This window comes from Nelusetta ayraudi, unplaced genomic scaffold, assembly GCF_046127955.1.
Source record: "Nelusetta ayraudi isolate G7.1 ecotype Tasmania unplaced genomic scaffold, CSIRO-AGI_Nayr_v1 ptg000100l, whole genome shotgun sequence".
Classification (NCBI taxonomy): Eukaryota; Metazoa; Chordata; class Actinopteri; order Tetraodontiformes; family Monacanthidae; genus Nelusetta; species Nelusetta ayraudi.
The window spans coordinates 356,704-423,235 of NW_027466150.1; the positions used below are offsets into that span (position 1 = coordinate 356,704).

Consider the following 66,532-nt stretch of genomic DNA (forward strand, 5'->3'; position numbering starts at 1 on the left):
CACTAACTGAAATGGGAATATTCTTTACAATGCACTGATACCTGCCGTACAAACCCACAAAACTAATTTATGTACATACATTTATCATCAGCGTTAATTGAGTCCAAAGAGTCGCCCTGCCTTCATCCTATGACAGCTGGGAGAGGCTCCAGCAAACTGCCCTGACCCTGAGTTCAGGGAGAATCTATTAAAAATAGATGGATGGATGGGTTAATTCTGTTTAAAGATCAAAAATAGCCCCCTGTCCCAGAAGATGGATCTTTGCCATAAAGTCACAAACAGCTCACTGAGTCCAACATTTCACCGTGCGAATGTGTCAGTGGATTCCCCAGAAACGGGAAAGGTCACTTTCTAGAGGGCTTCTGGAAATCAACCCTTTCAAATGTCACCAAGGGATCTGATACCTCACTGACACCTCTCCCTGGTCTCTCGGACAATGTCCTCTTAGAACTTGTCTTGTTTTTGTCTCCCTTTAAACGGCTTGAAGCACCAGCAAAGCACCGGTGCTAGCGGGAAGCTAAAACCCTAGCATTCCTACGAAAGGCTGCAGGCAGAGGGCTCACACTTTGGAATCAAAGGGATGGAATCACCGATGTTTTTTTATCCGTTTGTGAGTCATGAAAATTGTGGGGGAAACGTATGTTAGTTGTGTAGTAATGTAGCATTGTTAGCCTGCGCCTGCGTGTAACAGCACACTAAATGCTCGAAAGCAAAAACACGACTCATGCACGTGTAGATGTTGCATGGCACTCTTGGTATGATACATACAGAAGAAATGGCAAATTAATGAGTAGCTAATTCGCGGCACAACACACAGCCTGCACTCTGTGTTAGCATTGGCGGCAGCTATGTTAAGTTGGGAATGCGGGTTTGTTTGATTTTCCAGTTTGATATATTGACAAAGTTGGGGCGTTTCTGGTGATGAAATCTGAAATGAAGTAGTGAGGTACGCCATAGTGCTTCACAATTAATTAAGTGCAAAGAAAAAAAAAGTAGAGTACGATACTGGATATTTCGAGATCCCTGTGACACTTGATAGCACAACGAGGAGCTGACAGGAACTGGAAACAGGCATGAGTCACTTCACACAGCCCTGCAGTTTTGGCATGGCGCAAACTTCCTGTGAACCGGCAAGAGTTACGATGTGTTAACGAAGCGTTCGCTGTCGGAGGGATGTGCCGGAACTGCAAATCAGAGCTTGGTTTAACACAATTTTTTTTTAGGACACGTTTTGGAACAGGAGTCGCTGGTTTTTGCAAATGGAATATGGAAAACTGAAACGAGAACAGTTGAAAAAAACAGGGTTTTGCTCTGTAAATAAAGAGCAACTCGTTTGAGCGCACAGAGGTTTGTTAAGTCAGTTGTCTAGACAGCAAAGGCCGACGATTTCAAGTCTGGCTCAACAAAAGCCAAAAGAAATTTCAACGCATCGGCTTATGTGTTGTTTCAGGTCCATTTTTCTTTGTGGTCGGGGGTTGGGGGGATTATACACATATAGATGATATAAAGACAGAATCCCAGAATTTGAAAACTCACTGTCAAGCAACACAACAAATAAATAACTCTATTTGTCCACATTTTCTAAGAGTATCCAGTTCTAATCTGCTTCGGTCCTGCACGTCCGGCTCGTGTCCTGTTGTCAGCCAGTCAACAGGAAGCATCCGGATGTTTTCTGGACACGGCAGATTCTCTCCTCTCTAACTGGCTAGTCACCTCCGCACCCCATGCGCTCCCACTGCCAGGGGTTCTGACGGACGTCGCTGCCAGGCTTCACACAGGGTTTTTACGATATTTAATTGGAATATTTTTGTACTTTTTCTGAACCATCGTGGAGAAAAGTCAGCCAAGGATGATGAGAGCGACTCCTCTCAGACGTCCTGAGGAAGACCCTGCTCCCTGTAACCTGCGAGATGGGGATAGAGACGTGTTGAAATAAGAAGGGATGCGATCAGGAGGCACATTTCACTCTCTTAAACAAATTGCAAAAGCTGTTTATGACAGCTATTCAATCACTTTTATGCTTCAACTTCGCAACACAACACAATGTTTACGTGGTTTAACATCGTGATTATGAGCCAGTTTCCCAGTGTACATTGCCACTGCTGTTGCACAGTTTTTTTAATTTGAAAATGTTGGAAATATGGTGTTTACATGCAAACAGAAAAACCTGCTTGGAATGGCTTTTTTCTCCCTGCAATAATCAGACAGGATGTCTTTCAGCTGTTAATGCCGCCCTTCCCAGAGCTGCTGATTACCAGTCCACCTGTTCTTCACCTTGTCTAATTGTCTTCCCACACAGCTGCTTTCATTTACAAATCCATGGTTGACTTTTGACCATGCAGGGGTTTCTGTTGGCCAGGGAACCCCTGTCTGCTTTTAGAACTTCAACACTGAATTGTGCACTTCTGGCCAGTGTAATATATGTTTTATGCATGAACAATAATAGTACAATACCAGATTCTGATTACAGCGTTTTCATTTGTAGGCGCCTGCGCTGTTTAGTTATTGCAGCGAACGGTTGATTGGTTTCGCCTTTGTGTCCATTCTGAATGCCAGCGCCACACTGAGGACAAGGCTCAAAGGAAAAAAATGTTTCTTTCTTCAGACCCTATAGGGGGCCGGTTTGTTTTTCTGGTAAGTCCATGGCTGAGGCCACCAAAGTAGTGCATTTTCTCCACCCGGAGTAAAAACACATTTTTCAAAACCAAGATGTTGCTGTTAGTAAAACAGATACACCTACCATCAGAAACTTTGGTCCATATCGAAGGAGAGTGGAGAGGGGGAGAAAAGAGAGAAGGTAAACTGTTATTTATTTGGGGGGAAAGGGGTGTTTGTGCAAAATTTGGTTTGATTCTAGTCACAAAACAGGAAAAAAGGGAAAACAAGACTGCCTCTGATTCAAACCGACTCGTTACACACGGCCAGATAAACACAGCGATCCAGCAGCGGTCAGCTGGATCGACCAAATAAAGGAAGTGAGCGAAAGAAATCAAAGTCTGCTGAAACAAAACGAGTTAGAGGCTTGCGAGAGAGCGGGAGGAATAATGCGAGGAGAGGAGCGAAGACGGGGTGACATCAAACAGGAAGGATTGTTACGGCAGGAAGGAGCCGCCGGTGGAGCCAAGATAATGGCGCCATCATTAGACGGCTGGAGGACGGAGGAGAGGCGGCGGGGTTGGGCGTGGAAAAAAAAAAGAAAGAGGGAGACGAGATTGATCAGATGCAACGGCGACTCATTAGAGGGAGGGAGGAAACTGGTAACACGCCGGTTCCACTGAGCGAACTCCCAAGAGAGTCTCGCCAGCAGTCACTGAATCCTCGAATCCTAACTGATTCACGAAACGGCAGGAGCGGCCCGAACGCTCCGAGAGCCCGACCTTCGACGCTAATGGGAGGAAACAATATTTTTATTTTTTTTTATTTGTTGTCAAGCACCTTGAGTTGCATTTTTTTTTTTTTTTAAATGTAAGGTGCTATACAAATAACGGTTTATTTGATTTGATTTTAATATTTACAAAGGTGGCGGCTGCAGGAAAAAAGGATGTAGAGTTTGTAGAGCTTAAAGGAAGAAAGCAAAATAACAAAAAACCCACTAGATTGGGAGGATGTCACTTTACGACACAAAAGACCAAACACTTTCTCTGAATTGTGTCCTCGAGGCCTTTTCTGCAATTTATTTCATGACGCCCGCTGGTTGGAAGTGGGAAAAAAACGAAACGTGGAAGGTGAAGACAAAACCCTTTATTCTCTCCCATTCTGACCGAGGACCAATCGGATTTGTTTTAGCGTCAGCCGAGTCAGTTGGTAACAGCTGAAGGCGTCCCATTGGTCTCAAAAAACAACGGCTTGGCTAACTTGCCAACATGGAAAGAGGAGGAGTCAGGAAATTATACACACACACACACACACACACACATGGAACACAAACAAATAGCTGACCCCGATAAACAGAGGTGTACTGACTTGCCAGGATGACCATGTCCATCCCCCAGAAGATGCTCATGATCCAGCCCACCATGATGACGGCGGTCAGGAGCTGGATGAGGGCGGCCGCCACGTTGAGCCAGAACACGCAGCACACCCCCCGCTCCGAGATCAGGTCGTTGCGAGCCCCGCACAGCACCGCAAACGCCGAGATGAGGGTACCTGCGTGGAGGGAGGGGCAACTTCATGGTTAGCGGGCGGACAAACGCTGCACAGCTCAATGGATATTTCCAAGGAAAGGAAAGTAAGGAAAAGTAAGTTATGCTTGTTTCTAATGTTTTCAGTAAGACATTAAATCGTGAAAGAAGCATTAAGAGGCATTTAAAAGGCATTAAAAACATTGGAATGTTGTTTTTTTAAGAGATAAATTGACTATTGACTACCACCTATGGAAGGAAGCCCTTCCTTGTGTCCAGTGGCTATTTTGGCTTTAGCCGTTGTCCTAATGTTGCTGGCTCGAAAGAAAATTGGATTTTGGACACCTAGACGACAAGTAGTATTGTTAACATAGTTTTTCTTTCTTCCTTTTCTTTTCTTTATTTTTTCAATGAATTTAATTATTGTAACATTTGGATACATGTCGACCTCAGGCTTATATTAGCTAGAATTCTGAGCCTTCATCAACATAGTGGTCAAATATATATATATATATTTTTTAGTTTTCTTCTTTCAATTTGATGATTTGCATCTTTTTCATGAGGACACTTTATAATTGTGTGTGGATGCTGAATTTTGGTTTATCCTTCCTTCACTTGGATGATGGTCACATGTGCAATTTTTATTTTATTTTAATGCTCCTGATCAAACTTCATACAGACACCCTTCTTGCACAGCTCCGCACAGCTGCCATCACTATTCTCCCCTTGACGACCCTGATTTCTCACACCTGACTGTCATTGGCCCGACTCTTCATGAGCAGCTGTGTGCGCTGGCTCCCGAGTGTGCACTCTTTTAAATTGTATAGCTTAGAAAAAGAAGAAAGAAAAAAAAACTACACTATTCACCTGAATACTTGTCCAGTGTCCTGAAATGAATGCTGGGTAATGAACAACCTTGCTTGCACTTAAACTGCAAAATTCACTGACAAGCAACAACGTTTCTGCAAAAAAATATCTATTTAAAATACTTGCGAGCAAACTGAATTTTAAAGCCACATTTTGTGTCTCATCAAGGATAAACGGTCCACTGGCACTTGATACTATAACATTTGGTCGACATTTTTTGGTGAACCTTTAGAAAGATGTACGCAAGCTATGATGAGTGTGTGACACCCGCCTTGGCTTTGCCTTCATTCTCTCTGCTGGCAACAACTCTTGTCACATTAGAGGAATTCTAACGGTAGAAGCTGCAGCCAAGCAGGTGGAGGGGAGGAGGAGGAGGGAAATGAATAACAAGGCTGCACAAAACCATAAAAGGCCAAAGTCGATGCTTGGAGAACTTCTTTTTTTTCAACCTGTTTCTCCTTCTTGTGAATGAGCAAAAAGGAAAAATAAAAAAAGAAGCCCGCTCCATCTAAACCAATCTCTCCATGTACACATGAACGTTCCAGACGCAGTCAACATGTCCCATTATCAGTGATGAATCTCAATGCACGCCATAATATTTACTTTCTCATGGCTTAAACTGGCCTTATCTGAAACCATTCCAACTGCTCCGATCCTGGAACGGGCGCAAGTCCCAGAATAGCGAGCAGAATGGGAAAAAAAAGTTAAAAAAAAAAAAAAAAAAATGGGCATCATGTGGGGGAGAAGAACAAGAACGAGACAAGAGGACAAATTCACTTTCTTTCTAGACGCTGCTCGGTATTTATTCAGGGATGCGTCTCGGAAAAGAGCAGCCGTGCTAAAAGCGAGGCGGTCTGGTCCAATCGGGCCGAGGGATGTTGGGGCCACCGAGGCCACACCCACCAGCAGACGCTCCGGCTGTCGGCCTGAGCCGCCCACCTCCACGTAGGAGCCGTGATTGACGGGAAGCTGGCTCGTGGCTCCGTCTTCCGGTGAATCACGCTGGGATTCGTGCCGTCTGGCTGCTTGTAGGCACCGAGGTGACAGGAAGTGGATCCGTCAGGACTGCAACCGCAGCTTCTCCAGTTCTAATGGTTGCTGCGCTTGTTCGGGAATTGTAGAAATGTATTTTCTCACAGCATATTTGTTTATTGTTTCAGTCTGCAGGACATTCCTTGCTTACGATGTCCCACAGAATAAATAGTTCTTAGGGTTTGATTCCCAGGCCAGTGAGCCATGAAAGAAAATGGATGGAAATACTATTTGTTTATTTTTTTGAATATGGACTACTAGTCCACGTGCGGCATGATATAATCAAAATAATCATTCATGCCTAAATTTTACCTGTCTAACGGGACCATAGGAAAATGTTTTTTGGTCGTGATTTCTGGGCAGCTGCTCAAGAGTCAAAACACCCATGAACATAGTTTCTCAAATGTCACAGAAATTTCAGGTCTGTTTGCATTAGGTCGTTTAGATCAATTAAAAAAAAAAAAATTGATAACATTAATACCAATAGTGTGAACTAAGTTGGATTGATGCCAGGGTGATGGGACTGAGATTTTCCTGTCAGCTGTTCACACTTTGCTCCTCCTCCTTCTCCTCCTCCTCCCCAAGTTAAGGCAGCCTTCACACTAAATCAAACATTGATTTTCCAACCAAACGGGGGGGGGGAGGAGAGAGAGTTTTGTCCCTTTACCCCAACACAATAAAGTCGCTTTGGAATGAAAGCGCTGCAGAATGTCACGGTGGGTTTGATCTGACCAAGCGTCACGTCGGCCTTCTTCAGACTTAAAGCTCATTCCTGCGCGAGGGCACCGACCTCCTTTTGGAAGAAGTAAAGAACCGGAGCGTTAATGGCGCCGCTCGCCCACGCAGAAGATGTTCTACTACAGAGTTGTGAGTGGGAGCCAACGGAGCCGTGCATCTCCGCCGATCGCAGCGGCGCAGCAACACATTGACATTTTTTGGCGGAGCAGAAGCCTTAATTAACTGCTGGGAGTCGTGAGCACAAACGCAGATTGCCGTTGTCCTCTAACTAACCGAAAAACGTGCACCAGCGTGTGCAGAGCCGCCGCGCTCCGTGGCTTTAAACAGCCAGTTGAAGCGACAACATTGTTTATTCCCAGCATAAAAACTACTCCCATCACTTTTGCTTATAAAAGAAATTGTATCGGTAAAGGTGTCATTTGCTATTTTTTGCTTGCACTTGAAAATAATGCAAATTTCATCTTGAAAGAAGCTACGAGTTGGTGGAGCGCCATTGGCAAGGCTTTGTCATGATGAGTGCAGGCGTAATAAAAACAATAAAACAGAAAGTGGACATATTCTGCACCATCAGGGCAGGGCAAGAGAGGATAGTGCAAATAGCTTTTATGACAACAGAAAAGGACTCTTAAAGGGACACGTACGACATAACGGCCGACCACTAACAACACTGTGGCATGAATTCTGCTCAGTCAACATCAAAGTAGGACGCAACTGGTTGTTTTTTTTTTCTCCCCCGCTGTAACACCTTTTGAAGAGGCGAACCGCTAGCAGCACCTTGCAGCTAATTGGTCTTGGAAGACCAAGTTCTGAAGAAGAAAAAAAGATTGCTTCAATCTTACTGCGTGTCCTTTGATTTAAAAAAAAAAAAAAAAAAGACACACTAATAATGTAAAAAAAATAAAAAATTCACTTCCATATTTGCTCCGTAACACAGCTCTCCAATAATAAAAATTTAATGAATCCAATAAACCTCTGCGCGAGGCTAACTCGAGGATCTTGTATGTTGATCTTTTGTATGACGTGTGTGTATGTGTGAGTGTGTGCGCCTGCATGCGCGTGCGTGCGTGCCCAGACTAATGACTATAATCACGCCAAGGAACTCAACAAAGCACCCACTGGTATAGTGTGGGAGGTTAATAATGGAGTGTAAGGGTGTGAAGAAAGAAGAAGGAGAAGACGTACTGTCCACGAGGACGGGGTGAGGGCGAAAAAACACAACTCGGTGGCTTTTGTGTGCTTCAGGGGAAGCAAGTAAACATTGCCGGACGGAAAAAGTCGCTACGTTAAGTGTTGTTTTGTCAACGTGTTATAACCAGGAGTCTTATAACCCAATGAATGTCTATATCTGTAATTTCATCAGGTGCGTTCCGCTGATGGTTCATACTTTAACTGCGGAAATGCCGTTAGCCCAATGCCTTTTATTGGCATCCATCGCCAGGAAGTGATTTCCCCAGTGATACGAGCGATGATGGCAAAACGTTACTGCTTGAATAAATCTAGACTGACAGGTTAAATTGGCCGATCGTCGTCTTGTTTGAAGATTGTGTGCGTTGGCCCTGATGAGTCAACCGCACTCTGTCGGCGCTGAGTCCAATGAAGTAGCTGCGAAAAGACGAGGTGTTTCGTTCCGTGTCGATGCAATTTTGTGTTTTGATGTCGTAGTTGCCGTTGTTTGTTTTCTTTTAATACACACTGCATCACATACTAGTACCAGTATTTTATTTTCCAAACTGTAGTTTATATGAGCCCAGCATATCCGTAAATGCACTGCAGCCCGACTTGCATGCCAAAAGGCCTTGCAAGGTAGGTGACAGTCGTCCAGTCCGACGCAAGATGAGGAGACAAAATGCCACAACTTGGCACCTTTTGTCAGCCTTGTTAGGAAGGTCCAAAAGGTCTAAAACTTAACATTTTACCGGAAGTCTGTAAACAGAGGGCTAAATATGCTTAATTCAGTAGATCAATAGTGTTAAGTGGATTACACTGAAAATCATCCAAAGACACTTCACATGTACAAGAAAAAGCTCGGTACCAATAATATCGGAATCATGTAGGTCATAACTAAATGGATTTCACGTGTTGGGCCATCTGTCATCGTCGTCCGATGCTGACCTTCGTTGATGGGACATGTTTTTCACTCTGCTCTGTGGATTGTGGGTCGGAGCGTGAGGGCCAGAATGCTGCCACCCATGGGATGGCACTTAGCAGAATGTCCGTGTATTTATCTGGGGCATTCTAAATATTGTCCCTTGCACATTAAATATAACCTCCGATGTCAACCGGATCGCTCAGATTTCCAATCTGCGATTTTGCTCTCCTCTTTTGCCTACATGCAACAGTAAATGTTTTCAGTTAGTTTGAAATTTTCATCACCAATCAACTTCCACTATAGATACAGGGGGAAAGTCCATTAGTCCGACCTCCCATTACGGCAGTGTTTCTCAAAGTGGGTGGCCCCTGGGGGTCGCAGAGTCACGTCTGGGGGGGCGCGAAACACCGGGCGGGGGGGAGACGAGGCGCCCAGGGGAACTCATGTTTTCACCGCAGAACCTTTTCCACGTCGGAACAATTAACAAAAAGTGTTCAGTAGGTTGTAGCTAAGAAAAACGCTGCTCAGGTACACAGGATGGACAAATATTCAAAAAGAAGAATTCAGGAGTCCGGCGGTGGCCAGTGTTCTTTGTTGTTGGCCACTTTTGAACATTTTTCTTCCTCCAAGGTGGGGCGTGACCGAGAAAGTTTGATAACCACTGCCCCTAATGCCATGCAAGTCTATGGGGTCAAAAGTCAACTTTGTCCTAGAGACATGGGGCCACTTGCAGGTTCATCGGGATCCCTCAAGACACAGCCACAGCCCCAAATTTGGCGTGCGGTCATGAAACCTTTTCTTCCTCCAAGGTGGGGCGTGACAGAGAAAGTTTGAGAACCACTGCATTACGGTTAGAGTTACAGTTAGGGTTAAGGGAGGTCGGAACAACGGGCAATTTATCAGACTCATGGGAAGTCGGACCAATGCCATACTCCCGGGTACAGAGGGGGGGGGGGGAAGTACAAGAGAGGTTTAGGTTAGGGAGAATTGACTTCTAAAAGCTGCTGTGTGAATAAGAATATGCACTGTTCGACCAATCACAGTCCAAATTATAGTTCTGTGTGTCATACCAACAAGTGCCTTGCAACAATTTTTTATGTGACATTTAACCCATATCAAGAAAATGAATAAAATAAAATAAATAAAGAAGCAAGTTGTGTCATCAACAAATAGAATCAAACATGCAAAACGCTTGCACCTTGGGAGGCATTGTATTTATGAAAGGTGCTGTCCATATAGGGTTTGATTGATTGAGAAAAACAAAAACAAAGTGTGGTGCTACGACAGCGTCTCCAACATCACATGCCGCCAATCTCGCTCGCCAGAGGCCTCGGCCCACTCGCGCCGAGGACGATGTCACGTATGTTTACTCTGCTTCCCTCCATCAACCTGATTTCTAACGGTCCTGCAGCGAAGAGCATAACACAACCTGGGCGCTTCGCCGTCTCCGTGAAGGGGGAACATGCGACGCTGCAAACAAACTGGCAGCTGTTTAAACGGGGCTTCAGCTGCACTCAGTATTTTTAACTCTGTCCGTAATAGCTCGCGGGCTGGTGGCGGGGGAAGAAATGTATGGTTCAGGACACGTCACGTCAGATCAACGTTAACGTTTGCAGACGGGCTGATCTGTCTGCAGATCGTCCCGCAGAATGAAAAACTGGTTGCGCACATCAGCAGAAAAAAGATCACTTCAGGGACACGAAGGGGGACATTTGGGTTTACTCGTACGGGTGGGAGTATTTGGCAGCATTAACTGCAGGAAACCACAAGGAAATATCGCAACAAAAGTGGCTTCTTTTTAAATCCAAAAGGCTTTGAAAACATGGGTGCAAAGTTAGGTTATGCCTGTGTTGCAAATGCTCGAAGGACAGCCGAGGAGCAGTGGAGCTATTTATGGCATTTTAAAGGTCCCATACTATTTTTCTTTTTAAGTATTTTCTATTTTTGACACTCGAGACAACCGTTCATGATGAATTATGGTCTAAAACTCTGTTGACCTCTGGAAAATAGTGGTTAGCCCTCTATTTACAGTCTCCTGTTTCAGCTTCATGCTGAAACTACTGATCCTTCCACGAACAAAAACACGGTGGTTCTTACACACGTTTTTGTGCAACAATTACGGACTTCCATTCATGAAACAGTAAATACTGTTTATTTATTTATTTTTGTGAAAATTGACTATGAGTCCAACAATTCACTCCAAGATTTAACCAATCTAGCATGACCTTAGGGAAATAATTATTTGTGGGGGCATGTGATTTCATTTTTCATAACTTGGGTCCTTCAGTAAGTCTGAATTTCAGATTGGATATGGGTCTGTCGTGCCCTCAATTTGTCTGGTTCTCATGCACACTGTCGAACGATGATCAGCTCACTTCCACCTCGTGTTGCAGCCGCAGACTCGCGCGGATCCCACGACACCCACCAAGCGTCGCCTTGTTATTCACACACCTGTGTGCTGTTAACCGCAGGTGTTCTGCCGCAATTCTGGGCCGAATTTAACGAAACCCATTTAGGATTCTATGTTGTTATCTGTCGTGTGTGTGTGCGCGCCTTTGCTGCTGGCGACATGTGTGCGGCGCGCGCACGCGTGTGTGTGTGTGTGTCTCCTGCACATACACTCACATATGTGCTTTGTGTTGATTTCAGTTGGCGTTGCCATGGTAACTAGCCGCAGCTTTTCAATGAAATGTCAAAGCATTCAATCCGACACGCACACACACTCAGACACCCGCACACGAACGAACACACACACACACACACACACACACACATGCTCACACACGCAGGTGTTGCAGTGATGCCTTTCAGACATGGGGTGGACAAATTAAGAGGTAACACCATGTCCAGGCTAAAAAAAAAAAAGAGGTGGGAGACAGTCAGTCATATGGGTCATTTTCTGACCTTGGATCCTCCATCGGCCCAATTTGAGGAGAAGAAATGCTGAAGGAACTGAGGGGATGAAAAGGCTTTTTGAATTTGATTCAAGCTGATTTAGTATTCATTATATCCAGAGCCACAGAGGAGGAAACTGAATACGGAAAGAATGCACATGACAAAAAATATATACTTGCATATACTTTTAACAAATAACCACCAGATTTATTGTTTTGCTTTTTCATATTTTTTCATATTTGTTTTTTTTTTTTCATTCAATTGGTGGAAATTACATAGACTCTGCACTGAATTCATCCCGCCGCAAGATAATCTTGACGCTGACAGCTTTATTAGGCGCACCTGTTGACAAGTTGCCGATGCCGACATTTAATCATCAGCCAATCACATGGCAGCAGCTAAGCACACTGAGACAGGTGCTTCTCCTTTCAGCCTGTGAACGGAACGGCAGCGCAAAACGCTGCTGAGCCCTTGAACGCCTCTGAGGTTTGCAGAGCGAATGAGAAAAATACTCAGTGAGCCGAGAGGCACTTCTCCGGCAGGAAATGCAAAAGGTCAGAGAGGAAGAATAGCCAGAGTGGCTCGAGATGACAGGAGGAGCTCGAGTCATCTCGACCCCACTCATTAGAGGCGGGGAGCCGCGCAGCCTTGAAGCAGCCGACAAAACACAATGGACTCAGCCTCCTGTTGGTTCACTACTGATGCTACAGGTCGCATCTGGTCGCCAGAAACCAACAAAGGACCAGGTTGGACGAGTTGTTTGAGCGGTTGTTTCAAGGTCAGGACGACGTGGTGACGTGGGTTCACCTTTTTAGCAACCCGAGGCAGAGATGTTGGCAGCCGGGCCTGGAGGCCAACGCTATGGAGTTACACATGCCTCTCTTTTCCCTGAAGACTCTCTCAGAATAAAGTGTTGCAGGCCACAGGGCCGTTGTTGTTGCTCCTGCCTGTGATGTTCGGTCGGGATGTCATAAATTTTGCAGGAGAAGTTGGTGCTATTTTGTTTTGTATTGTTTTTTTTTTGTTATTCTTAGCATTAGCAATCAAGAATCAGAATTCATTAAAGACACTCAAGATCAGCTGCCAATCACTTTGACCTCGGTATTGTCAGCAATTCACCCCTTCTGTGTCACAGCCTAGACTCTGGGCTTTCAAAATAAAAGCACAAGAACAATGTAAAAATGACATCCAACGTCTCTCTACTGTGTTCATTTATATGCATATTATGTTCTATTTTTGGAATATTTCCCCTTTTTTTTAAGTTATGTTTGTCATTGGTGTGTGCATAGTGGCCACAGGGCTGTGAACTCTCAACTCCTGCATGGCTCTTCAGTTTTCATCACCGCTCTGAAATTGCTCCTGACATTCATACACACACACTCACCGCCTCGGGTCCCTAAGCCTACTGTTTACTTGAGTTGTTGGACTTCACTGGAGGAGAGCAATAAAGCAGAGTGTGATCTCCGACTTACCCAGCCCTGGTATGAAGGTGTTGAGAAACAGACAGATGACGGCCAGCGGGAAAGGCATGGTGGGTATGGCGGCTCTCAGGGGTCCCTTCTTCTCCCTGACTTCCACCACGACTCCTCCCCCGCCTCCTATCGCGGCCCCGGACATGGCTTTGGCACCCAGACTGTCTCGGGTGACACGACCCTGCTCCGCTGCTCCGTCTTTTTGAGCCATCTCTCTTTTTGTCTCTTCTCACCGTGTCTGCTTTGTGTCTCTTTGTTGTCAACAGTTGGCCAGAACAGTTGCAACTGAACCGAATGTTGATGTGGAAAAAGTGGCAGAAATATCCGGAATGTCAGAAAATAATTTGTGATGAATCAACTTAAAGAGCCTGCAGACGCAGTAAAATCCTGTGGATAAATCTTCTTCTTTTACGGCAAGTGTGTTGCGATGAGTTTGGTCTTCCTGTGGAGAAATAGTTTCTTTTTTTAAGGAACCGACAAAGAATTCCCAAAGATTCTTTAAACTTTTTGAATTCCAACAAAAAGCAAACAAACAAACAAATTTCCTCAGCTTGAAGCGTATCTCTGTTTAAAACCCCAAGTCCTCGGGCATCTTCAGAGGTCAGCAGCGTTTTCCGTGTCTTCCAAGGTCCGAACGGGCTCTTCAGCAACGCTCCCCCTCAAAAGAATCCCGGGCCAGCTCTGCTCATTACTGTCCTCTAATGTCACTCTGTTGCCCGTTCGGCTCCTCTCCAGTCTGATCCACACACACCTCCCCGCACCAAGAACACACAGCAAAGACCCCTGATGTTCATCTCCTACTCCCTCCCTCCCTCCCTCACTCACACTCTGCTTCTGCTCCTCATCCTCTCCCTGCTTTTAAAGGAACAGTGCACCAATCTCCCGCTCCGGCTGTAAAGGAAACACATGGAATGAAACCTGAGCGATTCAAAAGTTTGCAACTGCCAGTTCTGCAATATTTTATTGAGCTTTTTAAGGAGATGTGTCCTTGTGAAAACATCCTGTCAGCTGAAGTTTGCACTCGTGTTGGACTTAAGACAAAGGATTCGGATGAAAGAAAGAAATTACTATTGGTTGCCAGTTGCTAGGCTTTATTATTTACACAAAGTTCCCTGTTAGGCTAAGCATATTTAGCCTATAAATATTTTTTATAAATATTTTTTATTTATACTTGTTTCTTTTAATCAATATAATCCCCGTTCTTTTCTTTCACATTGTTGCTGTAATTATGCAAATTTCCCCAATGTGGGATTAATAAAGTCTTCTTCTTCTTCTTCTTCTTCTTCTTCTTCTTCTTCAAAAAGCAGGTTCACATACCAAACTGCACTGCCACGTATCCACAGACCTCCAGTAGACTGTAGTAGATTTACATTAACATTGAGCCCTCTGTTTATAGCCTCCTGTCAAAGTGGTCAATGTTAAAACTGAGGCTCTGTTGGACCTTTCACATGTTTGGAGGGAGACAAAACCATAACAGCTGCAAAATCCTGCAGAATGGAATCAACACCATCACTGACTCAACAGAGTCACCAGATCCCTTTATGACATCACACAGGGATGATTTCTAGAACAGAGTGTTTGAGCACACTAAGCAGATCAGAAAGGAGAAGGAGATGGGGGGGACAGAACAGGGAGGAGAGAGTAAATGTGGGATTAGAGCAGATCAAAACGAGTGGAGGGCAGCCAGGACAGTGGTTGGTTTCGAGAGGTCCAGTGTCAATATCTCAGCAATTATTCATGCAGCTCCCTGAAGATGCTGAATGACTGTGTGTGTGTCCCCGTCAGCATCAACGGCCCAAACCTGAACTCCTCTTCCGAGCCTCGTTGTGCTTCTGGTCCTCAGCGCCTCTACTACAGTCTAAAAACTAAGCAAAACCTTGAAATAAATCCCTCTGTCTCAGAATCATCTCCATCCCGATCCCACTCTCATCTCCATGCCGTCTCCAGGCAACCCGGGAAGCCGTGGGTAATTACACGTGAGATATTGATCGCCGCGTTTTTTCGGATCCTGCTCTGTCCCATTGTCCTCCCTCCCTTTCTCGCCTAATCTATCCGTCCTTCTAAAAAAATTTACTCCCAGTTCCACTTTCCTCTAATCGTCTGTGAATGCCGCACGTGAAGCCAGAAAAGCCCTTTTTCCACTTTCACATTTCGGCTCAGAGCAGCAGTTGTGTGCCTTCCGTTGTCGCTCACGGCAGGACTTTGGAAAACGTGGACCTCCTGAGTTCAGTCGTCGGTCGTTAGAGCGCCACAGCCGCGGCTGAGCCGTGCGTGGTATCGGAGATGCTTATCGCCATGGCAACGTGACGGGGGGTAAAAAAAAAAAAAAGTTGTCCAGCAGATGTCTGAAAGTGATTTGTTTCACTAGTGACTCAAAGACATTGGTAGCGACGATTAACCAGCGTGAGGCAGGTGATCTGATTCCCCCTGCTGTGCAAAGTGGTGAGAGAGGGTACATTTGTGTGTGTGTGTGTGTGTGTGTGTGTGTGTGTGTGTGTGTGTGTGTGTGTGTGTGTGTGTGTGTGTGTCAGAGGGAGAGAAGCAATTGGCATGCACTTTTCTTGCACGCTGAACTCTGCAAACACTTTAAGCGTCTGTCTGTCATGTCTGCCAGATTACTTGGGCTCGCACTCATGTGCGTGTGCGCGTGCACGCGCGAACACATCAAGGCGTGGAGGCTGGGGAGTGAGTGAGTGAGTGAGGGTCGGAGGGAGGGAGCCAGTGTGCGCTCTGCGCCGCCGCCATCTGTCAGGAAAAGCTGACATCATGTGCGGCTTATTTATACATCGAAAGTGTGTTCACATGTGTTTGTGTTGTGTGTCAGTGTGTGATTGCAACCCCCCCAGCAGAGCGGATCGTCACACACTCGATGTCCTTTGACAGCACATATGACCCCCCCTGAACCTGCAAGTGATAAAAAAAAAAAAATTATACAAATTTATTTAAAGGCCCTTTGTGAGAGATTTAGCAGCCTCTGGTGGTGACATAGCACATTGCAAACAAATGAATATCTCTCCGACCAGTTAACGCCAGCAGAACTCTTAAAACGTTTGCATTTCACGTGTTCATCTTCTGTAAGCGTAATCTTGTCACATGAGTGAGTGGCTCCAGTCATCTCGCTGCAGTGGCAGGAGCTCTGTTATGGCAACGTAGCTTCAGAGAGGGCGACACTTCAGCATCACGACCTCATGCTTTCCTCTTTCTTCTTCATTGGTATGCAAATCAATGCAGCAAGGCCCTGTAAAAATACAGCAATTAAATCTTCTGACGGCTGTCTGGTGGCGCCGAAAGGTGGAAGTTTGAAATCGAGTCGGTGAAGAATTACTTCCCAGGGTCTTCTTTTGCATGAGTAGTTCCAAGGAGGAGGGGGAAAAGAAGATAAAGATTGGTGAGGATGTGACACTTAACTCCACAGCCTACAAATGTCATAGCGTTCTAACAAACCTGGAAAAGACCTTGTAAAATGAACTCGTGAAAAAGAGTGAGGAGTGACATCTGGTGGTCATGATTGCACACCAACAAGCTCGAGCACTTCAAGTGTCATTTCATTAAATGAAAATGATAATAGTCATTTTGATTATCTCCGGAAAACCATAATTATCGCTTGTACTTGATTAATAATCCTGTCTGTGTGCATTTAAAAACCTGTTAATCAAGGCGGCTACACAGAGACAATGTGTGCGTATGTGTGCCTGACTAAGAAAAGACACTTTGATAATTCGAACCACAAAAAAGTTCTAACTTTTATTAATCAAACTCAATATTAAAAAAAAACAAGAGAAGCGTTCGTAAATAAAAAAAAACATTCTGTACCAGTAAGTGACCACTAGGGGGCAGCAGAGTATTAAAGGGGAAATACGTGATTGTAGGGGCAATCTGCTTTGACTTCTTTCATTACTTGTTTATTCAAAATTATGCTAATCAAAACGCCGTAACATTTAAACAGCTGCTAGCACGAGCACTGATGAATCAATCACGTGAGAACTGATTTCACCCGAGTGCCTGAGTGCAGGATGAAGAAACTTTTTTTTTCTAATCAAAAGATGAGAGACGGTGAGTGTAAACAAGACCCTTCAGACCGACCTGCTAGTTCCAGAAATACCCTCGGGCGATTGTTACCATAATGAACACATGTACATTTAGCATGTGAGGTTTTCGTGAGTGCATCCTGTCGAGCCAACACACAACCCGACCCCTCCCTCTCCGAGCATCCTCCCTCCTCTCATCCTGGCCCTTGACCGGTTCACGCTGCAGATGCTCATCCATCAAGCGCTACAGAAATTGCCTCCATCGCTCCGTTATCGACAGAATAACCACCACCCTGCTTCCCGGAAACATGCTCATCCTTCACAATAAGAAGTTTAGGATATGTAAGGGGGGGAGACAAAAAAAAACTTGGCAAAAGCAGGCAAATAGGGGGATGGCGGTGGATAATGCGGGATCAGAGGCTGATGTAGGATGTACATTCTGATTTATGGAATGGTTGTGGAATAATTTAATTCCACCATCAGTCCATATGCCATGCAAGTCTATGGGGTGAAAAGTCAACTTTGTCCTAGAGACATGGGACCACTTGCAGGTTCATCGGGATCCCTCAAGACACAGCCACGTCAAATTTGGGGCTTCTAGCCCATGAGGAAGCCCGAAACCCTAACCCTAATTCCAGCAGTAACCCTAACCCTAACCCTAACCCTAATTCCAGCCTTATCTCTAACCCTAATGCCATGAAAGTCTATGGGGTGAAAAGTCAACTTTGCCCTAGAGACATGGGACCACTTGCAGGTTCATCGGGATCCCTCAACATACAGCCACGTCACATTTGAGGCTTCTAGCCCCATTTCTTCCTCCAAGGTGGGACGTGACAGAGAAAGTTTGAGAACCATGATATAGACTATAGAAGAAGCAGTAGGAGTATGATAAACAACAGGTTTAATGTGAATCATCACAATGAGTCATTGTATAAGTCCCATGGATTTTTAAATCCAAGATCAAATGAAGCAGCCATGTTATTAATCATCCTTAAAAAAAAAAAACCTCTAAATCGTCCATTGGTGTGTATGTGAGTGCGAATGGTACTTTGTCTCGATGTGGCCCTGCGATGAACTGGCAACTTGTTCAGGGAGTCACCCTGCCTTCGCCCCTATGACAGCCCAGAGAGGCTCCCGAGCAGACCCCCATGACCCTGGGTCAAGGGGGGTCGCGGGGGAAAGAAGTGGGTATTGAAAACTAATGGATGGGTATTATTATTCTTCCAGGAACAAAGGGCACCTCAAACAGCTCTCTATTCTCATGGCTGTGATTAATGGTTTTAGGCAAGCTGCCCCTACAAAAAGCCTCACCATGTACAATAATAACTTTCATAAGATTAACTGTCCGGAATAAATCCACTCCACCGTCTATAGCCCCAGTCCGCCTGGTGCCTGTTCTCCCTGAAATCCTGATAACATTATCGCATAGAATTCCTTATTCTGACAACTGTTACATAACGGGGGGCTGGGGGGGGTGAAGAGACGTCTTGTACATGCGCACGGCTGCTGTCACGAAGGCCCACGTGAAGGAAAATCAGCTGTGATGCCAGAAATACATGAGAGGGCAAAAAAATATATATGGGACTGTACAATCGCGTGATATGTTGTCTAATCAGTCGGTGCAACCAGAAATGTTGTTTTTCCTCCTTCAGTGATTTGTGTGTGTGTGTGTGTGTGTGTGCGCGCGCGCACCTCGGTGACTTGACAAACATGAGGTTTTACCTTCGAGATGTTTCCTGGCTCCGCTTGACTGATGCCTGTGATTCTGCTTGGTCTCAGTTGTCGGCAGGATGATTGACTCGAGAGGTACGCGTGCGCTTGTTTGTGCTTTTATTTTTCGCGTGCCGTTGTTTTTAAAACAGGATGTTGACCTCGTCCCTGGCCCCTGTTTAAGTCAGGAAGGGCTTCGGAGGGGGGCGTGGGACACTTGGCGGTTACTGTTTTTAACGTGCATGTGCACGGACACACACACACACAGTGTTGCGGACACACAAGTGCGCTGCAGCGATATGGAGTGCACGTGCAGGAAACAAGCGCAGCAGACACGGCTGACCTGACACCAGTTCGATGGCATGTTGAATGTCACTCATTGTCTTCAATTGTACAAGTTGGGGAGAGTGTGCGACCTCAGGCAGGATCAAGAACTCACTCACACTCAAGACAAAATTGATTCATTTCAATGGATGTTTAATGGTAAAAGTTGTGGAAAAAAACAAAAAAAAATTTACTGTCCCTTTGTGACGTCACAAAGACTGCTGACACCTCAGTGATACCTGAGACACAGAAAATACTCAAAACCTTCTTTTCCAAACATGTGGAAGGTCTTTTTTTAGGGCTGGAAAAAGACAGCAGGAGGCTGTAAACAGAGGGCTAATTCGACGTTTTCTGTCTTTCTTTGGGATTTCTCAGGAACTTGAGGTAGATCCATTCCAGTCTGAGCTCAAACATAAAAATCTGAAAGTGCAGCTGTGTTCTCACTGCTGAGGCCGAAGGCCCCAGTTGGGACAAGAAGTGGAAGAAATCAACCTTCTCCTTCGTACTGAGGTGAATATTTCCGTCCCTCCCCAATCCGGATTTATTTTTGCATTCGTACTAGTTTGCTTGGCGTGTCCTGCTCCTGCTGCCGCTGCCGCACACTTTGCCACCACTCAGTCAAAGGCAATTATCACCCTGGTGTCAGTGCTCCGCTGACCCTGTGACCACCCCACCCTCAAACATGCAAACATGTGGTGAGTTGTTATTCGGACGAGGCGCAGGCAGATTCCCAGCCTCTGTGGAGAAACAGAACTGATTGGTCGACAAAAAACTTTGCTCTTTAGCAGAGAGTTTAAAGAGATAGCGTCAAAAGTTCCAGTTGTTTAATTTCTTCCTGGTTCCCGACTTCCTTGACGTGACTCATCTTGTGTGAATTTGGTAGCCGTGTTGAAAACAAGCGCTCCCTCAAAGGAGGTGCAAAAAAAAAAACCTGATTGGACTTCAAGAAAGCTTTTCTCACGTATGTACAATATCATGGCGACACAAAATGACTGAAAAGACTTTATGAGCTGACATTTACGCTCAAAAAACAAACAAACAACAAAACTGGCGTCTGTGTCTCATCCACAAGGGCACCACCCACTATCTTGAAAAGTTGCTTATCCATTTTTGTGTCCGGCTGCGTAACTCCAGTCTTATACACGTGCAGCACATTTATCAGTCACAGGTCGTCTGCTTCTGCAGCCCCTGACAAACCGGACAAAAATAAGACGAGCGGCTTTCAACAAACCCGTTTGTTGTATATTTTCTATTTTGGTCCCTGGCTGAGACTTATCCTCTCTTCTCAGAAATGTTTTTTTTTTTCTCCCCCCAAATTTTGGATGAATCACCTGAAATACCATCCCTTCCCATTGGCTGCCATTTATTCTTTTTCCGATCGGTGAAAATGGTTCTATTTTTTGCCCACCTTGGGACACTTTTGAAACAATGACCACCGCCGGCGTGACTAACCTTACTCACATTCGACTATTTCCATTTTCATGTGTAACGTGTGCGCGTGTGTGTATGTGAGCATTCGTGAGGATCAAGTTGGGACGAACAGGAAATGGCCCTCCAAGACCAGGACTTCCTGTGTGAGAGGAGGGTGCCGTATCTTCCCTTGAATGCAGTGTGTGTGTGTGTGTGTGTGTGTGTGTGTGTTGCAGGAAGTGAAAGCTTCCCTTCGGAATACGACTCAAAGATATATATATATATATAGATACACACACACACACACACACACACACACACACACACACACACAAGCAACATGGACGCAGATGATTTATGGAATGCTTTGAAACACTTTTATTCTGTACAGCAGATTATTATTCACAGTAAGAGCACAGAGACACACAGAAGCATGGGGCACACAGGGGCCTGAAACAGGAGAGTAATTCAACTCTGCTGCTTGAACTCGGCCAACATCTTCAACATCTTCCCATTCGTGAAAACACACACTCTTAAAATCACACATGGGCCCAAGTTTGGTTGCATCTTCCGATCGACAACTCCCACTGCTAACAAAGCACAAACACGGCCCCAAACATGAAGTATATACATACTGGCATGTGGCTAGATTAAGTCAGAGACACTTTATAAGGAATACATTTATTACATGTATACAGCTTGAACGCATAATATATTTCAAAGAGGGTAACATCAGTATCAGTAACTGTTCAGTCACAATCAAAATTGATGGATTAATAACTTTTCATGAGCGGCAACTGACGATGAATCAGTTTTTATTAAGACCCACAGCAATACTTCAAACTCAGTAGCCTGTGTAATGCTTTATATGTATGCTACAATTAAGAACACTGGTAAATACGGTCATAGACAATCAGAGATGTGCACCCCCCCCCCCCCCAAAAAAAAAAAAAAATTCATTTCAACATTTTTAGTTTTCACAATGATGAGTGTCATGTGTCTCAACAATACCTACCGTATGGTTTTGCATTTTAGTCGCAGTATCTCAAAAATTGTGTTAATGACGAGAAAATAAATTCCTCACTCCATTTGGTAAAGTGTTTTCCTCATCTATAACAAGCCGTCAATCAGCTTTAGCGGCAAGGTCAGAAACTACACCCACCATAACCTAACTTCTCAGCTTTGTTCTAAATCATATGCTTCTGTCGCACTTTAACGCAGTGCGCTTATTGTGCAGTGTGCCAATCTTGACATGGCTACTGTAAAATTCACACTGAAAGTGATAACTTTTCCTCTTTTCTCCCGTTCAAGAGGAACGGGAGCTAAAAGCTCCCATTCCTCTAGCGCTAAAAGCTAACGTTAGCGAACTAGCACGTGCAAACACTAGGTAGCCAGCTGGCGCCATTATGCTTCTTCTGCTACGTCATAATGGCTGTAATTTACTAGGCCAGGGTAGCCAGTGGGACATTAGCTGACTAGTGGATGCTAACAGTTAGCTAACGTGCAAAATCCATTGACATTAGTTATGCTACGTCGCCAGGTTGGCCTTTGTTGAGAGTGTCAGTGAAGTCGGTGGCCAACAATCAATGCAATTTGATGACTGTTTTGCACCTCGCACTCTGCACAACACCGACTACGTCGTACAGAAGTTTGTGACTTGGAACAAGAGTTAAAAGAGTTGATTATACTAAGAATGAGCAATTTGCCGTGGTAATATAATATTTTGCGTGTGCTTCTAAATATCTGTTTGTGTTTGTGTCCGTGTGCACTAGTCAGAGAGTCACATCTGACTGGTAATAGTGCTGTCGCAGCAAGAGAAAACAAGAAAACGACTACGCAAGGACCTTACAAAGAGAGGACCAGAAAAAGTTGGCGTTCTTGCGCAACACAGTAATTGATGCATTAATAGTTCCTATTTAAGAGACATTTTAAATGGTGATAAATACTTTCTGTGTTTTTTTTTCTTTCCCTTTTTCAGTGTCTTTGTTTTCCAAAAGATTCATTTTGTCTTCACATTGTTGGATTTGTCTCATTTTCTCGCAGTAGTTATGGTCAACAGATTTTGTTGCAATCCAGTGTTAATGTTCAGAGTCCTTCTCCATAACTATCTTTCTTAACGTCTGTCTTGTCTTCCTTCAACAATACCAAGTCTTACATCTACCATCTCAACCTTCAAGGCTCCATATTATTCATAAGTTGACTCTTTTTTTTTTTTTTTTTTTAATTCTGTCCGACACTAATACATAGCCCGTGAGAAAAATCAACTTTCCATTCAGAAAATTGCATGTGAAGACAAGCAGTTCTGCCAATCAGCACTTTGTGATGTCACAAGGGGCCCATATTCCCATCCCAGGTTAGTAATAACGCAGCTAGGTCCCCTTTCAAAAATGCAGAAGGTCCAGATAGCAAGAATCAGAAGGTTAAATGTGCTGTTTCTGGAGATTTTTAGAGAATTTTGGATTATAATATTATTATTATCATTATCATATATTAATCATGCCAAGAGATAAATTGAGGGTTCATTATTAATTTTTATCTAATTTAGTTTGTTCAACCTGGTGAATTTAATTTAATCTTCTGCATTCACTATTTGTCAGTGCAAAGATTTTACACATTAAGTGGAAGTTTCAAAGAACTTTTGGATAATGCGGTACTTTAACGGGTATATATTTCTTTTGTAATTGATTTTTTATTTTTTATTTTTTTTTCTTAGAAGAGGAGAAGGGTTAGTTCAGGGTTAAAAGTCAGCAAACGCTACATCTACTCGGGTATTTTCCTCTTGGAAGGAGGCACCAGGTGCGCAGGCAGATCTGACGGCAGTTCGTGGCCCTCCAGCTTCACTTTGATCAGGTGATTGGCCAACGCAAACTCCTCGTCGTCCAGCATGCCGTCCTTGTCGATGTCGGCCAGCTTCCAGATCTTCCCCAGCACCGTGTTGGGCAGTTTGGACTTCACCATCTCCTTCTTGGCGTTGGCGCCGGTCACCTTGCCGTTGACGGGCGACAGCGTGTAGAAGATCTCGTCGTAGGCGGGCTTGTCGCGGGCCACCACCCACTCGGCCTCGTCGATGCCCTCGCCGGCGCCCTCGCCGTAGCCGTGGCCGAAGGGCCCGTCCAGGGTGCCGTCGAAGGCGCCGCCCTTCACCACCGCGTTGGGTCGCTGGGTCTCCTCCTGGCGGACGAGGATCATCAGGCCGGCGATGTCGTTGGCCAGCATGTCGTCCACGGCCTCCAGGAGTTTGGGCTTCAGAGGCTGGAATTTGTTGAGGTCCTGAGCCTGAAGTTGGTCCTGACAGAGGAGGAGGAGGGGGGGGTGGGAAAAATTAGACTCGTTCAGATCTCGTCTGTCAATCGTAAAAAAAAAAAATGTTTTAAATCCCCTCATCTGCCCGCACACCTGCATCTTCTTCAGACTGGGGAAATCTCCGGGAGATATCTGATGCTCTCGCTCAATGCGTTTGTAAATATCTCCCAGGCTGGCGATCAGCTCCTTCTTCTTGTTCTCCTTCCCAAACACGGACGGCATCTCTTTCTTCAGGGAGCTGATGATGTAAGCGTGGACCTGCGCCGTTCAAGGAGGACAAGGTCATTTCGATTCGGCACGGCAACAACTCGTCCCCCTTAAACTTCTACTATTTGACCCGTTGGATCCTCAAAGTTTCAGCTCTGCTTGCAACTAAAACCACCTGTTGTTACTTCTGGAAACGCTCAGGACGTCCTAACAAGTCCAAGTGCAAAGAGCTGGAGGTGGAGACACGCCGAGAGTCTCCAGCTGCCTTTCACCTTACGCAACAACACACAGCTTCAAGTCCTGTCCCGCACATTATTCCCTGAGAAACCCCCGTGAGAAACCCTCATGAGTTAGCATGAAGAGGAATGCGGGACCCCACCCTAAACAGCGAGAGAACGCCAAAAGCTGGACTCCATCAGCTGAAAAGGCCGAGGAATCCTGTCATAAAACTTAAAAAGGCTGGACAGTTTTTTGTTTTTTTTGTTCTATTTTTTTTTTGAGAAAATGTAATCTGAGTGCTGTTGATACAATATCGTAGTGCAAATGCTCAGTTAAGATTTAAATGGCAGCAAAAACTGCGTCAATATTTCTAGGGTAGCAATCTTCCCTCACATGTTAAAGCAACGGCTCAACCAAAATTGACCTTTCGCACATTTCCGAAGCACCGCTTAGTTTCATGGGTCAAACAAATTCCACCCAGCAAACAACTGCAGTTGGACAACACGTCTCCTCTGTTGCCACCCAAGCACGCAGAGATCTCCCTGTCTTGAAACGGCAGCGTTAATACTGTGTTTTAAACCAGACTATCCATCGTATCGCACATAAGGATCAGCGAGAGCGCGACACGTGGACGGGGGTTTGTCCTGGGCTGGTCCACCGTGAAGCCCAAATTGCACCGTTGGGCCTTCCAGACACTTGGATGACACCGCACGAGCAGCGTGAAGATGTTTCTCTCCTGCTGTCCGGCTTTTGGGGGAATTCTTTCCATCTGTGAAACTAAAAAAACAAAACGCCGAGGAGGAGCAGCAAATGGTTGAAATGTCGGTTCTGAGGTGGGTTATACCTTTTAATGTGAAACTAGGGGATTGTTAAAATTCCGGCGGGTGGAGACAAAAAAAAAAAAAAAACTCTCCTTCAACTCAGATGAGTCATGTGGCCGTCTTGCACCTCCGCTGACATTTGGTTCCGACATTTCAAACAAAGGACGCCAAAGGCAATGGGAAAAGCTTCTATTTGTCATGTTGCTGAGTTGAGATTTCCCCACAATCACCCTCGTGGCCTTGATGCCCGTCACGAAACACACAGTATATGTGCGTGTATGTTGCAGCATGCCCACATGTGCATCCTCTCAGTTTCCTTGCAGTACCGCAGCCCGCGCGGGCCACTGCCACTAAAACTTGACTTCCTGCCCAGAGAGGAAGCAGGAAACAATTCACTCCGAGGAGGATTTTGTCAGGTTCTCTTGGTTCCGTGGCAGCGACAAAAACTTTTTCTGTCAAGGTTAATGGGCGGAAGATAGTGAGTGAGTGGTAGGAAACGTGCAGGAACAGGAAAGACACACACGGCACGCCTAGAAAATAAAAGCATCAGTTTAAGTTTTTTTTTTTTTTTTTTGTCTATAAATACTCGACGGCCATACTGCGGTGCACGGCTGCCGTCTGTGCGTTACCTTCGCTAGTCTCGCCCTCTTGATCAAATCATTGAGTTTTCTAAGTGCCGCGTTTCTGGGAAGAGACTGGATGTCCTTGAATAAATCCTGCTCCTCTGCCTCGAACAGCTTCCTGTTGTCCGGAATCAACAGTGGGTGGGACCAGAAGGAACCGATGTAGACGCGGATCACCTGCCAGGAAGGGAAGAACGGATGACGGTTAAAAAAAGAGCACAAGCATTGTGCAAAAGAAGAACTTTCTACAGTGAGATCGGGTGGATGTTTTTACACTTGAAGATCACATGTACAGTTCACTTCACCAAGAAATGCGAAAAATCCCAAATTTTGTTCGTTTTCTTGCTTTGCTTTTCAGAAATTGTGTCCTTAAATCAGCAGGTCCAGATATCTGCCCCTTGTGACGTCACAAAGTGCGCTGATAGCTCTCACAGAAGCGTCGTTTTAGTTGGAGGCTGTAAACAGAGGGCTAATTATTCTGCTTTCTGGAACTCTATAGGGTTTTTCAGATAATTTAGTAGGAGCGACAACTCCCCAGGAGTCTGGGATGTAAAATCTGAGTGGAAAAAAATGAGTAAAATAAGGGACCTTTGAATTTCTTTATTTTCTCGACGTCAGCATGTAATGACCCTGAGTAAAAACACCAAGCCGATGTTTAGCCTACCTCAGGAGTGTTGACTATTTTCCCCAGCGACCACATCAGGGCGCCGTACACTCTCATCAGCTGCTGGGTCTCTATCTGGTCAGCCTTGTTCAGCACGACCCTGGCACAGGAAGGCAACAGAACTTCCAGACGTGGAAACGGAACAACAGAAGCGCAACTCTGCGGTCTAGATGTACAACTGCATATATATCATCAGCCGGCACCTGATCTTGTCCTCGTGGTTCTTCAGGGCCTTGATGACCTCGGAGAACTCGTCCGAGATGTCCAGCTTGTGGGCGTCGAACAGTAAAATGATCCTGTCCACTCGCTCGGCGAACCACTCCAGCACGGCCGCAAAGTCGTAGCCTGGGAGGGAGGGAGGGAGGAGACGAGAGGGGGATGAGGGAGCTGAAGGGAAAATACAGCCGTGCATCTTCGCTTCCTGTGTCCTTTGTCCCATCCTATACACTATTTAACCTTTGAAATTAGCGACACGGATGAGTGACTGGATACGTTAAGGCCCTCTGAGATTATTAAATCAGCCGCCCTGCGAGTCAATCTGTCGGCAGGAGCACATCAGAACGGCCCCTGTGAGTCCGAGTGACCCCGAAGGACAAAACTTATCTGGGGACATTCCGCATTATATAAGAGCAGAACAAAGAACAAGCGGGCAGGATCGAGGATTAGTAACATGAGATTTCCAACCCGATGCAAAAACACACAAACACACACGAGGTTAGGCAGATGTTTTAGAGCTCTGCGTTAATATGTTTCTTTGACACGCCGGGTTAACACCGTACGTGAATACCGACGCATGCACGCGCCGTGGCGTTAAACGGCCGATTGCCTCCATCGATCGGTTCGCAACAGCTTCCCGTCAGGAATAAAGTGCGTGCCGTCGCGGAACACAAGTTCTGCGGCCGCAGGCGGCAAGTATGCCAAGCGCGGCGGGGCTGACGTGAGCGTCAGTCCTCCCGTCCCGGGGGGGCGGCGGGGAGCACGAGCTGAGAGGAAACAGATGTCCGCTCTCCTCCTGCTCGGCAGGGATCGATACCTTGATGTGTTTTGAATTTGTGCGGATTTCTCTTCGCGCGCGAGGGCTTTTTCACATGGAGTGAGGAGTGCGAGAGGAAAGAGTGGCGTCGGTGACTTTATCTGCAGCTGAAAGCTGTGTTGCATGAGCAGAATGATCATTAACACAACACTGCATTGTTTGATTGATTTATAAAGAGACATAAATTCCTCACAAATGTCATCTTTTGTCATCTGATACCAGTGACAGTGAACGCTGCCAAAAGCCTGTCTGCTCACAGTACACTTTTGTCAACATGACTATCATTAAAATGCATCAAGCTTCGGGTGAATGACATCCAGTCTTATTTCCTCCCGACCATGTGACAAAAGTCTGCTGAAGAACGGTTTGAAATGAAATGCACAAATTCTCCAAAGTATCGTCTCTCTGATTAGCTGCTTTGCACCCATCAGATTCTCGTTTTTTGTTTTTTTTCTTCTACAATACCTCCGTAAGGACATCTGCGCAGGCATCTAAAGCCTGACAACTCCTCCTCTGGACACACACACACAGACACACACACACACACACACACACACACACACACACACAGGCAGACACAGGCACACGCATGAGAGACAACAATAAAATAATGCAAAGCTAAGGGGGAAAAAATGATGGCAAAAGAACGGGCAACAAAACAACACAAAGTTATGGTAAAAACATAGGTGTAATTACGAAGACAGAACTGATGAATACACAAACAGCAGCTTCAACACACACACACACACACACACACACACAAACACGGCCACACTGACAGACGACCCTGAAAACGAAACACAGCTGCACTGATGCAACAGCAGGTCGAATTTGACCCGTTTTTCTGCTTTCTTTGCCAGCAGACAATAGCGGGGCGGCACCTCAGCAAGATTAGAATAAACAGAAAGACGACGCACTTCAACTCCAAAGTGTCACAACGATGCAGCTGGCCCGGCTGCCTTCACTCTCTGCAGCAACCTTCTCTTCTCAGAATTTGGCATGAATCCAGACCCGGCACTGGTATGAAGTCGTCGCGGTGCTGAATCTGCTTTTGAAGGGTGTGAAGTTTGTTATCGCGTCAACAATCTTTGTTTTGTGCGGTGATTCGGGCCTTGTGAAACCTTTTCTTGGGAAAAAAAAACAAACTCCAAGGGTGTGGTCACCAAACCAATCATGTGACAATCCAAAGGCGTGAAGAGCTGAACTCACATGAGAATCCCAACTTGGTAACGAAGGGAATCCATCGCGGCGGCTACCGACTGTTAGGGCAGATTTTACGCTCGGCAAGGCGAGAGAATAAAGACAATCTTATTTCTGTGACACGTTGCGAAACCTCAGCCTGAGTCTGACTAAATCTGCAAACGCGCCGACCCATGTGGGTCCCTGTCAGCGTGAGGGAGCGTTGAGCCGCACGTGTTCGACGCCGGCTTGTTTTATGAGACAACAAACAAAGAGGAGGCAGAAATGGATGTGGGAATCGCTCAAGTTCAAGCGTCCGGGGCCCTTTTCAGCGGTTGGTATGGCGATGCCGGCGCGTCGCACCGGGAATGTCGACCATGCGGGACACTGATCAAACTGTAAAGAAAGAAAATAGGGACGTGGTGGAGCCTTTCTCACCTAAAGACAGTAGCAGTAGCTGCGTTTCCATGACCACTAGAATTGCGCGAAATCGAAATATCGCAATAAAAAACTGGTAATGGAAACGGCTAAATTTCGAAAAACCTCTCAAATGTGGCTAAAAGGTTTTGACGCTGTCATGAGGTGTTTTTTTGCGCCGCAAATCGCAATTGTGCTTTGTCGAAATTTTGGAAGTATCGCTTATAAGCGAAAAACTGTAATGGAAACGCAGCTAGTGACACTGGTCTGCGGACCACAGTTGGCTAATCGCTGTTCTCGCTGGATGTGGGAAGAAAAACGTATGGAGAGGCCTGGACTTTTGAGCAAGATATATGTAATTATATCATAAATTATATATATATTTAAAAAAAAAAAAAAGGTTTCTGTTTGTTGACATGACTGGTTTAATGCATGAACAAGCTGAGTTCTGGTGATGGACAGCTCGCGGCCAAAGCTCGTCCCTCATTGTGGCCACTTCCTGTTCTTTGAAGCGGACGGAGCGCCGTCGTCCTGTTCGTCGAACGCTAAAACAAACACGCACATACACACTCGCACTGTCCAAAGGAAATGCTGACATGGTCGACCAGAGTTTAGCGGGGTGAGGCTCAATGGGGGCTGTGCGTGTGGGTGAAACACACACACACAAACACAGACTCTGACACACACACACACACACACACACACACAAACACACAAATACACACACACAAACACACCAACACACACACACACACACACACACAAAAGGAGCAGGGTCTCACCTCGGCTGATTCTCTGTTTCTCTCCAGACAGGATCCCCGGCGTGTCGATCACACTGATGCTTTCCAGCACCGGGTTCGGCAGCTGGGCACACACGAACCTGCGAACAAACAAACACGCGCGCACGCAAACGCACACAAACGCGTTGAAAACTTGAAAGAAAGTGGACAGAAGTGTCAGCACTTTCAGCAACAAACACGGTTCCCCAACTCCTGACATCCATCCCTCTCCTCCACCTCAGTGGCTCCCCCTCTCTGTCCTCAGCTGTACAAACACCCCGACGCGTTAGCAGTCTTCCCTCGTGTGACGATCCCCCCCCCCAACCCCCACCACCGGTCAGCATTCTTTCTGCTTCCCAGCGGCGAGAACGCGTAGTGCTAAAGAGATTTTAGTGGGTCTTTTATTCTTAGGAGGAGGGATGACTCTGCAAAGATGACTGGCTGTCACACACACACACACACACACACACGAAGAGAAAATCCTGGCCAGTGAGCGGAGGGAAAATTCAATCACACAGGAATGTCGTGCTCTGGTGTGGATTTTCACCCGTACGCTCGGATGTTTTATTTCTTTCCCTCCCCGACATACTTTCCTCCTCTGACACACCGACGGCACCGGTTGTACCTGTTGAGGAAGGCGTTTCCGAAAGCGTTGAGCTTCCTGAAGGGCTTCTTGGGGTCGACGACCAGAGCGTTGCCGGGCACCACTCCCTCCGTGTCTCCGTGCATCACGGCGATGAAGGAATCCGTGGTGGGCTCGGGGCCGATCCGCATGCCGGGAAAGTCCTGCTCCAACAGGTAGCTGCCGGGGAGACACGTAGCGGAGCGTGGCGTTAAAAACAACAACAACAACGCGAGGCATCAGGTTCCCCGCAGGAGGCCAATCGGAGTTGGAGGGGTGCTGAGAGACGGGACGGATGACGTCGTCTTAAGATGCGTTTCCATTGCCCCTAGAATTGCGCAAAATCTAAATATCGCTAAACAAAAATGGCAATGGAAACGGCTAAACTTCAGAAAATCTCTCAAATATCGCTAAAAAGATTTTTACGCTCTCATGAGGTGGTTTCTCAGACGTATTGATACGGAGGTATATCGCAAAAGTGCAGTGGAAACACTTTTCACAGCGACGTAAGGGGTCAAATGTGATGTTTAACACAAGTTTGTCAGCAACATTGTGGTTTTTATTATTTGTCCCTTTAACTTTTCCACATATGATTGAGAAATCAGTCATTGCAGACTTGGTTGAGCCTCTGCAGCCAAGATGTTTGCAACAGGGCAGAGGGGTGTTTCCAAACTAATTCGAAAAAGGCCCTTCACAGAGCAAATATGCTGAAAGGAAAAATGCCTGGATAGTAGGACAGGGGATGGGTGGGTGTGGGTGTCATAAAGCAGGTCTGTGCTGAATTAAAAGCCTGCTGAAACAGAGATTACTGGAATTATGCCTTTTAAATGCCGAGATTATAGTCTCAACTTCAAAGGTGTTTTGTTCGATTTCAATTGTCTTTGTGACTGGAGGTCAAGATGGAGGTATTTTGCCTGAAGAAGAACCAAAAAAGAGTTCACTTGCAGGGGAAACGTATTAATTCAACACACAGGCACGATGAGGGTGGCAAGGAAATCACGTACTGGGCAAAACTGATGGTTTTGGGCAGATTCAATTAAAGATTAGAACTATATAATAAGATAAAACTTGCTGATTAACCAACTGGACAAGCAAAATGAACCAAGACACTTGACCAAATGCTTGTTTTGCTGTACAACAAGGAAAATCTGACTAAAGCCAAAGGTTGCAGAGAGTACATTTCATACATTAGCAAATTGGCTACATATTTGTGCACATTAGACCCGCAATTACGAGTCAGATGAATTCAATTGAACCCAAACTGATGCCGGCTTGAAGCAGCTGCGACTCGGCCGGCGTGAAAGGTCGACTCCTCGCCTGCTCCGGCCGTGACATGAGGCATGTGTCAGCACCAAGATTAGCGCCGCGTTCTGCCGAGTCTCACCACGCCGAAAATGCAAACTCAGGCCATAAAAAAAAGAGATTTATGCAAAGAGATTTATAGCGCCGGGGGCCGCCGTAAATCTTCGACCCCGGAGCGTGGGACGCGGGCGCATTTTAAGTGGTGCCAGATGTGAGGTGGGTCGGTCCCCTTGTACGTCTTCCCCGCATACGTACACCTTGTCAGGGAGGGCCCGGCGGTGCCTGGCGGAGCCGTCTCTGGGTGCGCGTTGTAGGGGAAGTTATGCAATCCATATGCACAGAGCGTGTGTTTGGCATGGGGGTGGAGGGGCGCAACAGAACCGCTGCTGTTGCTGCTTCATCATGTACAGGAAAGTGAGGATATCATGTTGCAAAGAATCAGAATGAATGAGATTTTTTTTTTCCCCAAACTTTTGAACCGCCAATAAACACATCATCCAATCACACTGGGTTTGTGGAATGGGCTGCTACCATAGCCCAATAGCACTGTGTGTATTTCAGCACCTAATGCTGTGTGACAGGCTGACACAAGTGATAAAAAATAGCAAAAGTCTCACTGCATATTTGTGCCAGTCCCTGTAGTTGCTGCTCTGCTCTCTCGTATTAGACAGTAGCTTCTTTGCTAGAGCCCTAAAATATCCTATGCGTCTTTAACTAACCTCGACTCCAGCTCATAAGGTCATTAGTTAGCTAATCAATCATTACTCCCGCCTATGTTTTAGGGCAAGGACTTATATCCAAATATTTCACCCCACCGCATACTTCTCACATCCATGCTGTTTGCACATTACACACCCAGTAGGGAAAAGGCCTTCGCTCTCGCCGAGGGTTACTCAGCATTTTCCCTCATCTCGCCGCGACTACGGTGTGGCGTCACGCTGCTCACCGGTGTGTAATATGGACAAGGAGAAAGTTTCTTTTGAAAACAGAGAAAAGGTCAGTCGGGAGTGGGAGGGGTGAAGACGTCTCCACTGTCCTGACTGAGGACAGGAAGTCACAACCAGCATCCTCTCCCAGGCTTTCAGAGGCTCCCCCCCGCCACTAATGATCTGTTACCCAGCGTGTGTGTGTGCGTGTGTGTGTGCATGCTGCGTTAAGAGATGTGGAAGCCATCCTGCAGTTCACGCAGGCTCCAGCACTCACGACTGAAACATTAATTCACAGCAAACACGCTGACTAGTTTGTCTTGATACTTGATATTATGTTATTACATGTATGAAGACAATAATGTGAAAAGAATCATACGTGCACAGACTGAAGCGGGACTGTCAGACTCGTCACAGAGGCGTGGCACTCACTCTGCTTCCTCTCTTCAGTATTGATCTTTGCATTTGTTTGCATGTGGCAACCTGTTACACTACATGTTAAGTCATTTGTGTTGCTGAATAGGCACAGCTGCATCATGAAGCTGGCAGAGAGTAAAGTCAGTTTGGGTGTGTCCTCCCCTCCCTTTCTAGCTCCAATACGCTCATTTATCCCCACATGTGAAGTGTGTCATATCAAGTGTGCTGTGTCTTTTTCTTTCTATCTATCTTTTCTCTCCCTCCTCACCGTATGAAGCTGGTCTTGCCGGTGGAGTACTGTCCCACCAGCAGCACCATGGGCTTGTTGTCAAAGTCGGCATCCTCCAGAGCCGGGGAGTGGAACTCGTGGAACTTGTAGCTCTCCTCCAGTGGCAGCAGTTTGGTTTTGTACAGCTTCTTGAGCCCATCGCTGACAGTCTGAAAGACTTCTGGCTCCTTCTTCCTCCTGTCGTCGGTCCCGAGCCAGCTGAACATTGCTGATGCTTAGTGGTCAAATTTGATGCTTTGTGGGGGGAAAAGATGCGTATCTTCTCTGATTGATCAATCAGGATAAAAAGAAAAGTTCTTCGGTTTAAACTTAGAGAGTTTATCTAAAAGAATGTTGTTGTAATAATAGTAATTAAAAGAAGAAGAAGAAGAAAAAAAAACCTGATTATCCCAAAAAGTATTTCAACTCAAACGTCTTGTAAGAAAACCACTTTGCCACAGCTACATAGATGTTATTACAATTAATTAAGCAGACGTCTGGAGCGATGCTTGATTCAGTCCATACAATTTTTTTTTTTTTTTAACTCGAGAAAGATGGCCAGGTCAGGGAAAATCCAGACAGCTCATTATTTACTCTTCTAAATCAGAAGTGACCCATCACATGCACTCTCATCATCGAGTCCATTGATCCTCCCAGCTGCAGGTCACGTAGCTCCGGATCCAAAAAGACAGAGAGGCATGTGATACAAACGGTTCAGTGGACCGATAAATTCCTGTAAGCGATGCAGAGAGCCTAAATCGTGCAGATCGCGCACAACATCACGTTACCGCTATTCGGTTTTGTCCGGGGCTAGCTTAGCGGAGGAATCCTAAAAATGATGCACCGAGCTGATGACAGATGGCATCCACCGTTATTGTTCAGCTTCCCCCGGTCCTCTTGTCGAGAAAAAACAAAATCACCCTCACAGTATTGGTATTTTAATCTAGTCCCCCCAAAAAATTACAAAAAAATTAAATGAGCCTGTTAGGCTGTCGCGACGGGTTATTCTGTTTTGTTCACAGCACGACGTTGAATGTGGCAGCAGCTGATGTCCTGCAGCTCCATTTAAATGCCGACTGGAAGGAAACCCGAGCCCACCGGAAGTGCCCAACGACTGGCAGTCCGTCACGCCGCGGTCCCGCCCAGTGATGCCGGAGAGATGCCGTGAGGGGAATGGAGAGACAGAGCGCCCCCTAGCAAGTGCTTGTTCGCGTTGTCAATAATAATAATAATAATAATAATAATAATAATAATAATAATAATAATAATAATAATAATAATAATAATCGTGTTGTTGTTGTGAAGGTGCTGGAATTATAAAAAATAAAAATAAGAAATACAAAGGCATAGTCATCCACAACGAATACTTATTATCAGGATAATTTTCAACCACTACCTCTTGTGGCTTTATATATAAAAAAAAAGCAGAGTTTTATTTAGACTAAAATCTACTTATCATAAATTTAGATTTAAGTTAGAGAAAGTGGCCTAATGCTTAATTGTACTGTTTTTGCACCGCTTGCTCATCCACCCCATAAATGTGATTGCAATATCACCAGCAGGTGTCTCTGTTCAGCTTTTTGTTTCCAGTAGATAATACATTTTTTGAGGTGTGTTGTTTTTATCTCAAAATACGAAAGAACTGGCAAGAATTCAAACAGTGATATAAAATAAATTGTGCAGGAACATCAGGAAAATAAAAGTATGGTGGTTTAATTAAAAGCTTGGCATGAGTTTACGGATACAACAACTTTAAAAGACAGATACAGATTTTCACGTAGTATAATTGTCTACAGAAATAGACTGCAGAAATATGCAAAAGACACCACGAGTCTCCAGTGCTAGTGTGTAATGGATAAATACAAATAAAGGTGTGACAAAAGAGCCAGTATAGTTCATTCAGGCTTTACAAAGTAGAGAACAATTAAAAACAACAAAAACATTTTTTAATGAATGGTTTCCTTCATGAGTACATATTCAGTATCAAAAGTACAAAAGTGGCAGGAAAAATATAATGTCAGTGGTGCTAACAAAAGCTGTGACCGTGTTGGTTTACAGCAAACATAAATGCTAAAACTTAACATTACCTATAATACCTAAACTGAAAATAGCGTCACGCCCGTGACACTTCAATACACATTTCAACACACATTTCACAAATATAAGTGCTGGTGTTTCAAATAGTGGCTGCCCGAAAATTTTAGCGAGCAAACCAAGAAGTAATCGAGTCTGAAAGAGGTGCTTCTCTAGTAACCGAAACTCAAACCAACCCGTTAACCATTAAGTCGAGTAATGTTAATTTGTAACTAAGACTGTGTGCAGTACAGACGTGAGGTATCCACTCCCGTCATATAGAGAGATTTTAATTAGAGAAAGGCAGAAGTAGATATATATTAAAAAAAAAAATTCTGAAAAGTTTTGTGTACGATAACAGTGGAACAACAAAACAATCCTGATGGATATTTTTCTGGTTCAACTGTAATGCTGTTTCACATGTTCACACAGTACCTCACAATGACGATTATGTCTGAGATAAGAATTTATCACAGCTTTAAAAAACAAAACAAAGATAAAGCATCGAAGCAGCATTGTTCAGAGGTATTAAAGTAGGTGTGCTGAAGTATTAAGTGCTTCCTCATGTTTCTAACAAAAATATTTTTATACAACCACATCGACTGTATTTGTAAGTGCTGTTTCAACAGTGTAACATTCAAAGGCGTCTGTGGGTAGACTAGAATAGATATTCTAGATGCTAATCATTTATTTTTTAATAATAAATGGGCCCACTTTGCAAGGACGCAGCCATAATGCTTCACCACGTGTCTTTAGTATCCCGAAACATTGATCTGGTCAGAGTTTTGTGATTTCACCCTGACATTACAGGGGGCAGATGCACCTGCTGTCTACTCGTCCATCGTGACCACCAAGTCCCACCCAGACAAAAAATTCTCCACCTTTCTCTCCGTCTCAACAGCTGTGTCTAGTTTTGCTTGTGCCTCGGCCACCTCCTCCGACGACTGCCTGACAAAGACGCTCTCCAGCAACACTTTGCTGCTATCTGTTACCAACGCTTCCCCTTTTTGCGCCGTGCTCCCCCCGACCTTGGCCTCAACTTCCTGCGGTGCCCAGTTAAACCCTCCGCTTAGGGCAGACTTAATCTCTGGCAACATCAATTTCCCGGTCCTGGAATTCCAATAAATAAAGCTAGTTTCTTCATCTAGCTCATCTTCTTCCTGCTCATCGTCATTTTTCGCGGCGCCACACGCAGCCAGTCCAACCACGCCGTAGTCATCTATCGAGCAATCTGATATGATGGGCAAGTCTCCAAGGTTCTGAGAGGCATTATCGGCGCTCACCCTCTGTCTACAACTTCCTTCTGGCATTTCTTCAACCCGTCTCTCTACCATTGGTTGTTCTACCTCACTGGCATTCTGTCTTTCTTGCAAATTGACTGCCAAAAATCCATAGTCGATGGTCTCATCATCCGACGGTGGCTCAGCATCGGCAGGTTCTGGGAACATGTGGGGAGCGTACGGCGGCGGTTCCTCAATGGGTTGGCGGTCTGAGATAAGGAGTTTGTCTGTCTTCTCAGGTGGGGTTGTCACAGGGATCACATATGTGAATGGTGCATTCTAAAAAAAAAAAATTAAATTTGGAATTAAAAGATTGACCTCCAAATTGTGACAGTTTGAGCATTCCAAATTGTAAATGTATACATCATTGATTCATAATAATTGATTCATCAATTGGATTTAAATCTCCTTTTTGCATGATGTGCTCTTATAACTAACAGGTGGATAAGAAAGTTGAAACTCCCAAATATAGAATTATGTCAATGTCACATACTGTATAGAAAAACAAATCTACTGCTAGTATCCTGCTAAAACTTGCAATGCAAAACTGCGGTTTGTAAAAAATTAAGCACCAAATGAAACAGCTTGATAATTCACATTACCAGCAAAGAAGGGGTCTTCTGTCCGCTTCCGTTCAGGTAGCGATAGAGAAGGTAAATAATCAGCACCAGTGCACATATGAGCACGAACGGGATGGCCGTACTCAGAATGATCCCTTGCAGCTGGACAACCATGGGGTCTGAATGGGCATCGAAAAACACGTCACCTTCATGAGACCTTGAGCCTGATGTTGAACGCAGTCCTCGGAAACTTCCGAGTGTCCTACCTGGAGGAGTGGTGATGCAGTGCCATGCCGAAGACTCACACTGGACGGGCATGGACAGGAATTTAGTCTTGGCAGAGAAGCAGTACTCTGTGTCGTATTCCATGAGCTTATACTTGTACAGGTCGGAGTTCACAATGATGTGGCTCTGCGGGAAACATATTTGTGCATTGACATCGTGGAACTTCATTGGGACGTGGGACTTTGAACCTACCATTTTGCTGCGACGGGTGTTGTGTATGGAAAGGTTGTACATCATCTGGGGGTACAGCGTTGCCATGTGAAACACGGGTTTTTCATGGTTTGGCTGATATCGAATCGGTCCCTTCAGAGTGATGAGGGCGCTGCTGTTCTCGATTTCAACAGAGAACAGTGGAGGGCCAAAACTAGCTGTATGAAATGACCAAAAAAATATATAAATGTTAATTACTTGGAAATTGTACTTGCTGAATGCGAACTTGCATGCGCTTGTGTTATTTTGGCGTACTGTCTGACTTTGGGTCGAATCTCCTCGTCACGGCCCATTTGGAGGACACTCTATTGGCCGTCGAGCGAACCCTGGCAAAGTATCCCTGCTCCACGTCCCACATCTCATTACTGAGGTCGCACGAGCACTGCACTATGCCCGTGCACTGCTGCACGGCCCTCCAGCGCGCCCGTCTCTCTTTGCTGTCGATGGAACTGTCGCCGTAGCTGAAGAGGACAAGAGGACGGTGATCACAGCGTGACTAGGCAAACCCCCACGGCTAAGCTAGGACAAGGTTGGAGGGTTGACCTCCTAAATACCCTTTTTTTCTTGTTTAGTTCCCCCTTAAGCCACAAACCTTCTTTGGTGTGTACAGTTACATTTCGAATTGTTTTCGTCTAATTCGTCCTTGAAAAAAGTCAGATGAAATCCAGCAGCACCCAACTGATCTCAGGTGGCATCTTTAGTTCTCAACCCCCCTCTTTTTCTTTTTTTTTTTAAGGTATTTTCTGTCATTTGAAATTCCAAAATTTTTACTTACATGGCATACTGCACTGTGAAATGTCTGTCACTCTGCGTCCCATTTCCTGGCTGCCACTGAAGCACATTCCTCAGGTTCACAGAGGAGAAGATGACATTGACAGGGCTGGGCACAGCGGAGCACACTGACAAAGGTTTGAAGGAAGAGAATAATAAATAGAGAGCAATTTGAATAACATCTCACAATGGAGTTTCACAATGCGGCTGAAAGGTTGACTTCCCCCGTTGACACGGTGGCTAGACAACATCTAACAATCAGCTGCAGCCGTTGTCACGGTGGCTAGACCACATCCAACAATCAGCTGCAACTTGAGATCCTAAGCAAGTGTACGTGTAAACAGACGTGGATCCAGGTGAGCAGTGAGAGGTTATGATCAAATGTTATGGCTGTTCCACAACTACCTCGTGTCATCAAGGCTCAGAAGGCTACACAAGAGCGCCGCAAAGCCATTCCTTGCATGTGAAGTCAGGTTGTGTGAGTCTAGCGTTAAGTGCCCTTGCAATCATTAAACCAAGAGCACAACATTACATTTTGGATTTCCCACGTTAACGTAAGTTAGAAAACTATCCCCAAACTAAAAACAAATTAAGTCAAGAATGATTTTAATATCTCTAATATTTATAATCATTTTCCTCCCAGTCTGCTGTCTACCCACAATGATGGGCTATAATGGAAAGCTTACCTGCGCAGTGCAAAGCCGCAAGATTAAGAAGAATAAACACTTTCCACATCACTGCACAGTGGCGCTCATTTCACTTCATCGCCGAGCTCCTCGGTTCCTCCACCGGCCTGCACGCTCTCAGAAGCCGGTCACCTGTCCTGTTCTTCGGCCGCCCAGGTGGTTGTCCAAACTGGCCAGAGTTGATTAATTCTCGCGTGTCGATGTGCGACTAACCCCGTGAACAATCGGACGCTGAAAAGCCCCGTCACGGGTTTCCGCCTACGAGGAAGGAATGTCACCTCTCAGGTTTGTGGACATTGCACCTGTCGCAGGTGGAGACTGCGCGCTCTGACGATGGCCAATGCAAGTTCTCTATTTCATAGGTAATTATCTGTCAAGGTTTTATCAGTTCGAAAGTGAAAGCGCCCATCGCTGCACACATTATTTTGTATATCCTTTGTTACTAATTAATGCAGGGAGGAGCAGAGGGTACTTCTAACGTTGGCTCTTGAAAAAGTTATTTTACATGTACTTTGTATCGAGTCTTTGTATGTGATTCATTGACTTTATTTTCTTTTGCAAAGCATGCTATTTTCTGTTAAAGTAAATTTTAAGATAATAACATTTTAAAAACAAAAATGCATTTTTGGTGTTATGTATTCACATCCTATCAAGTATTTGTATAGAATAAGACAAGAACAGCTTCTTCCTACTCCATTGTAGACAAAAAGTTTATTTAATTAATTAATTAGCTAATTATTGAGTGATAAAAACGTTTTGCTTTGGATAGCGAAATCCACAGTGACATCTGGCGGTGAAACAGACGTTACACACGCCAATGAAATCAAAAATTTCAATTTCAATTTTCAATTACGCCCCCCATCCCCCTCCAAAAAAAACTTCCCTGTATTATTTTTTATTATTGTTGTTGTTTTTATTTAGCATAGCGACCACTTATCAATGAAACGCATTATAAATACTTCGCATTCCAGACTTCGTTCGAGAAAACCTAATACGTGAACGCGCTTCAAGGCGGAACTGTGTTGCTCGTGATGGTGTTGCACATCCGGATTGTTTATACCGTGGCGCCTCTCGCGATGCCTGCCTGCTAGCTCTGGTGTTATCGTCGGTTAGCATGTAGTTTGTTGACAGCATTGTCTGCGCCCGCTGAAAGTATTGGGTGCGCGCGTCGTGGGATGGTTTTTCTTGAAAATTGACGCCTCGTTCGCGAAGACATGGCGCTCTCAATGGAAACGCAGCTCCAGAACATTTTTGAGGATGTTGTGGTAAAGTGCATATTTATTGAACGTGATATGGCTAATGTTACTTAGCATACAGAAAACGTTAGCCTCTCATTCATTGGCTCTCATAAGCACAACGACAATAAATAAGCGAATTTGAACTATTATGACCTCAAATACTGTTATAGCACGTTTATATGATTCACCTAAGACAAAGAAATACCCGTTAACTTTTATGAACGGAGAATCTCGTTTTATATTTTGCACACAAGTTTAATTATTCTGCACTTGGCTCAGTCAAATTATGTCTCATTCCACCATTGTCTTTGTTTTATTTTCACCAGAAAACTGAGATCATAGAAGAGGCATTTGCCGGGTAAGATCAAAAAGAAAACTTGCACTTTATAGTTATTATACAGTCAAAACAATGATTTGTACCTCGCTTTTTCTTATGAATCTAAGTGTGGCTATTGTGTGTCTAGGATGTTTATGGACACGCCAGAGGATGAGAGAACCAAACTCATCAGTTGTCTCGGAGCCTTCAGGCAGTTCTGGGGAACTCTACCACAGGTTTCTACGACACACAAAGGTTGTCCCAAGAAAATGGTGCATCGACCTCATCTTTGTTTTCTGATGACATGATTATGTCTCTGCAGGAGTCCCACGAGCAGTGCGTACAGTGGATCGTGAGGTTCATACACAGTCAGCACAGTCCCAAAAGGATCGCATTTCTATACGACTGTCTGGCGATGGCTGTGGAGACCAGCCTTTTACCGCCCAGGTAAACCACGCTAATTAACACACACTCATGTTTCAGCTCTATAAGTTGCACACAAAAATCTACATGTTTGTTCATTATGTGTCTATAAAGGATCGTGTGTGGAGCTCTCATCGGCTCTGAAAGTTTGGAGTGGGAGAGGACTCAGCTGTGGGCTCTGACCTTCAGACTGATTCGGAAGATTATCGGAGGGGTCGATTACAAGGTCTTTCTCTCCTTGAAGCACGCACATCGGGCATTCATCGCTCAACAACTTTAACGTTATGCATCTCTTCATAACAAACAATTGTTCAAATGATGTGTTTGTGTTTGTCAGGGCACTCGAGACCTCCTGAAAACAATCCTGGACAAAATCCAGACTATTCCTACAGCTGTCAGCTCGGCCATCGTCCAACAGCTTCTGGCTGCCAGAGAGGCGCGTCGTTTTATTCAAGATAATCTTTTTGCTGTTGCTGTGACTGCTTTAGTTGAAAGAAAAATCAGTTTTGTCCATACATAAATGGGCAAAAGGGTTATGTGAGCTAGTATAAAACCAAATCTGTCACACTGATTTCTCTCTGTCTGTATCACAGGTGGTGGAGTATATACTGGACAGGAATGCCTGTCTGCTGCCAGCCTATTTAGCCGTCACAGAAATCAGAAAACTGTATCCGGAAGGACAGCTGTCACACTGGGTTAGTGTCAGTTGATTTGTTTCTCTGTGTGTGCAGCCACAAGTTCATCTATGTCTCTGAAATTAATTTTCCTTCTTTTCCATTCGTCTGCATGGCCCTTTTTTTTCTCTTTTTTTTTTATTTATTTTTTTTAGCTCCTTGGCAGTTTGATATCGGACTTTGTTGACAGTTTCAGACCCACAGCAAGAATTAACTCCATTTGTGGTAAGTGGCTCATGTAACATTGAATTTAAAAAAAACAAAAACTAAACTAAACTAAAAATTCAAAAAAATAAAATGTAAATAAAAAATCAGATTGCTTCTTTATTTGCAGCCTTCTGGTTTAATTTTCAACAGTAGCGCTCTTTCGCCGACTGATCACAAATTTAATAATTGAAATTACTATAAACCAATTAAGTCATAATCATATCTTTCAATAAACATCCTGTTGATGATTGATGTTCCAAAATACCAGCAGAGCATTCTGGGATTTGTAGTGTTAGTGTGCTGTATAATACCTGTGGGCCAGCTCTAGTAGTGATTTTGTAAGGCCTCGCGGGCTAAATATGATGAAACATCAGGCCAGAGTTTGACACATATGGTAGAAGCCCTTACATAAGAGACACAGATTAGTTGTTTTTCTTCACAGAGACTGCAAATATCACGCTGCAATAAACCAACACTTAATTTTTGGAATGAAGATGATTATTTTTTCTCGCGAATGTATTTTCTTTGCCTGCTGCATCCCCTCATGTGCTTGTGTGTGTGTGTGTTTGTGTGTGTGTCCGCAGGTCGGTGCAGTTTGCTGCCGGTCGTGAACAACAGCGGTGCCATTTGCAATTCTTGGAAATTAGACCCCACCACTCTCCGCTTCCCCCTCAAAGGCATGCTGCCATTCGATAAGGTAGAGTTCGTATGCAGCATATGTGTTTACACAAACAGGTTTGTCGGAGTTTGCATGTGAGTGGTCTCATTGCGCTTTGTAATTTGCAATTCTTCAGGACCTGTTTGAGCCGCAGACGGGGCTGCTGCGCTACGTGTTGGAACAGCCGTACTCGAGGGAGATGGTGTGCAACATGCTAGGACTCAACAAACAGGTATGACTCATCTTGCATCTGTGCCGCAGCACCGCATCCTTTTTCCAGCCTCTCCTGTCCTGTCTTTGCTCCGGCTCTTCCCCTTTTTTTTTTATTTAACTGTTTTTTTTGCCACCTCACACTTTGCCTGACTTTTTTTTCCCACTGCCTGTTCTCCCCCCCACCCCCCCACATGCCCTTTTCCAGATCTCTTCATGTCGCTTGTCTTCCATGTGTCATCTCCCTCTCTCATTATGTCCGCTTAGCTCACGTCAACGTTTTGCTTCTTTTTTCCTTTTGAGCTTAATCTGTCCTTTTAATCACCTTTCTTTTCAATTTCATTTATTTTGTTTTCTCTGTGTTGTCACCCCACCTCTCTCTTGTTGCTCCAGTAGCACAGCCACAATTTGTAAGACAATTTGTGAAAAAAATGGCAATTGTGTGAGCTGGACCTATAATGCACTTTGAAGTAGTTTTTTCCTCTCAGTTCATACAGTTTCAACTCAGCCCAGCACCTCAAATTAAGTTTGAACTCACCGGTTCTTGCTCATAAAACAATGAAAACTGGCCCAAGAGGCTCTGTAATAACTGGCTGAGTTGACTGCACTGAACTGACAGAGAACAACCTAGCTCCTTAGTCACCACTTTCTCTCCTTGTCTCTCTTTTCCCCTCCTCTCTGTTACTTTCTCCTCCTTTCGTTATTTCTCTCCCCACTCTCTTCTTTTGTCTCTCGGTCGTATGTTGTGTTTGTCTCTCTGCCATGCACTCTGTAGACTCTGAACATTGCCCAGGTATGTCGTTGTTCCTCCTCCTGGTCACGTACCAAACTAACCAGCTCATCAAACAGCATCATAGTCCTTAGAAATTGGGAGAAATAAGCAAAAAGGAAAGGACATTGGTTGAGTTGCAATGCAGGGAAATGCTCCAGGAGCTTGAGATGGTTACAGCAGGGCTTCAGTGACACACAACAAGTGTAAAAGACAGAGGTGAACAAACAGGATGTAAACACTCAGGTGGTAAAAGTAAAAAAGTAATCAGGCAGCAACTATTACCCAATAATGTATATTTCTTTGAATAGATTCTTGTATTCATTTTCAAGTCAACTTTTACAGCAAAATTCAACATAAATCTGGCGGCAACGTCAGTTGGATAAGACAGTTGGTTTCAAACAAAGAAATGGTGTTTTATTACACCGATGTTTAAATAAAGTTTTGTTCAAAAGGCAGAATAATCCATAAAGTGCTGCTCACTGCTCACTACTAATGTTTCGAAAGAAAAAAGACTGTCAGTCCTCCATTCCCATCTGCTGGCCAGACCTGGACTTTACTTTAAGCCATAGCTAGACTGAGCCTGGCTGCAGGTGTCTTGACTAATGTGGGAGAGGTACCAGTGCCCTTTGTGATATTATCATGGAGCGATTTCCAGCACATGAGCAAACGAGGAACAAAATGAAAACGATGATTTCTCAACTCAGGGAATTTCACTGATAAGCCAGAGACTTATTGTTATTGTTTGCATGGTAGGAGACCTTTTTATATACAATCCCAGCTGACGAACACATTTAACAACCCTGTTGTTGACATTTCAAGCCCTGCTGCTCTGCATGTGTGAATGTAGTCTGGTCTCTGCCTGTCGTCGGTGAGCTCCTCCAGTGTCTACACCCCCTGTTCTGTTTTTATTTGTGCTGCCCTGGACACAGTGACTCATTATCAACCAAACAGCAAACAGCAGCTTCTTCCTATGCAGCATGATTTGATTTTGTTAACAAAATTTTGTCTTTTTTACGTCAACTTTATTCTCGAAATTTGGACTTATTCTCCAATTGGAAACTTGGAGAAAAAAAAATCTATCTTCATTTTTTTCTTTTATTGTGGCCCTGATCTCTTCCGTACTCATCAGCCTGAAATAATTCTTAGCAGAGATAGTTTTAGATAAGGTCCATTTGTCACAAGTCTATTATTATTATTATTATTATTATTATTATTATTATTATTATCAGGCTGAAATAAGGATGCCTCTGGATTTCTCTCTATTCCCCCTCTTTACTCTTCCTTTGCGTGCGTGCGTGTGTGTGTGCATGAACGCATGCAGTGTTGCGTGCGACCGCATTTGCGCTTGTCGCCAGAGGAAGAGAGGTGTTTGGCCTCCTGGCTCCTCTCCTCTCTCCCTCCCAAGTGCACCCCCTCCGTCCCCCCAACCTCCTCGACCTCCTGAACCTCAGCCGCCTGCATGCAGGAAGCACCAGCTGCTTTGGTGTTTGCTGTGGTGCTGTGCTGCTGTGCTGTGCTGTGCCGTGCAGTGGTGTTCTCTGTCACTCTGTATTTCCCTGTTGTTATGCTGTATCTGGTAATATATGGTGAAGTGGGGCCCTGTCGAGACCCCTTTCAAGAAGACATGCAGAGGTCTGGTCTCCTGCTCTGTCGCTGATGGGAGATTTGGTTTCTGAAATAAAATCATTAGAGGGAAGTTTTCCCCCATCTCACGTGACATCATCTCACAGCTGTGATGTCAGGGTGAAATCGCCAAACCACATTTGGAGCCACTTTACACAATAAGGCTGCGTCATTAGCCAACGAAAGCGCAGCAGTTTGTTTGTTTATTTATTTGATTAGGACAATGCACATTAATTGACATGCCAGCAAAAGCATCAATTTAAATATGCCGGAGTTAGCATGAATGCTAATTTCAATCCGTTGTCCGAAGGGGCAGAGGTTTAAAAAACATAGAATCAATACATACACAATACACTATGACAAATAGATAAAGGTTCTATTTTATCAGTAGATACAGGCAAATGTTATGTATTGGGGAAAAAACTATTGGGACGTTTTCCACGTGCACACCAAAATTTTTATCGACTCGGCTTTAGCCTCTCAGTTCTCCTCAGAAAAAAGGAGTGAGATGTTTCCCCAGCTGACGTGAGCAGGAAGGAGATGCTGTCTTGCATGTCCACGTTGGGGAGGGGCGGGGGGTATTTAGCTATTTAATTTATCTTGTAATGATCATTAAAGCGTTAGCCAGGGTATTAATAAGTAAATGAATTAATCCCATTCTTTCTCCCCATCCCTCTCCCCCTTTCTGTTTCTTCTCCCCCTTCTCCCTGTTTCTAACCCCCCCACCCTCTTCCCCTCTGTTTAATTTCTCTCCTTGTGTTCCTTTTAACGCTCCCCTTCGCCCCCCGCCAGCAAAAGCAGCGGTGCCCCGTGCTGGAGGAGCAGCTGGTGGACCTGGTGGTGTACGCCATGGAGCGCTCGGAGACGGAGGAGCACTTTGACGCCGACATCGGAGGCACCAGCCAGCTGCTGTGGCAGCACCTCTCTTCCCAGCTCATCTTCTTCGTGCTCTTCCAGTTCGCCAGCTTCCCGCACATGGTGCTGTCGCTGCATCAGAAGGTATTCCAAACTAAAAGATGGTAAAAACCAGGGCTGAATTGTGAAGTCTCTTCCCTGGGGTTTCCTTTAAGCTCCTCTTGTCTTGTCTAGCTCGCGGGCAGAGGTCTCATCAAAGGCAGAGACCACCTGATGTGGGTCTTGCTGCAGTTCATATCGGGAAGCATTCAGAAGAACGCCCTGGCTGACTTCCTGCCCGTCATGAAGCTTTTCGACCTGCTGTATCCAGAAAAAGAGGTACTTCGACTTTGCTCCGTACAATTCATTTTATTATTTTTATTCGTCATTCATTGGTAAATCAAATGGGAAAAGGCTGATATTGATCATGCATACACTAGCAGTCAAAAGTTTGGACACACCCTATGAATTCATTGTCTTTCAAAACTACGTATGAACACACATTGAATTATGTAGGAAACAATAAAAGTGACTAAATATGCTTTTTAATAAAACATGTTTTTCTATGCTGCATTATTACATATACTTTGTTAATATATTTGATGTCTTCAATATCTAACTCCAGTGCAGAAAGCTGTAAAGATAAAAAAAAAAAAAATTGCATGAGCAGTTGTGTCCAAACTGTTGACTGGTAATGTAGAGTTGTTTAGTATTCCACATCATTTAAGTATGTACCATCTCCTAAAATCGACTGGCCTTGTTTCGCACCAGTGTATCCCAGTTCCGGACATCAACAAACCCCAGTCAACTCACTCCTTTGCCATGACCTGCATCTGGATCCACCTGAACCGCAAAGCTCAGAACGACAACTCCAAGCTGCAGATCCCCATCCCCCACTCTCTGAAGCTGCACCACGAGTGCGTACCACGAACATTTGTCTCTTCTCTTGTCTCTTTCCTCGCCGGGTCTCAGCCAGTTACCTATGACGTCCTCTCTCCTCGTCAGGTTCCTGCAGCAGTCGCTGCGCAACAAAACCCTGGGCATGTTGGACTACAAGATCGCCCTGCTCTGCAACGCCTACAGCACCAACTCGGAGTGCTTCACGCTGCCCATGGGCGTCCTGGTGGAGACCATCTACGGGAACGGCTCCATGAAGATCAACCTGCCGGGCACCAACTGCATGGCCTCGGGATCGGTCACCCCGCTGCCCATGAACCTGCTCGACTCCCTCACGGTGCACGCCAAGATGAGGTAGGTCGTCGGAACGAAAAGACAACGGAATCGCGATAGCGGCGAATGGAGCTCAACCTGCGTTTCGTCCGTCCGCCTCCAGCCTGATCCACAGCATCGCCACGCGGGTCATCAAGTTGGCCCACGCCAAGTCCAGCAACGCCCTGGCGCCCGCGTTGGTGGAAACGTACAGCCGACTGCTGGTCTATATGGAGATTGAGTCACTGGGCATCAAGGGATTCATCAGTGAGTCACTGACACTCTCTCAGGTTTTTCAATTGCATGGATTGAATAATTGGCACCGGAGAATTACTCACTCTGTTTACATGCAAATGTTCTCATTTTTATCCCTGATGCTTCTATTAAAAAAATTAGACGGTACTTTAAATAATCCATTTTCACAGATTATTCAGAAAATGAACATTCCACTGTGAACCAGCTGAACTCCCACTCCTCTGCACATTTGCTGCCCCATTTGTGGCTCTTTGCCAACTTTTTTTCTGGAATAATGTTCTTCAAGCCATTACCTCTCAGGGCTGTGCGTGCAGAAAAGATTTCCTCCATGTGCAAGACATGCACTCAACAAGACGCGAAGTGAGCCACAGTTAATGCCACCTCGGACCACATGGAGATTTTGGACGTTGGTGCGCAGCAGGGACTGGTGGGGGAGAGGGAGAGAGAGAGAGAGAGAGAGGGAAGGAAGGAGAGGGAGCGAGCGAGCAGAAATTTCAAATGTCCTGCAGGGTTGTTGTTTTTTTCCCTTTCTTTTTCTTCCAAATTGTGTGCTATGGTGAAGAGAACAAAGCCTCCCCGGCATGGGACAGCATGCCAAACTGCCGTGTGACCTCAATTCACCCAATGTGCCGTTTGCGCGTCCAAGTAGCACTGCAAAAAAACCCGACAAATATCAGCACGTCCCACATGGATGAATGCAGGGAAAAAAATGACCTAATTCAGATATTCCAGCCATAACATGTTGCATCAAATTATTTCTACTGTCATATTTTAAATATTAGTGTCCATCTGAACATATTCATTGTTGCCTCAAAACTTAAAATGAACAGACGTGTTACAACACAAACATATTTGTAGAAAAAAAGCTGATTGATTTGACACAAAAAGACAAAACTAAAGCAACATCTCCTCCGCCGGCCCAGGCCAGCTGCTGCCTAACGTGTTCAAGTCTCACGCCTGGGGAATCCTTCACACCTTGCTGGAGATGTTCAGCTACAGGATGCACCACATCCAGCCGCACTACAGGGTCCAGCTGCTCAGTCACCTGCACAGCCTGGCCGCGGTTCCCCAGACCAACCAGAACCAGCTGCACTTATGGTAGGTGCCTGCGTTTTTGTAGCATGTATGAAAGTCCCGCGGCCGCAGGGGTAAAACTCCTTCCCTTCACGTCGTACCCTGTGTGTCTTCTCACCTCAGTGTGGAGAGCACGGCCCTGCGGCTCATCACAGCTCTGGGGAGTTCTGAAGTGCAGCCGCAGTTCACGCGCTTCCTCAATGACCCCAAGACGGTGCTGTCAGCCGAGTCGGAGGAGCTGAACCGAGCCTTGATCCTCACGCTGGCCAGAGCCACGCACGTCACAGGTGGGTTGTCCCTCATCCAAACTTCATCTGCGGATTGAACCAGCCAGAGTGTCTTCTAAATTTCTTTCTCTTCCCCCTCTTGCTCCTCTTTTATTTGTAGACTTTTTCACAGGTTCTGACTCTATCCATGGGACTTGGTGTAAAGACATCCTCCAGACCATAATGACCTTCACCCCACACAACTGGGCCTCGCACACACTGTCCTGCTTCCCTGCTCCACTTCAGGTGCGTTGCCGTCACTGAAGTGCGACGAGAAAAAACTGGTTATATCTCAGCCATTCATTCATGAGTCCCTTTCTTCCATCCATCCTTCTTTCCTTCCTTCCTACCACTTGTCTTTCCCTCCTTCCTTCCTTCCTTCCTCCCTCCGCTCCAGGCCTTCTTCAAGCAGAACAACGTCCCCCAGGAGTCTCGCTTCAACCTGAAGAAGAACGTGGAGGAGGAGTACAGGAAGTGGAAGTCCATGGCCAACGAGAATGACATCATCACCCACTTCTCCATGCAAGGCTCGCCCCCACTGTTCCTCTGCCTGCTGTGGAAGATGCTGCTGGAGACAGACCACATTAACCAGATCGGCTTCAGGTCAGGCCGTCGCATACTTTTTATTTATTTATTTATTTATTTTGTCCTAGAGACATGGGGCCACTTGCAGGTTCATCGGGATCCCTCAAGACACAGCCACGTCAGATTTGGGGCCTCTAGCCCATGAGGAACCCCGAAACCCTAACCCTAATTCCAGCTAACCCTAACCCTAACCCTAATTCCAGCCTTATCGCTAACCCTAATGCCATGCAAGTCTATGGGGTCAAAAGTCAACTTTGTCCTAAAGACACGGGACCACGAAAAATTTTCTTCCTCCAAGGTGGGGCGTGACAGAGAAAGTTTGAGAACCACTGTGCTAACCGAATGCGGTCTCCCCTTTCATCTCATATGTGTTTGTCAAAGCAATTTAAGGATTTATGAGGATCAACAGAAATATTAAACGGGATGGAACTGTTGGCGGCTAATTAAAACCTTCTTCTTCTTTTTTTCTCCCCGCTGAGTTGATTAAACAGTTTGTAATTATGTGTCTCACCACTGATGTTTAATTATAAATTTACATTAATTGGCTCTCGGATTTCCCACATCTATATGTAATGGCTGCGGCTAATTAATCCGGCGGGAGAGCCACGGTGTTTATGTAACATGATGAGTGAACCGGAGCTTTTATGTTTTCTCCCCACCCCTCCCCCACCCACCTGCTGCTCCTACTATTAGGGTGCTGGAGCGCATCGGGGCACGTGCGCTGGTGGCTCACGTGCGAACATTCGCAGACTTCCTGGTGTACGAGTTCTCCATATCACCCGGCGGACCGCAGCTCAACAAGTGCATCGAGATACTCAACGACATGGTCTGGAAATACAACATAGTGACGCTGGACAGACTCATCCTGTGTCTGGTGAGGAGGAACTTGTGCAAAAGTGCATCTGTTACAGTTCCTACTTGATATATCTTGATTTTGACCATTAGGATGAGTGGTTTTCACTGTATTTATCAGAGAATACCAATCCCGATACTTTTTTCTCACTCTACTGGACTTCTTGTATTCACACTATGAGCCTTGTTTGCATGGTTTCTGCTAAAAGTTGGGCCATTTCCTCCTCTACGTTAACTCCAGGCTCAGGTGCACGTCTGATTTTCTGTTTCGACCCATGAGCTTGAGAACATTGTGAAGAACGACTAGATGAGGTCGTAGCTGTACTGCTGTCACTTGTTCTTGTGACACGGAGCCCACCCCTGACGGCTATCGCACTGTCTGATCCAAAGAATTACCCCCGCATGGCTCACTCACTCTCACTTCCCTCACTTCCAGGCGATGCGCAGCCACGAGAACAACGAAGCCCAGGTTTGCTACTTCATCATCCAGCTGCTGCTGCTGAAACCCAACGACTTCAGGAACCGCGTCAACGACTTTGTCAAGGAGAACGCTCCCGAGCACTGGCTGCAGAGCGACTGGCACAACAAGCACATGAATTACTACAAGGTAAAAATAAATAAGTACAAAAAAAAAATTCACCCCCACACCCACCGCTCAAAAAAACGAATCAGGAGAGATTTGTGTTTCATTTTTTTTGCAGAAATACCCAGAGAAGCTTTACTTTGAGGGCCTGGCCGACCAGGTCAACCCTCCCATGCAGCTGCAGCCTCAGTATCTGCCCATCTACTTCGGCAACGTGTGCCTGCGCTTCCTACCCGTCTTCGACATCATCATTCACCGCTTCCTGGAGCTCCTCCCCGTCGCCAAGTCCCTGGAGACGCTCCTCGATCACCTGGGAGGCCTGTACAAGTTCCACGGTGGGTGGAGGAAGCCTGCGAGGGGAAAAAAAATGGATTGTTGTTTGAGGCGCTTGATAAAATATTTATGTGTTTGCGCAGACCGTCCTGTCACGTATTTGTACAACACGCTCCACTACTACGAGCGGCACCTGAGGGAAAGAGCCAACCTGAAGAGGAAGCTGGTGCACACCATCATGTCTTCACTCAAAGTAGGCTCCGCCTCCCAACTGTTTTTTTTTTTGCTCTCTTTTTCCCCCCACTTTTAAATACTAACTGACGTCACGTCCCTCTCTGGTGTAATTGGTCGTTAGGACAACCGCACGCCTGGCTGGTGCCTCAGCGAAACCTACCTGAAGTTCGCCATGAACCCCAGAGAGGACAACGTTTGGATCCCCGACGACACCTACTTCTGCAAGCTGATCGGACGCCTGGTGGACAATATCCTTCACTAGCCCTGTTTCCTCCTTCTCAGACCTCACTTCCCTCTCCGACCTCACTGACACTTCAGTTCTTCCTTAACTCCCCCTCCCACCCATGGCTGGAAAGTCTCCGGGACCCTTTCCCAACTGTGACTGGAGGTTCAACGAGTTCCCGAACCCTGCGGCCCACGCCCTGCACGTCACCTGCGTGGAGCTGATGGCTCTGTCCGTGCCGGGCAAAGACGTGGGCAACGCGCTGCTCAACGTGGCGCTGAAAAGGTACAAAGCATAAGTTTCGAATTTCGACAAAGTGCAATTGCAATTTGCAGGCCTTTCCATTGAATGGTGTGAAGCGCATGAGCCGTAATTCTTGTAAAACCTCGTCCTGTGTGTGCAGCTATAGACAGTAATCTAGTCTTCATCTAGATTACTGATGGAGGAGCAAATATTGTGGGTGTTTTATTATTTATTTTTCTACTGTTTGTTTTTTGGATGTGTGTGTAAGAGAGAATTATTTATGAATCATCCTGTCTATTCGACCCCCCCCTTCAGCCAACCTCTGGTTCCCCGGGAGAACATCACAGCGTGGATGAATGCCATCGGCCTGGTGATAACTGCACTCCCTGTAAGGAGAAGCTCATAGTCCAGCCAACCTTGTTGAATGCATGCGGCTTTGCCCTGATGGACTCCCTCCTCCTCTCCCGCAGGAGCCGTACTGGATCGTTCTCCACGACCGCATCGTGTCGGTGATCGGCTCCCCGGCTCTGACCTCGGAGACGGAGTGGGCAGGCTACCCCTTCGCCCTGCTGGACTTCACGGCCTGCCACCAGAGCTACAGCGAGATGAACTGCAGCTACGTGCTAGCGTTGGCGCACGCCGTCTGGCATCACTCCTCCATCGGGCAGCTTTCTCTGATTCCCAAGTAAGGGCAGTCATCGTCAGGCTCATGTCATCTGTTCATCTGTCATTCTCAAATAACTGTATGTTTTTCGTGTTATTTTTGTGGCACGCTAGATTCCTGTCAGAGACGCTGAAGCCCATCGTGAAGACGGAGTTCCAGCTGCTGTACGTGTACAACCTGGTGGGTCCGTTCCTGCAGCGTTTCCAGCAGGAGAGAACGCGCTGCATGCTGGAGGTAAAACACATTTTTTTGTTCCGGTGATCATCAAAAAAGGAATGTTTGCCTGCTGAGTTTTTTTTTCCTACATCTGTTTGTGACTGTGTTGCAGATCGGCGTGGCCTTCTACGAGATGCTCCAGGCGGTGGATCAGCAGTGCCAGCACCTCAGCTACATGGACCCCATCTGTGACTTTCTCTACCACATCAAATACATGTACACTGGAGACAGTGTGAAAGAGCAGGTGAGCTTATTGATCAAATAGTCCAGAACTACAGTCATGTCTGAGACCGAGACAAGACCCAGTAAAAATGCCTCCGAGTCCGAGACGAGATCGAGACCTTTAAAAAGTGGTCGCTAGACCAAGATCAATCTCGAGCACTGCAACACTACTTCCCGGTAAACCTCTCATTGTGTTTTTCCAAGGTGGAGAAAATCATCATGACACTTCGTCCGGCCATGAAGTTGCGACTGCGCTTCATCACGCACAGCAGCTTGACAGAGAGCTCGTCGTCCGCTGCCGCAGCAGCGGCCAGTGCTGCCGGCGCCTCCGCCTCCTCCGCCTCCAGCTCGGCCCCTCAACCCACCACCTCCTCGCTGTCCTCCTCCTCCGCCGCAGCCTCGCCCTCATCTTCCCAGCACACACACACACCAATGTGAACACATGTGGACGTTGAGTTTTCTTTTTTTTGCTTGATGAATATTCTCCTTGAAGTAAGGATTGTCTGCAACCCTTCCTCAGGAGTCTGTGTTTTGTTCCTGAAGTAAAAAAATATCCACTGGTAAAGGTGGTGGACGTATATCAGCAAACATCAGCATGCAACATACAATAATATTGTCTCTTTTTTTTATATTCTGTTTGTAGACAATTTTTATATGGATCATGGTTGTGAATATAACAATTAAAAAAGTATTCTTCTCTTTTAGCAATTCTTTTAACCTGATCTTTATTTCATTGCAAAATGTTCAACTTCAACAGAAAACAAATATTACTACTGTACAGGCAAGGCAAGTCAAATTCTTAAGAGCATTCTTCACCATCTCTACAAGTCTGTTACCTTCCTCTTCTTTAAAAAAAAAAAAAAAAAAAAAAAAAAATCAATTAGTGATGGCTAGCAGTAAACAAGAATTTTATACTTTACCATAATTGTTAAATAATAACCTTCGGGATATTATTATAAATACATATAAATACAATATTCTTTTAATAGTAAAATTAGTCGAATTAAACAGTGACCTAAAACAAGAACGTGTGGCGTAATGTACAACATGTTGTCCCTGTGCCACGAGTTATAGAGGTTGACAGCGGGATTATCCAATGAAAAAGTAAAATCTGTTTATGGGCCACGCCTCTACCCCAGGTGGCGCCGTCTTCATTAATCAATCAGCAAAGACATGATGTGGCTGAGTTTTGAGACGTCGAGTTTTTAAAAGGATGCTGGGGAATGGCGCGGCTAACTTCCTGTGGAAACCAGTTTTCACCCTGGACTATTAAGACAAAGAAAATGAAGAAAAGTTTTTTTGTTTTTTGTTTTTTCTTCGACCCGAAACCAGCTAAGACATCTGCGAGTATCCTTTGAGTAAAAACACGTTTTATTTTTTTCCTCACTTGTTTGGTCGTCGTGCTTTGTCCTGTATCACCCGACAGAGGGCGGACTTGTGCTAGCAAGGCCCAGGGTTTAGCATACAAGCAGAATGGCGCCACTTGGCTAGTAATGTGTCAGTCCGTGACGCGTTTCGAATATATCTCTACAAGCAGAAGTCACTTAGTTTTTGGCATGGAGTGCGACTTGGTGGGTTCTGAGTCATATGAAGGGCTACCAGTTTGCCATACACTCTCCTGAAATAACAAACTGTCTGAGTTAGACATTATTATTATTAATGATACTCATCTATGTGAAAATACTTATCAAGTTAATGAGTTCTCAATAATTATCAACAATGACTAATGAAGGTTGGATAAAATATATTTTGTTTTTTTGACGCAGCTCAACGAGTTGTGGGTTATTTGGTGACCGCGGGAAATCACGGTGGTGACCCCTGCTCTGTAGTAACAAGAGCGAGCCAAGTGGTTTAGCGCGTGCACATGCGCATGTGTCACGAGGTTCTTATTATATCAACAGAGCCTGTGAATGATAAGTGTGTTCACCCTCCATTGTGCCGTATCTAATTGCTGTTCATTAGAATTTGCGCAGCAACAACAATAATTCCCACATTGAGAAAGTCTGTTACTTTGTCATCATCCCGACTTTTCCTCTGCACCTAACTATCACTGGGAGCCCAAGAAAAACTGCACTCAGCCGGTCTTGCCAACAGTGTTTTCGAAATTTTGAAGACCACTTTGAGATTGTTAGCTTCGTTACATCCCCCTGTCTTTGTGCAACAGAGACGTCTCTGAATCTCTCTTTTTTTCTGCACATATCTTGAAGGTTTCGTGTGCCAACGTCAGTTGGAATTTTGGCCGTCTGTCCTTGGTCTGGGATTTTTGCCATTTGGAAACTGGCAGTAGACCTGATGGCAAGAGTAAGACTTCATTCCCCAATAATGGGGGATTTGTTGCAAGAGTTAATCCAGTTATGATCCAAGGCTTTCGTTCTGGCCTCGCTGTTCTCTGGTGACGCTTTACACTCTCACCCTCCTGTTAAATCTCTGTTCATTAATGTTTTTGTTTAGCGTGATGGGTATGTGTCAAAAAATAGGGATATGGCCCTTTTGCCAGCATGTTTTCATTTCAGCACACTTGCATAATGCACGTGCATGTTAAAAAGGCACTTTCCATCTCCAATGTTCAAAGCAACACGCTGTTCACCTGCTTGATGCCAGACATCCACCTTTCAAAGGACCTTGTAATATCGGGATGAAATTGGGGACCTTTTCCACTCCCTCGATGGCACTGAACTTCAAAGGGAAAAAAATCTGTGCACATGTACAAACTTTTTTAAAAGCCGTCGCAGACTGATGCAACGGACGATGGATGTAAGAGCTCTTTGATTTTTCTCTTTGGCATTCGGCCATTCGAGGGCATAAAAAAATTACCTAGCAGCAAACTAACACAAGACGGGCATGGCTCAGCTGAGGAAAACAGTGAAGCATCAGCTGAATGGCCAGTTATTTCCCTCAGCAACAAGGGAGAGAGCAACCCGAAAGTTTAAAAAAAGACCATATCGGACATACATTTGTTGTTCAGAATAGATGGATTTTGTTGCACTGGTGCTGGATTATTCAGAATATGCAGCTCTGTGCTGTAAAAACTGCTGTACACATTCTGTTAAAGATGCAAATCATACGAGGACTTCATAATCTATTATTTGATCGCTTCAGATGACTGAGCGCCTGGACTGAGAAATATGCAGCTAATTATTTGCTCGCATTCTCGCCACTAGTTGCTACTAACTCTTGCACACCAGGCCTTTAACGAGCTCAGTTCCCCAAGTTCCTCCGCCTCAACGTTATGAATCCCCGATTCACAATGAGGCCTTGGCCCCCCGTGATTGAACCCGGAGGCCACATTTGTGTGGAAGGAAAAACAATGAGGTGACGGCCGGCGATCGATACCTAACACTTATCTGCTCCCCCATTTACTCTCCGCCCGCTCTGGGTCAGCAGTGACTGAATTAAAGGAACCTTGTACAAGCTTTTACTTAAGTACCTTCGGGAGTTGAGCGTCTTGTGTGATTAATCTGGAGCGAGGACAGCACGGATTAACCCTTTTGTCATTCTCGCTGAGGAGTATCAGTAGCATGAGCATTTCTCTTCTTCATTAGCTTAATTCACGTATTATGTCAACCTCGTCCTAATCACACCATAGCAAGTCGTTTCGCTGCGGAGTCCATGGATCACATGATCTCTGGGTTCATGCAGTTGTTTTTTTTTTTTGAACACATGGCCCCTGCATGATGCTGGGATGCTCCGTGACTTTGCCGCGGTTGAGTAACGCCGTCATGTTACATGTGTGTGTTGCCGCCTCAGCCGTGCCAGCTCGCGTCGCGTGGGAAGCTCCGACTCTATATATAGCCGAGGCTGCATGGCTCCATGCAGCTCTCCACGGCCCGGTGTGCAGCCCTTATGTGTCATCTGGCGTCGCTGGATGGGCTCGAGAACCGTCCTCTCTCTTGAATTATTACTTTATAGCCTCACGTATAGAATAGAATGGAATAGAAGCCTTTAATTAATCCCACATTGGGGAAATTTGCATAAATACAGCAACGATACATTAGAAAAGAATGGAGAGGATATTAATTAAGAAGAAATAAAGAAATAAAGTAAAATATTTAGACTAAGAAGGAACAAACAAATCATTCACATTATAGTGACAGTTGGATTATTTTAGAAGTACCGAAGCATATACGCAATATAAGCATATACGCATATGCACGTAAGCTCCTCATCTCCTCCAGTTTCTATCATAGGGATGTAAAAAAAAATTCTGCATTCATTACGATAAAATCCATGAGAGGAGCGCAGTGAGCGTGATTCATTCACAACCGTTAAGACACTACTAATGGAGTGCAGATGATCCTTACTGGCAGTCTATAATACGTGTGACAGGCCAATGTGGGTTTTTCACTGGTCAATGTAAGGCCCGTACTGAGTGCGCAGGTCATCTGATTTTATAAATGAGCAAGCAAGTTAGTTTGCAGGATAAGGTTTGATAACCATATGGTGAAAAATTTCATGAGTGTGCATTGTCTCTGTTTTTATGGTGACACATCACGTTGTACTTATTAGTTGGTAAAAAAAAAAAAAAAAAAAGTGTGTTAATACTTAATAATTAATTAATGAATTACTTTAATAATTGAAAATAATCTATTTACAAGTCGTAGAAAAAAAATGCGCATACACTAAAATAGGAACATCAGTTCAGTTCGAGAGTCTTACAGACTTTTAGTTCCAGTTAAAAGAAGTTAAAATTCCATTTGCTCTCAATTCGTTTCGCTATTCTTATTATTTATAATCTCGAGATAAACATCAGCTTCTTTCAGGCAATTATAAAGTTCAGCGTTACAAATCTGCCACAAGCAGTCGCTATGTGTGATTTTGCCCCCCTCCCCCGCCTGCCTTACCCCCCCAACCCGCCCCCTATGAAATTGTTGACAGCAATTCTGTCACTTGAACACTAACAGTCGTCTGCAAACGAAGCCTCGGTTTACACAGTGAAGCGGTTTGGTTTCATGCAACAGTCACAGCTGTGAGAACATTATTTTATTTTCTTTTACCCCCCTCTCGTGAAGAGGAGAGAACATTGCTGCCCTTTTTGTCGCTCTTTCTGGAAGCGGCAAAAAGACGCGCACACAGGCGCTGCTTTGTTAATTCAATAGCGCTAACACAAGTTACATACACACACACACACACACACACACACACCGTGTCTGTCCCTCCTTCGATATCAATTAGAGCTAAATGGGGAAGCTTGGTGCTAAACACGCGGGCACAAACAGAAACAGATCCCCCCTCTTCCGACACACACACACACACACACACACACACACACACACACACACACGCACACGCTGCTGCTGCTGCCACCACCTTGGGTTTCCATGGTAACAGCTGCACAGGAGGGAGTCATTGTGACCCCAGAATTTTGCCCGGTGCTGGGATTTGTAGTATGTTTTATCTCTGTTTATGTGTGTGTGCGTGTCTGCGCTGTTTGATCTCTGACTCCCGTCCCGTCAGTCTGACTTCACAGATCAGTCATCTTATTTCTTTGACGGTGCGGTGAGACGGCGCGAGAGGGAGGTGGGGAATGAGAGAGCAGGTGAGAGGAGGTGCTGGGAGGAGTCGGGATGGGCTGACAGAGGAAAATGACAATGACATTTCCCTGTGTGTGCGTGTGGCCGTGTGGGGGGGGGGGGGGTTGATTAGTGGGGGGGGGAAGCAATTGTGGTCATAATTATAATAATAAAATCCCATCTCATTAGGAGGCAGAACCTGTGGAGGCAGAACCAGAACAAAAATAGCAGCATCTTCATGTTTTTTTCTGGTTGGTGTCGTCAGAAGATAATGACGGACACATCCATCCATCCATCCATCCATCCATCCATCCATCCATCCATTTTCAATACCCGCTTCCTCCTGAACCGGACGGTCTGCTGGAGCCTCTCCCATCTGGCAGAGGGCGAAGGCAGGGTTGTTACGCTTTCAGCTTTCGGATGAAACTTCAGCCTCGCTTAAAATGCACTCTAACCTTTGCAGGGGAACCTGACATGACTTCCTCTGTCCAACCGCTCAGCGTTTGACGACACGCCGATCCGACAGGTTGTCTGATCCATGAATCCGCTGCTGAACACGCCGGCCGCAGTGACACTTTGTGTTTGAATCTGGAGTCTTTTAAAACAGGCGTGAAGATGTTATTATTTAGAAAGGCTTTCGAGTCTTCAAGGTAGATGAGAGGAGAGCGCGCTGGCGTTTGTTTGCTCGCCGCCTCTCCGTCTCTTAAGTCTGATTAAATTTTAATTGTGTTGAGTCACAATGTTTTTCCTTTATTTTGCTTTTATCTGGAGCACTTTCCTAATGAAAAGTGCTTTATAAATAAAATGTCTTATTATTATTGTTATTATTATTATTATTATTGTTGAAGAGTTGTCTTCATCGGGCTCACAGACGGCGCTCAGGGATAGATTATTTACAAATGATAATTAAGGATAATATGTTTGAGTGATAAACATTAGGTTTTGGGTGAAGAGGAGTTTTTGTTCCCTAAAGGCTTTAGTTCCGCCCACTTAGCAGCCACGGAACTTCTTTCCTCTGGATTTTGAGGATTAGTTCTGAAGGAATTAAATACCTGAGAGTTTCAGCATGTTGGCCAAAGACACACACACACACACACACACACACACACACACACACACACACACTGCTGTCAAGATGGTTTGATTCACATTTCTCTGAATACATGTCGACATGAAGACATTTTTCAAACTCGCGACAACAACAGGGGACAAAGCAGAAAAAAAGGAATTGACGGCAAGTCGCGTGTCGCCGAAAGGAAAAGCTTGAGGAAAAGATGAAGTTTAAAGCTTACGTTTAAACTTCATCCTTTTCCAATGTTGCTTGCCACGTGCAAACGGAAAAGAAGGGAATCCTCGCGTGGAATTAGAGTCGTTTCTCTGCGGATCGACGTCCCCCGCCAGTCCGCGTGCTGCTGATGGCGGCTCGCGTTGTCGAATCCATTACAAGAAGCAGCAGCAGCAGAGGAGATTGCTAAGCTGATGGCACCGCATGAAAAGACCTCGATCAAAACATTTGGAATGGAACGCTCCCACCCCAATTAGGGCTTTGTTGAGACAGGGTGCGGCAGTACAAAGCGGTCGTGAAAGGCTGCTGCCTTATCGGCTCGCTGCACACGCACACACACACACACACACACACACACACACACACACACACACACACACACACACACACACTTCTTTTCGGACACAGTCGTACAACATTGGGCCCAGCAGCTACTCAGGGTCAATTAGAGGTGTTTAATCTTGCAGGGGGACCCAACCATTGAGTGACCTTGAACTAAACTCCCAGACTGTGAGCTGCTTTAAATTCTCTTCCACGAACTACAGATGTGTGTGTGTGTGTGTGTGTGTGTGTGTGTGTGAGATCAGATGGTCCAGAGGACGAATGAAGGTGACAGCATCTTCACCTCCAGCGGGGGAGATTGAACGATTGGAGGAAAAAAAAAACATCCTTTTCCACCTGCTGCCGTGTTTGATTTAAAGGTCCTTTCCAAAGGTCTCATTTTATGGATTATTTGCACAGCAAATAACAAAGAGGCCACCGCGTTTTGAAGGTGTGTGCGATCGTCTGCAGACAGAATAAAGAAGCCCGAGACTCGTCCCAGAGTGGCCTTGGCAGCTTCTGCACTGCCAACAGACGGACGGCAGCTGATATTTACCGATGCTCGCAGCGTCCGAGGCGGAGCCGACTCGAGTGTCTTGCTTGTTCACATTTGGAAGTGGACCGAACGCTAAAGAGAACAAAATCCTCAAATCCAATAGACACACAGACACTCTGTAAAGATCAGCGGGAAAATAACTCAAAGTACCAACATCGCTCAGCCGTCGCCTCAGATGGAAGACTAGTCTGAAGCACGTTGTGCGGATAAAATCCATGAAAAATAACATCTAGATTAAAAAAATGCTTTACGTGGGATCAGTCGGTGCCGCAAGGTTTCAGAGTCAGGGTCTGAACTGTGTTGCAGGGCTGAAGATGTGAGTGAATTGGTGCTGGACGTGACCAAAACTGCTTGTTGGGGTTGGTTGAAGCTGTTAAGACAGACAACAGATGGTCATTTGTTTTCTCTCTTGAAGTGGCCAAAGGTTTGAGACAATGGGCGCTTAGTGAGAAGAGCAGAATAGCTTTTTTGTTTGGTTGTGAGTCACTTGGAAGCGGTTGTGTTAATTTTGTGAGTCCCCGCTGAGAGCGACATTAAGAAAAGGGTAAGAATAAGAGTTGGTTTATCCTGGATCCCAACTCTCTCAATGCTCTATTTATGAGAAAACACACACACACACACACACACACACACACACACACACACACACACGATGTAAGCTTCAAAAGATCCACAGCTGGATGGAAATTCACTTCATTAAGTGCTGTGTATGTGTGTGTGTGTGTGTGTGTGTGTGTGTGTGTGTACGTGCGCGCGTGTGTCTGCCTACATTTAAGCACTTTGATCCACCGCTGTGTCCTTTCATGCTCAATTTATTGTGTGTATATGTGTAATGGATTTTTGACGACGTGTTTGTGTTGCCCCTCTAAGTCTGCTCATTACCCAGAATGCACCGCTCGGGGCCCTGCAGCAACAGCGACCCGCTAAAAGCCTGTTGCTTAAATTGCTACTTAACCCGGGATGCTTTTGACTTTTTTTTATTTTTCGCCCACATCAAGCTTTTCTGGGATGTCACAGACGATGCTGATGAAAAGGTGTGACAGACGAGCAGGTAGTAAATGGAATCAGTCTGAGACGGTCTGTTCCCCAGGGGGAATACATGCAGACATGTGTCTAAGACTCCTGTCCCATTTTCAAACCCAGCTAAGCTCCAACAGTAGCTTGAAGCATCTGTGTTTGTTCAAGTGAAAATAGTCCTGCATGTTTCTTCATGTAATTCAAATTTGCTGTTTCCTGCTGGAGCTACTGTACGGCCCATTGAACAGTCGGCATGCTCGGGCATTTTACAGGGTGTCCAAAAAAAGTTGACATCATTTTAAAAGAAATTATCTTGAAAACTACTAATCCTAGCTCAATGAAATTGAACAGTTTAAGTGTTGAACATAATAAGTTTCTTGTGCACCGCCTGTGACACGGCATACGTCCACTGGGGGTGCCGTGTCACAACTGGGTGTCTGCGTGCGAGTATATTCCAAGACGCAACATGACTTCTCTTTGGGAGTGAACGGCATGGCTCAACCTGAAAACAGAACCAAAATAATACATTAAATATTAAATCTTGATCTGTTTTCTATACATTCTGTGAAAAGTTGAGGTTATTTGAACAATGACTGCCAATATTATTGGCCTGCGAAGTGATGTCAAATTTTTTGTATACTCCAAGGTTGAAAAAGACCCCTAAAAACTAGGATAAAATCAACATAAATAATAATTAGGGATGAAAAAAATGGCTAAAAGATTAACTGAAGTTGAAAAGAAATGGTGGGAAAAGACCAAAAGTCTTTTATAGTGAAAGGACGGAGGGGGAAGCTTCGAAGGTCCCGCCTTCATCCCCCACAGTCCCTCTGGCCAAAGGGGTTTTCAGAAGGCCTTTACAGGGAAAAAAGACAACAACCGATAAATGCATAGTGCAGTAAAAAAAAGCCACAATTCTTTGTGTTGACATGCCGATCAAGCCGGCAGTGTAGCTAAATTTTATCGCTGCATTAAATGTAGTTTGGCAGTGAAGAGAAACGAACATCGCGAGGGCCTTCGCAGATTTGAGATGAAACCGTGATGTGAGTCTGACAGTGAACATCTTTCTTCCTGATAGATACTTAGTGTGTGTGCGTGTGCGCGTGCGCACGTGTGTGTGGCAGACTAGTGTGTGTGTGTGTTGGAGTGGGATGGGGGTGGGGGGGGGCTTATTCATATTCCAGTCATGTTGGAGTCAGCCTTGCAGCCAAAGCTCTACCCCACACACATTTGCATGCATGCACGTGCACATACACACACGCACGCACGCACACACACACACACACACACACACACACACACACACAGATCTCCCCTTTAATCCCTTCCAGTTATTATTACCATGATTGAATTAATTGCCAGTTCGCTGCATGCAGTTTTTCTGCGAGCAGGGTTTCTATTTTTACGACTCTCGACAGTCTTTGCCCATGTTTATGTTTATTCATATATTTATGTATTTATTTATTTATTTGTTTAGACATTGTGTACATTTGGCGCTCAAAGGCAAAATCGGAAGGAGCCGTGACTCCATGGGTGTCGCGAGCCAAACCGGATGCTACACATGTTGGATAAAGAGCTCAGAGAATCATGTGACACTCCCTCTGTCTTACACACACACAAACCCACACACACACACACACGCACACAAACACAAACAGACACACACAGAGCACAGATGGTGCCACGGCCTGAGACCAATATAGACAAAGAAAAGAAGGATGTGGATGAAAGTGAAGAGAGTTTTTTGTTGTTGCTTTCCGGCTTCGGTGGTGCGCGGAAACACACTCTGACTCCAAGAGGCTCCTGCCAACTTGTCTCACCTTGCTGCCCCGCTACTTTCTTTCTGGTTTGTTTTTCATTTTGTGCCTCGAAATGCCCCAAAAATGTCCCCCAAAACAATAAACCTCTAGTTGAATGGATGAGAAAAGGTTAAGGGAATGCTGTGACATTTATTTCAGTTTTTTTTCCCTTAAGAAAATCAATTGCAAGGTCAACTTTGCATCAGTGTGCATGTGACCTGCTGCTGCTCAGCTGCTCAGCTGCTCAGCTCTTGCGCAGCGCCGGGGGAGACGGTCAGCACGTTTACATGCATATTAATGTCCAACTGCCGATCAAATTTTTCCAGACTTGACGCGAGGAAGCGGCAATCCAACAGATGAATTTTTTTGCCTCCGGATTGAGCGTTTTCCAATCAAACCACATCGGCAAGCATCCTTCGGTCAGAGCGTTTGGAAAATTTGGGGGTTCAGCTGCAAGTCTTCTCCTCCAACACTGAAATCTTGGAGCGCCGCTTTTTAATTCAAATGTTGGAAAAAGGAATCGCAACGAGGGTCGAGCCAGATGAATCTGTAGCTGCAGGACATTTCAGGCTGTGGTTACATCAACTGGCACAAAACTGCAGGTTGATGAAACTCAGTGGAAATATAATTATTTTTTTTTAGAGTAGGGCCAAAAAACCACATTCGTGTGCATGTGTGAGTCTGTCTGCCCGCTGGCAGTTGTTTTTCGAGGTTTCGACCTTGGTGTTCTTTCTGCTGCGTTGCTCATTACCCACGTGTCTGGTGCAAAAACTTCAAGATGAAGCTCAATAACACCCCAACGGCGATTTGTAAATATATATTATGAAAAGATCTCCTGATGAGACAGCCGAGCGACCAGATGTTTTCTTCTTTTTTCTCTGTAAAAGCTGGCCGTCTGCAGCTCTAATCAAACTCTGCCTCCATGTGAGAAGAACCTCGTGTTCTCAGGCTCTTGATTAGCTCCGCCAATCAGCGAGTGTCAGAGGCCCCAAGGAAGAAATCATCATCCTCCCCGGATAGAGACGCGAGCGAGCGAGCAAGCGAGCAGACTCGCCGTCCCTCATGAATATTCAGAGAGAGAGAGCGAGAGACAGAGAGAGAGATGCTCGTCTATATCATTAACGGGGTAAACGGCGGTAATGACGGGGCTAACGTGCTGCGCGCTGGGCTTTGATTGAAGTCGTTGGCGGTTGTGGTGGTGTCGGGGGGGGGGGGGGGGGCAGAGGTGCAGCAGCGGTTGTCCTCAGGTGGAGATGTGGGGGGTTCTTGCAGCAGCTGTGAGGCGTCGCTTCACACGATTTGACAGACGGTGGCGTTACGAGGCGAAGCTGTGAAGCAGCAGAGCAGCTCGGCGGGGGGGGTGGGTGGGTGGGGGGGGCTGATTCTGGCCAGCTTGACTCATTATTGCGCTTCCTGGCTGATCGTGTCTTTATTAAATTGCTTTCAAGTGTCAGGCCGGCCAGGAGGAAGTTTTCTGGAGACCCGCCCAGCTGCCCCCTGCTGGCCACCACTAGCCAAGATCATTAAGCGTTCACTCTTGTTCCCGGTGTGGTGGCGTGATCTTCGTGTGACTTTGCTTGTAGATGTGCGAGGAAGACAAATGAGCGGTCCCTTCACTGATGAAGGTCATGCATAAAAAGCAGGATGAGCAAGGAGTCTGGATTTGCCAGTGAGTGTCGCAGGTGTTAAATTAGCCTAAGTTGATGGATTGGTGCGAGCGTTACTGGCTGTTGCACTTCTTGCTCCAAGCAACGACACACTAGCTGCGTCTTCCATTAAAGTGTTTCGCAAAATGAAAACAATACTTCTAAAATATTGACAAAGTACACTCGCGATGTGCAGGTGTTTCCCCTGAATGGTGTGAAGCGCATAAACCGTAATTCTCGTAAAATCTCGTCCTGCGAGAATTTTCGTAATTCTCACGGGACATAATTCTCGTAAAAAAATCTTGCCATTTTCTATTCTAGCCATTTTCACTTGAAGTGAACTGGTCACGTACGCCACGTCTGCTGACATGTAAATTTGAAAAAAGTGTTTCTGTGAAACTTCGATCGATGTGTCTGAAAAACCACCTCATGAGGGCGTAAACACCTTTTAGCCATATTTGAGAGGTTTTTCCAAGTTTAGGTGTTTCCATTACCAGGTTTTTATTGCAATATTTAGCACCTTGTGCACCATTTGGTTATTGGAATTTGCTATATAAATAAAATTTGATTGATTGATTGATTGATATGTAGGTTTTGTACAAATCTAGGAGGGATGGAAACTCAGCTAATGCTGACTATTTTTTTTCCCCAAATGGCAAATGGCTAATCGGCCAATCACAGAGCAGCAGCTCAGCAACTTGCTGCGGATCAATGTGAGCGTCAGAACTGGGGAGAAAGTGGATTGAAGTTATTTGTGGTTCAGTTTCTTAAGTTATGCCAATGACCCTCCTGAAAATTTCCTATTGCAAGACTCTTTGCATTGCGTTCTCAGAGGGTGGGGGTGAATGCATCCTGCAGTGAACCATCAAACAAAGTGCTCATCGATTGTGTGCGTTCAAACGCACTGAAATCAAGACCACGACAACAACACGACAACAACAGAGGGACGTTGGGGTTTTTTTTTTTGTTAGTCTCATGTCTTGTTTTATTGTTGAAAGATGGCAGGACAGTGTGTACAACACGTCGAAGAGGGTGGGAAAAAAAACACACACACACAAGAAAAGACAGCGCAGTCGGGCCCATTAGGACACAAAGACAAACCAGATGGAACAAAAAAAAAAAACCCAAGACAAACAGGTGCAGATGTTCAAACACA

General features: G+C 45.3%; 4 protein-coding genes across 5 annotated transcripts; 1 reads left to right on the forward strand and 3 right to left on the reverse strand.

Annotated features, from left to right (window-relative positions):
* Window positions 1-1,524: 1,524 nt before the first annotated feature.
* Window positions 1,525-13,966, reverse strand: stum (stum, mechanosensory transduction mediator homolog). Its single transcript, XM_076048444.1, has 3 exons — window positions 13,215-13,966; window positions 3,964-4,146; window positions 1,525-1,903 (listed from the first exon to the last, which is right to left on the reverse strand). Exons 1-3 carry the CDS (start codon window positions 13,423-13,425, stop codon window positions 1,869-1,871), a joined length of 429 nt encoding a protein of 142 aa, XP_075904559.1. The 5' UTR covers window positions 13,426-13,966; the 3' UTR covers window positions 1,525-1,868.
* Window positions 13,967-21,351: 7,385 nt separating this feature from the next.
* ehd3 (EH-domain containing 3) lies at window positions 21,352-33,693 on the reverse strand. Its single transcript, XM_076048383.1, has 8 exons — window positions 33,467-33,693; window positions 30,557-30,733; window positions 29,935-30,032; window positions 26,727-26,868; window positions 26,524-26,623; window positions 25,866-26,036; window positions 24,083-24,247; window positions 21,352-23,974 (listed from the first exon to the last, which is right to left on the reverse strand). Exons 1-8 carry the CDS (start codon window positions 33,691-33,693, stop codon window positions 23,447-23,449), a joined length of 1,608 nt encoding a protein of 535 aa, XP_075904498.1. The 3' UTR covers window positions 21,352-23,446.
* A 1,470-nt stretch (window positions 33,694-35,163) lies between these two features.
* On the reverse strand, window positions 35,164-39,597 carry il20ra (interleukin 20 receptor, alpha). Its single transcript, XM_076048415.1, has 7 exons — window positions 39,332-39,597; window positions 38,650-38,773; window positions 38,130-38,335; window positions 37,857-38,032; window positions 37,646-37,790; window positions 37,422-37,558; window positions 35,164-37,098 (listed from the first exon to the last, which is right to left on the reverse strand). Exons 1-7 carry the CDS (start codon window positions 39,378-39,380, stop codon window positions 36,370-36,372), a joined length of 1,566 nt encoding a protein of 521 aa, XP_075904530.1. The 5' UTR covers window positions 39,381-39,597; the 3' UTR covers window positions 35,164-36,369.
* An 804-nt stretch (window positions 39,598-40,401) lies between these two features.
* On the forward strand, window positions 40,402-53,949 carry med23 (mediator complex subunit 23). Of its 2 annotated transcripts, XM_076048371.1 has the most exons (31): window positions 40,402-40,596; window positions 40,896-40,927; window positions 41,034-41,121; window positions 41,208-41,332; window positions 41,423-41,534; window positions 41,646-41,744; window positions 41,902-42,003; window positions 42,138-42,207; window positions 42,774-42,886; window positions 42,984-43,079; window positions 43,833-43,850; window positions 46,245-46,451; window positions 46,542-46,685; window positions 47,118-47,263; window positions 47,352-47,597; window positions 47,680-47,822; window positions 48,734-48,908; window positions 49,008-49,171; window positions 49,272-49,396; window positions 49,548-49,753; window positions 50,429-50,609; window positions 51,024-51,194; window positions 51,289-51,505; window positions 51,587-51,696; window positions 51,799-51,925; window positions 52,020-52,185; window positions 52,459-52,531; window positions 52,614-52,828; window positions 52,921-53,041; window positions 53,136-53,267; window positions 53,450-53,949. In XM_076048371.1, exons 1-31 carry the CDS (start codon window positions 40,546-40,548, stop codon window positions 53,681-53,683), a joined length of 4,209 nt encoding a protein of 1,402 aa, XP_075904486.1. In that variant the 5' UTR covers window positions 40,402-40,545; the 3' UTR covers window positions 53,684-53,949. The 2 variants fall into 2 exon arrangements, with proteins under 2 accessions (XP_075904486.1, XP_075904488.1); XM_076048373.1 differs by lacking the exon at window positions 43,833-43,850.
* The last annotated feature ends 12,583 nt before the right edge of the window (window positions 53,950-66,532 follow it).

What these genes read in the sequence shown, in the direction of transcription:
- stum (XM_076048444.1), bottom strand. Translation starts at nt 13,425, where the DNA reads ATGGCTCAAAAAGACGGAGCAGCGGAGCAGGGTCGTGTCACCCGAGAC. An exon ending in CACCTTCATACCAGGGCTGG is followed by an intron (nt 4,147 to 13,214) that starts GTAAGTCGGAGA and finishes CCCTCCACGCAG; the next exon opens with GTACCCTCATCTCGGCGTTT. An exon ending in GGACATGGTCATCCTGGCAA is followed by an intron (nt 1,904 to 3,963) that starts GTCAGTACACCT and finishes CCCATCTCGCAG; the next exon opens with GTTACAGGGAGCAGGGTCTT.
- ehd3 (XM_076048383.1), bottom strand. Translation starts at nt 33,693, where the DNA reads ATGTTCAGCTGGCTCGGGACCGACGACAGGAGGAAGAAGGAGCCAGAA. An exon ending in GGCAAGACCAGCTTCATACG is followed by an intron (nt 30,734 to 33,466) that starts GTGAGGAGGGAG and finishes TCTCCCCGGCAG; the next exon opens with CTACCTGTTGGAGCAGGACT. An exon ending in AGAGGGCGAGACTAGCGAAG is followed by an intron (nt 24,248 to 25,865) that starts GTAACGCACAGA and finishes TGAACGGCGCAG; the next exon opens with GTCCACGCTTACATCATCAG.
- il20ra (XM_076048415.1), bottom strand. Translation starts at nt 39,380, where the DNA reads ATGTGGAAAGTGTTTATTCTTCTTAATCTTGCGGCTTTGCACTGCGCA. An exon ending in TTCACAGTGCAGTATGCCAT is followed by an intron (nt 38,336 to 38,649) that starts GTAAGTAAAAAT and finishes TGTCCTCTTCAG; the next exon opens with CTACGGCGACAGTTCCATCG. An exon ending in ACACCCGTCGCAGCAAAATG is followed by an intron (nt 37,791 to 37,856) that starts GTAGGTTCAAAG and finishes TGTTTCCCGCAG; the next exon opens with AGCCACATCATTGTGAACTC.
- med23 (XM_076048371.1), top strand. Translation starts at nt 40,546, where the DNA reads ATGGCGCTCTCAATGGAAACGCAGCTCCAGAACATTTTTGAGGATGTT. An exon ending in ACGGTGCACGCCAAGATGAG is followed by an intron (nt 47,598 to 47,679) that starts GTAGGTCGTCGG and finishes GTCCGCCTCCAG; the next exon opens with CCTGATCCACAGCATCGCCA. An exon ending in GAACGCGCTGCATGCTGGAG is followed by an intron (nt 53,042 to 53,135) that starts GTAAAACACATT and finishes ACTGTGTTGCAG; the next exon opens with ATCGGCGTGGCCTTCTACGA.